We start from the raw sequence: 72,089 nt of genomic DNA on the forward strand, positions 1-72,089 counted from the left end.
ACGTCGCACCAGCTCCGCCCACGTGAAGAATGGAAACTTTGACACAGATTTTACAGGTGGCATCCTCGCCCACATAAGAATAGTATCTGCAATTCTCCCTTAATCCTGATTCTTCCTCAATGACATGTCTCATACCCAGTTACAGAGTTGCGGCCACTATCAAGAGGCAAAAGATGGGGACTTGGATATTCATTTTAGGGGCTCCCCTCTGGTGTTTTCACTGTCTTCTCTCTTCTCTTGGGCCACTGGCGTCTAGAGATCCAGAACAACCACCTGTCGGGATTAAAGGCGCTGATATTGCCAGCACTCTGACACCTAGGTTCAGACATCAAGTTCACGTCCATCCTTCCCTGATGTGTGGTATCCATATGACAAAATGCAAAGAGTATATCAGGTCACCTAAATCCTATACAGCAGGTGTGGAAAAGGAGGTGCTGTCTCTCTCTGTGCCCTAATCATATGCAAAGTCAAGGCCAAGTTCACCAGAGAGCTCTCTGTTGAGATGAGGAAAACTCAGGATGTGAGAGACGTGATCTTCCATCAAGAAAGCTTTTTCTTACATCTTTTATGAATAAACGTGACATAGAAAAGGGTTTACTTATCATCAAGGCTTATACTCAGAAACTGTAAGGGGGAGAGGAGGCCCCAGCCGAGGCTGGTTTTAAAACCATCTATACCCCAAGCGACATGCCCCCGTGAAGCTCCCCGTCACTGTGGTTTTATCTCAGGCCATGCCCACACTTGACTCTTCACGTCTGTGATGCCCTCTACTTAGAATGCCCTCCTCCACCTGGTCAAATCCTACGCCCTGGAAGGAGTCGGCTCCCACCGGGGCCGGCCGGGAAGCCTTCTCTGACACCCGAGACTGAAATAGACGTTCTGGTAAATTCTCCATCGTGCTTAGCGAGCGGCGGCCTCCATCAGCCCTTACCTGCCGGTCACTGTCCCTGGGCCCTCACAGTCTGGCACACGGGAGGCACGGAAAGAGTGGAAGGAGAAAGAACAAGGAGGAAGGGAGGAAAGAAAGGAGGGAGAAAGGAAGTCAGGAGAGAAAATGTAAATAAAAGGAAAGAAGGGCTTGCAGGGCACAGACTCGTGGTCTCTGGACAGGTTTCATTTTGAAGTCCTGTACTAACGAGGCCCAGAGTTTCAGCCCGGTGAACAGCCAGTGGGGGTTGGGAATGGATGGGCACGTCCAGCAAATCTGTGTTCTACGTGCACGCTTCATCGAGAGAACTGTCCCCCCCCACACACACCCTTCGGCTGCTGTCTTTCCTCTACTAAAAATATAGCCCTTCATTAAGATCACAACACAATTTTAACTAAACGCTAATTGCCACCTTTGTGTAACAACCCATAAAGAAATACACATTTTAGAATTAGTCTAGAGCAAGGTACTCAGGAGGCTTAACCCTGTCCCCTGAACCCACGGCCGCTGGCCGAAGTCCTCGCTCAGAACCCTGAGAATGTTCCCTGCCTGAGATGGAACACCACCCTTCTCCAGTCTGTGATGCTTTGATCCATCCACTAACTTGAACTTCCTGAAATTCAGGCACCAGCGCAAAGCAAGCCGTGACTCTCCGTGCCCCTCTAGGTGCTACAGAGCAGACTGGCCACCTCAGAGGCCAGTCCCATGGCCGAAATGACCCTGCAATCAAGGTGGTAACCTGGTCCTTTCTCCCTTAGTGTCTCGACTTCAGAGGCCTTGGAGATATTATCCTGAAGCAGAGCTGAGATTGCCCAAGCTATGAAAATACCTTAGAAATGACATAATGGGTTATTAGGCAGATGGTTTGTCAACATTTATAAAATCGTGTGTTCTTATCATAGCACTGTCCTCCCGCTGGTTCAGAAATAAGATCCAAAAGAGTAAGGAGGTGGGAAGGTCTCTCTCTGCCTGGTTAGAAAATGAAGTAGAATGAAATTGAATGAGGGGCTCCTGGGTGGCTCAGTCGGTTGAGCGTCAGACTCTGGTTCAGGTCACGATCTCATGGTTCGTGGGTTCGCGCCCTACGTCGGGCTCTGTGCTGACAGCTTGAAGTCTGGACCCTGCTTCGGATTCTGTGTCTCCCTCTCTCTCTGCCCCTCCCCCGCTTGTGCTCTGTCTCTCTCTCAAGAATAATCATTAAAAAACATTAAAAAAAAAAAAAGAATGAAACTGAATGAGAACGTAGGCAGAATGCTGTAAACAGCTAGACACGACAATTAAGAACTTAGTAAAATGTTAGGTCACTCATAATCTCTCATTATGTATATCTCACATATATCTCACACACACATACACACATAATACATATATGGTTTGTTTCACAGAATGGTTAGCATGAAAATGCTTAACATGATACATATGCAAAATCAGTTTATATAGTACCTAGTTCCATGAGAGAAGTTACAAATGCCCGAAAGTGCCCAGAGTCCCGGCCAAGATGTGAATCCAGCCTTCACGCCTGGGACTCTGGGTTCGCCTTCTGTCCAGAGCAGAGCTCCCTCCTTCCTCCCCAACATCCTCAGAAGGTGGGGTCACCCGCCAGCTCCCCTGAGACTGACACGGTGGGTCAGTGGGGGATGCAGGGACACGGGGTAAGCCCGGAAGCCCCCCCCCCAACTCTCTCCCTCCTTTATCCGCCCTTCACGAACCCTGGAAAAGCCCTGCGGGGACTGGACCGTTCGCTTTTCTGTTAACACAGGCTGTTTTAAGAGGACAAGCCCTTTCCTCCCCAACACCGTCAAACACATTTGGACAAACAGAACGGTTTTTCAACAAAGTTACAGCAAGGTCTCCTCGCACCTTGGAAAAGCTGTTTGGCCTTTGGGTGAGTCATTTCGCCCACTGTGAAGAGGGCGGTTACGATAAACAGCACCTGCGTCCAGAGGCCCCCGCGAGGCTTTGCCGGCTGCCAGGTTGGTTTTGCTGCCACAGCCTGTGTGTGTCTTTTGCTTCCCGAAAGAGCAGATCCGCAAATCTGAGTCACCAGTACGCGGGGGAGAAAAATATATGCAAACCATGTCTTCCTAGCTTGGCAATTAACTAATTAATTGAGATCCAGGGTAAACAGTTGAGTCTAACGTCTAAACTGCATTAATTACTGTTTATAGAGCTCCAGGAAAAGCCTATGGGGAAAGGTACAGTCTAAGTGGAGGGCGGTGTGATTACAGCCGTGACTCTGACTGTCATTGTTGGGGAGGGTAGATGGCGGGGTGGGGGGTGGGGGGGCGCTCAGGAAGCTCCGTCCGGGCTCCCGGCTTCCTGGGTTCCTGGCTCTGCCAGGCACTTGTGTTGATATTTTAAAGGAAGTCACTTCATTTGTGGATTGAATTCGACAAGCAAAATCATTAAAATACTTCAGATTCTTTGAAATAAGCAGGGGTAATTAGAAGTGCATTAATTAGCACTCATGGTCTACAGACGAGGAGATGAGGATTTTCTTTTTAATGTTTATTTTTGAGAGAGAGAGAGAGCGCGCGAGCATGAGCATGCATGGGTGGGGGAGGGGCAGAGAGAGAGAGACAAAGGATCTGAAGTGGGCTCAGCACCGACAGCAGACAGCCCGACGTGGCGCTTGAACTCGTGAACGGTGAGATCATCACCCGCGCTGAAGTCAGACGATCAACCAACCGAGCCAGCCAGGCGCCCCCAGGTGAGGAGGATGGTGTTAAAGAAACTTCACGTGAATTAATGTTCGGTCAAGGGTTGTCCTTTAAAGTAGTCGCTCCGGAAGGCATTGTGGTTATTCTGTTCACTGCAATAAATATTTATTGAACACCAAGTGCTAGGCACTTCTGGGAATAAAAACATGAAAAACAGACCCGTTTGCAGGGAAGCCATAACCTAGCTGTGGCTCTGAGACGTGAATACAAACAGCTAAGACCCTGAGACAAGCGTGAGGGAGAGCTAGAATCAAAGGTTCAGAAAAGATACCAAAATTGCCAAGCAAGAAGGTTAGTAACAAGTTTGGCTGGGACATCAGGGAAGGTGTACTGCAAGACTTGCCCTTTGGTAAAAAGCTCTGGAAGCTGGGAACGTTGTTTGGGGAGGAGGCATGGGGTGGGGTGGGGGTGAGCATACAAAACACGCTCAAAGCAGAGGAAACAGTAGATACCAAGAAGGCCCATCAGGGACCCCCAGAAAGTTTCCCCTGCTTTTCCTCCCCCCTCCCCTTCCCACCTCATCTAAATCTTACCCATCTTGCGGTGATGACTGAAATGCCACCATCTCCTTTGGATGAAGAGTGTCGGTTTATCCAGGGTGTGGACAGCAATCTATAGGCAATCTGCAATCTACAAGGCAAGGCGAATCATTGGAGCCGGGACTGGAAGTACTAATACGTAGGTGGGTTGGCAGAAGCTACAAGTGCAAGCAGGCCAAGGGTCAAGTCTCTAGAACTAATTCATCTGCTATATTTTCACTCAACGCCCATGTATTTAGGGTCTACTTTTAGCATTATGCTAGCTCTTGGAGGGTATATAGAAAAGTAATAAATGGTCTCTGTCCTCAAGGACCCTATAGATAGACAGAAACAGGCAAACGTAAACAAGAGCATGACAGCAGACGAGGTAGGAATGACTAGATCACAGCAGGGACACATGGGTGGAAGGGGAGAGGTTCGTGGACAGGCAGATCCACAGGCTTTAAGTAGGTGACAGAACGGCACGGTGGGACAGAGCTGAGCTCTGCAGCCCTGTCAGAGGTGGTGTTTCCAGCGTGCATGTGTGAGCAGTCTTGGCCCATGGCTGTGGATTATGGGAGGAGGTGGGTGTGCTGAGACTCCAGTGAGGACATGTGGTTTTGGAGACTGATATTCTTAAAATTTATGTTCAGCATTCATTAATGAGCGGCGGGAAGAAACTTATTTTCCCTCAGTAAAAATTTCGTTACAGAAACATGTTAATTTGCCAACCGATACACTCTGAGTGACTAGAACAGAATCAACAATCTCAGAACAGTTGGCGAGACTTTCCCCACTTTCCTGAAAATCGATCCTCAGATTTATTTTGATCTCAGTCCTTCTTAGTAGGCTCATTGAATAATTGAACATATACACATGATTCCCAACAGCAGTACTCAGGACCAACCGACGTGTCAGCATCTAGATAAGAAGCTGGGTAAGATAACCTGAGTTAATAAGCACCGTCATCTAAATTCATCTCATTGCTATTCTCAAATTTGCCTCTGGGGAGTGGTCCAGCTGCCCCTGCCTAAGAACCATTCCCGTCTCTGAAGAAAGCAGAAACAGATGTGTGAGAGTTGTCCCTTCATCCTGTGCATTTTCTTTTAAGGTTTATATATTTATTTGGGGAGAGAGGGATGGGAGGAGGGGCACAGAGAGAAAGGAAGAGAGGGAGTCCCAAGCAGGCTCTGCACTGTCATCCCAGAGCCTGATGCAGGGCTCAAATTCATGAACCAGGAGATCACGACCTGAGCCAAAGTCAGACACTTAACTGACTGAGCCATGCAGGTGCCCCTAAATCTTCAACCCGTGTGTGTAGTTCACATCCTCCCTATGGAGCATGTTTGACAGGGAAAGTTGGAGAAAGCCTAAGCACCCTGGGGTCCCACAGGTAGTACAGAAGGAACAGGATGGCACAGGTTGGGCAGGAAAGATAGAGTTTTGGCCTCCTTCCCAAAGATAATAAGGACCTTAGGTATGAGGACTTCCTTTTATTCAGACAAACGTACCAACAACTTCCATATCCAGATAAATTCTGGGCCTTACCAAGGAGACACCTTAAGTGGTTCTCCAGTTAACTTCAACGTGCTGACCTTTTCAAAAACTTAATTGGAAACTCCTCATGTGGAATGGACATTAAAACCCATGTTATATGCTTTTGACCATTGGTAATAAAGGTAGACGCCAACCTTGGGTTAAAGATGTGCAAAGTAATGTAGGTGGTAAACATGGGCCCTGGTGCTGCTTATCCAGCACGGGGCACCCGAGTTACAGCAGGAGGAGCTAAGACACTGTGGTCAGTGCTGGAATGGATAGTAATCAAAGGTTAAAAAAAATACTAAAATGGCATAGCGGGAAGTTGGCAATCCATCCTGCCTGGAGTCATCTGAGATTTTAGGAGTTTTCGAAACATGCAAAAATGCTTTGAATGTTAGCAGTGATTTTCTTTTTCTTTTTCCTTGAGGGAGTGGGTTTTGCAAAGCACAAATGGGATTCTTGGGCACATGGGGATGGGAAGAAAATAGTTAAGGAGAAAATCAAGGAGGGTAAATGGTTTTTCCCTTTACTTTCAGGGGGAATCAATTTACCAAAGAATAGCAGGTGGCTGCCTCAGCACCGTGATGAAAATCATTTCTGCAGTTCTAGGGACACGTCTCAATGCCAAAGGCACCTAGAGAATTGGGCCTCAGTGTGGGCAGGAGGCTCCTGTCATAGCGGAGATAAGTTCAATCAAAATTTTATAAATCAATGTAATTCACTGCTGAAGTTTCTTACCAATGTTAGAGGAAATTCCATGTGTTTTACTCAAGAAAATACCTAACAATCTGCACCCCCATGGAGTCCAGCCCTCCTCTTCCAGAGCCTTCTTTCCTTCTATTTTTTTTTTTTTCCTATTTTCCAGCTCTGCTCTTGGAGAGCTTACCTCAGTTCTACACTTGGGGGGGTCAATGGCTGGGCTGAGAAGAGTTGCCCTTTCTCCTGCTGTGACAAGTCACACAAGTCACACACATAAGGGTCCCCAGGGAGGCAGGCACCAGTGACTTCTGTCTAGCGTACCATTTTCCGTAGAAGACTTCAGTGACCAGCTAGCCCGGTGAGTCTTAACATCTGTGGGCTGCCTGGAAGCGGTGTTTGGGGGAATATACAACCTATACACCCTACTTTGGCAAGGAAGAACATAGAAAACTCATCTTTTTTCTACTTCTTTGAAACTAAGGTATGAGTGCGAGACTCGGGCTTCGCCGACCAGACCCACTTGCCCAAGGCTTTATTTGGACGGTAGAGAAGGGATGCATTCTAGATCCGTCTTGTTGCTGCATACAGAGGCAGAGTCGTCCCCTCTTGAGGGTGGGGTTGCTTGTGAGGTCATGACGCTTGGGCGGGAGTAGTATCAGTGGTATCGGCGAATCAAGTTAACTCATTACTGAAGTTTCTCACCAAGTATCAAAGGAGATTTCATTCATTTTACTAATTCTATCTCACACAGATTGGAAGGCCAACTGAAAAGCTGTCTTTCCTCTCTCAAAGTGCTGCCCCCAATTCTCTTTCCATCCATCCAGTTAGCACGGACTTTTCTTCTTATACCCGCCACACTCCATGAGACTCTAATCCATTTCTTCCACCATAGCGCTGCCATTTTCAATGCGAGTCAAGTCAAGCCTGTCTGGGTTCCTTTCCATTCTCCCCTCCCTTAGTGACCCAAGTCTATGATAAACATGTACAGAAAAAGCGTCCTATGTAATCTTAGCAAGACCATGAACCCAAATTAAGAAGGTCTGATCTAATCCGACCAAGGGGCATAGAGGTTCGTAAATTTCCCAAATTTATGATACGTGGGTCAAAAACTGGTCCGGAGTTAGGGGTTTGGACGGTCAGTCTGGCACCCTCTTCCATGTCACACTGCTCTGCAGCAGCCCCGGGTGGCCTGGGTGCCTTGGAGTTCTCCATACAACCATGGGCCAGACCTAGGTGTGCTTGGCTTCCAGAGGCAGATCGGGTTGGAAACTCTCAGGGAGGTAGGGCCATGCGCAATTGTGTGTGTAATCTAAAGAATTATATATATTGTAGTTTGGCGAACACCGTGAGTGCTGAGTGCTGAGTACTATCCATAGAATAACTACAATGAACTTTTCTCTGGTAGAGTCCAATTTACCACGACCTGAAAGTACTTGCAGAGGAAAAGCCCTCAAAAGTCTCAATAAAATTGTCCAGGAGTCTCCAGCACCTGCTCCTTCTCTTCAGTTCCCACGTTTTAGACCCTCATTGCCTCTCCGTGGACTATTGGAATGCCCCCCTAACACGTCTGTTGCTTCCCAGTTTCCCCACACATTGTACACACAGCCACCAGAATAAGCTTTGTAAAAGTTGGATCATGTCACTGCTCACCGAGAAATCTTTTAGTCCACTAAAGGACGCTTATGGTTTTTAACCCCCTTGAACACTTGTCCCAACCTAGATGACCGGACATTTCTGCCCCTTCCCCCTATTATACATTCTGTGAAATTGCTAAAAATTTTCAGACTTAACATTCTGAACCCACAACTACTTTACAAAAAAAGGATGTGATTTCTGGGTGTTTATGGTATGCATATAAATATATTCAGAAAGAGGGGTGCCTGGGTGGCTCAGTCAGTTAAGTGTCCAACTCTCGATTTCAGCTCGGGTCATGATCTCACGGTTCATGAGTTTGAGCCCCTCATTGGGCTCTGCGCTGACAGTGCGGAGCCTGCTTAGGATTCTCTCTCTCCCTCTCTCTCTCTCTCTCTCTCTGCCCCTCCCCCCTCAAAATAAATAAACAAATGATTTTTTCTTAATTCAGAAAGAACAGAAGATAACTTCCATGTTTTTCTCATTGACATATTCCATGTGTCTAAAACAGGACCAGGCACTTAGGAGATGTTTAATAAATATTTATCGTAGAATGAAATATGGGCAGGGCTGGTTGCGTAAAAGGGATTACTGAATGGTTGTAGCAACTGGAGGCTGTATGGAAATATACAGATAAAGTATCCAGTCCTACGTGCATATGTCTGGTTGGCTGACCTCAAAGGTAATACAACCTTACTTTGGAAGCCTCAATCATTTCTTTTTAAAGACCCAGAGAAGTCAGAAGGCAGTATTCATTCATCCACTCATTCATTCATTCAACGTATTCAGCACTGGCTACAGAAATGGTACGAAATTTTATGCCTCTCCATTTGAGAAAAAAATCAGGGTAAGCCCTGTTTTCGGTACAGAAAAGGCCGCGCAAATACCTTTAAAATAATTGGTAAAAGTAGCTTCTGGGATGCACATACCTCTTTAGACTGCATACTAAATTCAGTGGCTTCAGTGAAAGGAACCGAAGACCCAGGGGTTAATGTCATACCCCAGATGTCCGGTGAGCCCCGACATCAGATACAGTCAAATTAACAACATCCATAATTTTCAAAATTTTTACCTAAAGCTCTATCCTATTTGCCATTAAGAGATAGACCTCAGACAGTCTGAAAACTAGTGAGGGGCATAGAATGCTCTCAGAATCAGAGCTGGAACACGAGTTGCCTCCACTAATTATGTAAGACTTGCTTCCAGTGGGGAAAACTGGATAACCACATGCAAAAGAATGAAACTGAACCCTTACCTTATACCACACACAAATATTAACTCAATATGGATTAAAAACTTAAGTGTAAGACCCGCAACTATAAAGTTTCTAGAGGAAAACAGGGAAAAATCTTTATGGCATTGGCCTTGGCAATGATTTCCTGGGTATCATGCCAAAACCACAGGCAACAAAAACAAAAACAAGCAAGTGGGACTACATCAAACTGAAAAGCTTCCGCACAGCCAAGGAAACAGTCGCAGACTGAAAAGGCAACCAAGGAGTGGGAGAAAATATTTGCAAACTGTGTATCTGATAAGGAGTTAATATCCAAAATATACAAAAAGTCGTACAACTGAATAGTAAAAAATCTAACAAACCAATAAAAAAAAAATATGAGCTAAGGACTTGAATAGACATTTCTCCAAAGAAGACACACAAGTGGCCAACAGGTATATGAACAAAAACAAAAACAAAAAACAAAGCTCAACGTCACTCATCCTTAGGGAAATGCAAATCAAGTCGAAACCACAATGAGATATCACCACACACCTATTAGGGCGGCTACTATCAGCAAAAGACAAGACCATAAGTACTGGTGAGGATGTGAAGAAATTAGAACCCTCATGCACTGTTGGTGGGAAAGCAAAATGGTGCAGCCACCATGGAAAACAATGCTGAAGTTCCTCAAAATGGTAGAAATAGAACTGCCATATGATCTAGCAATGTCACCTCTGGATGCTCACCCAAAAGAATTGAAATCGGGGTCTCAAAGAGGTATTAGCACTCCCATGTTCATTGCAGTATTATTCACAGCAGCCAACAGGTGGAAACAACCAGAATGTTCATCGAAAGATGAGTGGATAGGCAAAATGGGTAAATACATGTACTGGAATATCATTTAGCCATGAGAGAGAAGGTAATTCTGCCACAAGTGACAATGGGGATGGGGCTTGAGGACACGATGCTAAGTAAAATAAGCCAGTCTCAGAAAGACAAATATTGTATGATTCCACTTATATGATGTATTTCAATAGTTGACTTCACAGAATCAAAGAATGGAATGGTGATTGCCAAGAGGCAATCCTTCCTTTTCTGGAAGGAAAGACAATTGAGGGCACAAAGTTTTGAACTCTAGAGCCGATACTAGTAATATTCATTTAAAATTTGTTAGGAGGGTAAAAAATAAACAGTTTTAAAAATTAGCTAATGCTTTTAAAGCTCCTCTTAAAATATTATTTATTTATTTATTTATTTATTTTTAAATTTACATCCAAGTTAATTAGCATATAGTGCAACAACGATTTCAGGAGTAGATTCCTTAATGCCCCTTACCCATTTAGCCCATTCCCCCTCCCACAACCCCTCCAGTAACTCTCTGTTCTATACCTATTAAAATAATTGTTAAAAAAAGGGGGGGGCACCTGGGTGGCCCAGTTGGTTGAGCATCTGACTCTTGATTTTGGCTCAGGTCATGATTTCATGGTTCGTAGGCTCCTGGGGTTGAACTCCTGCTTGGGATTCTCTCTCTCTCTCTCTCTCTCTCTGCCCCTTCCCCGCTCATTCTCCCCCCACCCAAATAAATAAATAAACATTTTTAAAAATTAAAAAAAAATCAAACTCTTCTTCCCTATTCTTCTCTTGGCTGCCAGGAAGTTCAGAGTCAATGCCTACACTGGTTGCCTCCTCTTAGCTCTAGATTTCTGGGATTCCCATTCTCCCCACCCCGTTACTCAGAGCTGAACCCACACACGTCACTTAAATAGTTTTATTGTACTTGCGCTTTTAACAGCTTTGGAAATGGGCAGGGCATAACCGGAAAATAAATGACTTCTTCCAGAAGCATAACCACGAGGACGGCGTTAGAGCTGGCTCCCTGTTTACCAAATTTGTGGCTCTGCAGGAACATACGATAAATGAACAGACACGAAACATTTCTTCTGAGCTTTGGCCCTGGGTCACGGACAGAAAGGCGATGGTGTTAATTACAATAGAGAAGCTCAGGGAAAGAGCAGGTTGAAGGACAATGGAGAATTTAGGAAGTGTTGAGCTTGAGGGGCAGGCCGTCCAGGGTGAGATGTCTACCAGCATGTAGAAATTGCCTATGAGCTCTGTGTGCCTCAGCGTTCTCATCCGTAAAACAGGATCCTAATAGGACCTCTCTCATGGGGTTATTGAGAAGGCCAGATAAGACAATGTAAGTAAAGTGTTTGTCACGGTGCTTGGTTCATTGGAAGTACTAAGCATAAGCGAACAGAAATCACTGCGGGGCTAGAGTGGATCCCTTTCTCCTGTCTATTTCCTACTCAGTGGGTCTTGTTAATTTCTCCATAATGTATCTTTCTGTGTCTCTTTCTCCCTTTCCACTCATCTCCCGCTTACTCAGACCCTCTTTTCCAACTTCAGAAAACATATCTTGGTCCCTCCACCTCCCCCAGACCCAGCGCTGCCAGATGCTCTTCCTAGAGCACAGTGACGACCCCTCCTCTCCACTGGCGCTCGTGACCTTCAGTAGCTCCCACTCACCACTGTAGAAAGTCAGAGCCACCCTGGTGCTCTAGGCCTACCTTTATCTGCTTTTGCAAACTGATAGTCGAATGCCCATGATTTCTACACTCACCCAGACCAGGCTCTGCTGGCAACAGCTACAGCAGTCTATTGTTCACCCATAACTCATTCATTCATTCATTCATTCATGGTATGTGAAGCCACCCTGAGCTCTGGAGCCCCGCAGGCTCTGCTCTTTCCTAGCTCCGTGACCCCGTGCAGGTTACTCAGGCCCTCAAGCATCAGTTTTCTTATCTTTAAAGATGAGGGAAGTAATGCCCTACGAGTATTTTGACGTGAATATAAATAAGCTAAGTGAAGGGATCTGGCACACAGAAAGAGCTTACTAAACAAGTCTTTCCCTTCCTAAGTAGCTTGCCTGTCACATGTCCCGTCCCACACCTGCTGGGAACCCGCGAGCCTTCCCCCTCCATCCCGCATGAAGGAGAGGGCAGCGTCACATCCAGACAGCTGAGGTGACATGACACTCTGGTCCCAGTGTTGCCCCAGGGGGCTGGCCTTTCTCCTGCGGGGGTGACAGAGCCCCGAGTTGGCAACTGCCTCCCCAAGAAGCACGGGTAGGTGTGACGAGCTCAAAGGGTCTGAACTTGATGGCCCGATGAAGTTGGGGTCCGGTCCCCTCATTTTGAAAAAGGAAAAAGCACGTCGTTTATCCTGGTCATGCAGCGAACAAGGGCCGTACTTCTCGCGTGCCAAATCCAGCCCTCATCTGTATCACCAGCTGCCTTTCTCCTGATAAAGGGTTTGCTCACGTAAGCTGCTTCAAGAAAGACTATGACCTGTGGATGTTTGAGTCCCTGCCACCCAGAGCAGTGGCCGAGCATACAGTAGGTGCTAGATAAATGTGTGGTGAATGAAGGCATGAAGGAATGGGATGCCCGTCCCAGTGGACTAGGCCCTCCAGGGCTTCCTAAGGGCCCCTTCTGAGGAATTTCCTGTTGTGCCGGTAACAGAGTGCTCGGTAGGCTTCTATCAGTTCCATGAACTGGGATGAACAGGCTGCCACAGCATGTCATCAGACCTCCACGCAAGGTCTTCCGAGCTCCACTGAAACCCGCCACTGGGGGCACCCGCCGGGTAGCCCCCAAATCGGACACTCTTCTCGTGATGCCTGATGGGCAGCTTACTTGGAAAAGGGCTTCTGACAGGAGATGTTCAACAAGAGAGAAAGCTTCTTCTTGGCAGAGACCCGCCTCTAATCGCAGGGCACAGCTAGTCACTGTCGGCTGCCTCTTCCAGGACCCCACGGTGGCAGCCAGATGTCCCAGCCATATGCTGATTTTCCTGGCTTTCCTTTATTAACGAACCTCAGAGACACGAAGTATCTGGGTGGCCTCGTTGCTTAGGCTGCTTGATGATAATGTTTCTTAGCTGGGACAGGACCAAAATGCATTTCTAAATGGGATACAAGCCATCAGGAAAAGCTGACCCCAGAGACACAGAACATTGCTCTTGGCTGACAAGCCCAGTGCGGGCTCTGGGGGCCCGTGTCCTGTTCTGATCCCGACTTCCTTCCTTAGGAAGCCTGATGTTGCCATTTGATAACCTGTCCCGGGGAGCGTCATTAGAACCTGGGCTTACTGACGATGTTCTGTTCTCCCTGAACACACACACTCAGTCAAAGTCACCTCAACTAAGGCAGAACAAAGAGAAAACTGCAGCTCGGAGGTCCCAGGCTCCCCTGGGTGGGTGGAGGGGCACCGTTCCTGAGTCAGCGCTGGCTAGAAGGTCTGCTGTGACGCTGGTCCTCGTCAGCCCCACGCTTCGTTCAGGGCTGTGACTCAGCTCGGTAGCAGCAGCAATGACTCAAAGACAACATTAGCCGAACTCTGATTATCGCCAACTTCCCCTGCCCATGTCCAGAGCCCCATGCACTCGGCACTAATATGCTGAGTGCTGCGGGGGGCCAGCGTCTGTCCCAAAGCTGGCGGCGTGCCGTATTTTGAGGGGCACTAGGAACGTCTTTCCTCCCTGTCGGATGTCGTAAGCCCGAAAGCCCTTTATTACAACTCCCTCTTTCGATTCTTCTCTGCCCTCTTGTCAGACTAAATATCAATAGAAGGTTATCCTGTGGAGTGACTAGTATTTTTGGTGGGGTCCATCGTTCATAACTTTCCTACATGGCTATCTGGATGGTTCTACCAGGCCTCCCATCCTTAATTTCCCTCAGGACCAGCCCTTCGTGTCCTTAAAAATAGCATTCCATTTTTGAAATGATTCAGCATCCACGCGTCAAGGTCATTCACTGCACAACAGGGACAGCTTCTTCCGGAGAAGACTCACTTGGGAGGAGGCATTTGGGGTTGCTTGGCTCATAAGAGGAGAGGCCTGACCTCTGAGAGGGTCGTCCCCTCCACAGAGACTGGGTTCTGCTCTGTCATTTCACCGTTTTCACTCAGAGGCATATCCAGATTGTCCCTAGAGCAGAGGGGGACTGAGCCCAGTGTGTTACTCACCGATCCCTGAATACACAGGTGGTCTCCAGGCCTTCGGCCTTTCCTCTCCTCACTCTGCCTTCGCCCTGTCGCTTCCCTGTGGCACCTTCAAGGTGCCGTAGAGGCAGGGAGGAATGCAGCCAGGTCCTTAAAGTTAAGACCAAACCAGGAACTCCAAGCAAGCCATCAGAATTATGCCAGGCTGTCTTCTCTCTTTGTCCACTCAGCCTGCTACGTGCTCGTCCCCTGGGCCTCATCGGTCCCGAGCAGCTTGTAGTTTGGGATCCAGTTCCGCGATTTCAAGTTTGTTACCTCCCTCCCCAGCTCTCTTTTTTCCATTTCGGTGCCTGAGGATTGTCACCGGAGCCCCCTTTGTCTGTCGGGCTGGTTTGGTCAGTCACGAGTGATGTCCTTCTTCTAACCCCAGTCCTACGCTAGAGGCCGGTAAAGCAACACCTTCTTCCTTCGTATCTTAAAATTCCACCCAATGTTCAAAGACGAACTCAGCTTCCACAGGTGAAATAATCTCTCTGTTCTCCATACCAGTAATTTATTTGTATTTCTCTTGTGTTATTTACTCACACCCCCCTCCCAAAGAACAGCATAAGTGCCTCCATATAATTTATTTCTCGATTTGGTTCTCTTCAAGAGCAAACTTTTATCTCTTTGTTTTTCCCTCCAGCAGCCTTTACTACGCATGAGATTGAGAGGCTGCCTAGGAAAATGCCCATCGAGTTGCAGCAAAGTGGTCCAATGAGCAGGAAATTAAGAGACATACTCTAATTGTCTTACTTTACGGAAGTCTCTAACTTGTGGTGAGCTGACTGTAAGTGAAAAAGCTCTACTTTCAGTGAAGCGAGAATCAGAAGTACTAAGCTTCATACCCCAACTCTTCCTGTTCCAATGGGAAGCATATCTGGGTTTTGCTTTTCTCATCTTCATCAGAGCCTGGAACAGTGTGTGAGCATGCACAGGTTACCTGTGTTCACCGTTTTGCAATATATGCTGGTGATCGAAGTGTCTCTAAATCTTTGGGCCAAGAGCACCCAAAAGCACATCATCTTGGAGGCTTACAGTCTTTTGTTAAAATGTTTTTAATATTTTATTTATTTGGGAGAGAGAGAGAGAGATGGAGCACAAGTCGGGGAGAGGCAGAGAGAGAGAGGGAAACATAAAATCCAAAGCAAGCTTCAGGCTCCGGGCTGTCAGCACAGAGCCCGACACGGGGCTCGACCTCATGCACTGCAAGATCATGACCTGAGCCGAAGTCAGATGCTTAACCGACTGAGCCGCGCAGGCGTCCTGCTGGAGGCTTCTAGTCTTGAGTCAGGAATCTGTATCATCCTGCATTTCTCCTTTTGGATGGAAATGAACGTTAATCAATGTAATGGAAATTATTACCTTTTGGATTGCAGGCTATCACGTGTCTCTACAGGCTGAGATCAACGGAGAAAAACCATTGCTCTGGGGTGGGGTCCTACGCATCCCATCCACAGACCAGACCCAAAAAGAGTTGTTTTTATGTGTTATTTCTATATCTTCTACCAGAAATCATGCAGGTTTGATGTTCCATCGGCTCCCAGAAGTGGCAGTTAATTTTGCTAGAAGTAGCGATGAGTTTTTGTCTCCCACGGAGTTGAAGGCAAAAGATTCTAGAATGCTAGTAAATGTATTATTATTTTAAGTAGCTCCCATGCATTAACCGTCATCACTAGACTGATGAGTAACTTTTGTGCAAAATTTCCCAACTTGCGAAAAGACTCTGTGGTCAAGTAAGTTCAGGAAATGCTACATAGCCATTCTTCGCCCTTGAAAAATCACAGTGAAGGAAGCTTAACTATGTGTGTTAAGTTTAGATAAAAGACTAAAAATTCCCAAGGAAAAGAAACTGAGTTTATTTCACTTAATCTGGTATTTTTCCAAGCTTGGTTAGCACAGATAATGCATTATGATCTCAGGGAACTGGTTCCTCTTAGTACATATGTTGGATATGTTGCCCGAGTGAATATCCTCTTGGTAGTTTACAGAACTCCATACCTCTCTCTTCAGTAGGCAAGGCGTGTTTGTTACTACAGTATAAGATAATAGCTCATGACAGATAAGCCTGCTAAGAGCAGACAAATCCATTGGTTCATATTTGGGCTTTTTCTCAACTTCAAAAGGCCCAAGCCATAAGCAGCACTTACTCAATCTGCTTCCAATTTGCACATTCTAAACACAATCTGGCTCTCAGGTAAAGGGATGATTAAAAAAAAAAAATCTTTTTTTTCCATAGAAATCTGCCTTTTATAAATGTCTTCAATTCTCTGGCTCCAGATAAATCAGAAATACCCCAAGAATAACTGTCTTTCGAGAAGTTTGGCTTTTTCATTACGGTCTCTAAGAAAACATCCTAAGATTTGACTCCTGAGTTGACGGAGATTCAAGTTGGTTTCATTCCATCTATTCAGTCCTAATTCCAACACGGAAAAAGAATATTAGGGAGAATGGAGGTATTCTGAATAACATCTGGGGAGCAGAGAAAGAAAGGAAGGATTGGATTTAACTGTGCCGTCGAGGAATTGATGACCTAGCAAAAGTGAATCATGACTGTTGGTCATGTCTACTCATGGTCAAATGGGACAGGACAGGAGAACAGCCCAAGTCCGGCCGGGTCTGTGCCTCGAAGCACCATGGGGGAATGGGAGGAGCTTATTCGCAGCCCGCCTTTTCTTCTGACAGCCCTTTACATCTGGTAACTTGCAGTTCCTCCCATGATATCACCCCCATCCAATTACCCTCATCCTCTCTCATTTCTCTTCCCCTTTTTAGTCAAGACCGGCTCTCAGGAAAAGTGCTTTCAAACTACGGTTCACATACCTGCTGAAACGGAGGACTTTATGCTTCCCAGGAGTCTTTGTGAATCGGCGTGAAATAGCATCTCCCAGGACTTCCTGGCTGGCCCAGCGTAGCCCCATCTCAGCTGTTTACAGTGAGCGTCCAGATATTTTCCGATGACCCGCCTCCCCTTCAGTGATAGCTTTTCATATGATTTATCCTGTCCTACATTTTTCCTATGTGGTAGGCACCGTATTGAGTGTCCTGTTTTTGAATTCTGCCAATAACCTATGAGGTCGAGCAGTAGGTCCATTTTAAAACGGGGGACAGTCAGAGTTAATTCCCAACTGTCGGAGGGCACAGCTGGCGTCTGCACTGAGGGAGGTTCCGTCAAACTCCAAACGTGCTTTCGACGGCTCTGTAGACACTCGCAAGGAGCCCAGCCCCGCAAGGCTGTCAGTACTTCTGACCTAGCAGCTGGAGCAGGTGGTGGGTGCACCCTGGGGCTTACCGAACCCGCTCAGCCACCCACACAGGTCAGCCTCTCGGACCCTCTTCGTCCAGGGTCCTCTAAGCATACGGGATCACTGTCAACCCCTGCCATCGGGTCTCTGGAATCTGGGGCGAGGGATCATAGCTTGGCACTCTGCTCTGGAATCTTCTTCCTGGTCTCCTCTCCCGGGATGCTACCCTGGCTCTCAAGCACCTGTTTCCTGACACTGTTAGCCCTTCTCTTCCTCCTGAGCCCTTCTTTTCCTCATGTTCACCCTTGGCTAGGGGGAGGTAACAGGAAAATCTAGTTTTCATAGAGGCTGTCTCCGTATTTCCTCAAATCACATCATACAGGGGTATACGTGTGAGTGTATATACGTACATAAATTTATATTCACACATATAAATCTCTATGTGAGTGTCCATGCATGTGTGCACATTCACATACACACACACACACAATATATAGACCACCCAATGGTTGATGAACAAAACTGTCCTGGCCATTCTATTACCCTGAGCAGTGTTCAAGTGATACTTCCTGGAGCCTGGGGAGTTGCCGGCTAATATTAACACTGTGATTGTCACATTATTCTTTGTCGTCAACAATGTGCAACAGACTTCTTAAATTTTGGTAAATATTTATTTACTTTTGAGAGAGAAAGAGAGAGACAGAGACAGAGACAAAGCGACAGAGTGTGAGCAGGGGAGGGGCAAAAAGAGAGGGAGATACAGAATCCGAGGCAGGCTCCAGGCTCTAAGCTGTCAGCACAGAGCCCGACGCAGGGCTCGAACTCACAGACCGCGAGATCATGACCTGAGCCGAAGTCGGACGCTCAACCGACTGAGCCACCCAGGCGCCCCAGCAATGTGCAATAGACTTCTGAATGGTTAAGTAACTGGATGAAAACTTTTACAAAACTTTTGGTGACTACAGTCACTGTGAAGAAGTAGATCGCACCACAGTAGCACTCAACAAATTCAGGATCCAATAGATACTTCTAGAACACCGAGCACATAACAGTCACCAGGACAGGCACTGGGGATGCAAAGTTGAAAAGACGTGGTTCCTAGCCTCAGCGAGCTGACCTCCATAAGAAGACAGACGAGCACAACATTGCCACGTAATCAGAATATCGGTCCCATGTCTGAGGGTCCCAGTGAGGGCAGTGGGCACAGAGAGGACTATTCATTTACTCGTGAGGTGAAATTGTTTTTGTTTTTGTTTTTTTTTTTGTCTTTTTATAATTTGCAAACGTTTGGTTTCCCAAACTAGATTTGAAACCCTGGAAGAGAAAAGAAATTCAGCATTCTGTGTTCTCCTTCTCCCTGCGTTAGCGTTCACACGGTCACCTACCTAGAGCCAAGCGCTAAGTCCTAAGGCAGGCTACTTCCGTGTTGCATAAGGAACAATATTGAGTCGCCTCCCAAAGGTGCTTTAAGGACAAGCTAGTAGAAATGAGGCCAAAGTGTTTTGTCAGTAAAAGTTTAAGACGGCTGCAGAAATACTTTGCCACACACTAGTGAAGGAGAAAAGGGCAAGGTTTCTAGAACAGCTTTCAGATCACAGCGACACTCTTGGGTTTGAGAAAGTAGGAAAACCCACCGTCAGGCACTGGCCACAGCACCCAGGGACCAAGGAGTCACGAAGCGAATCCTGGAGAAACCAGGACCCCGGAAGGACGCCCTGCCCCTGGCTGGAGAAGGTTGGGGAAACACTGGCTTTCACTGCAGGCATTTTGGAGAACGAATCGAGGGGTCAGGACGCCTGGACAGAGCTTTGCTTACAGCACCCTTAGGTGGGGAGGGGAGTTCTTTTGTCCAGCCAGCACTCACCTGGCTCCCAAAAGGCAAATGGAGACTCAAAGATATGACCATCCAAGGTGGTTTGGGGTGCGTGACCAGTCCCGCTTGGCAGTCACCCTCCCCAAATTAAGGTTCCACTTCCGCTAATCCCCACACAAGCCCACAGCACGTTGTTCCAGAACCCTGATTGAAGCCGCCTGCCTTGGGCGGATTGTTGAATAGTGTCGACTAACAGGGAGCTGATGTCACTGGCATAAAGCAGACCACAGCTCTGAACCCCGAAAACCCACTCCGGCATCTGCTCTTAAAACACTGTTTCATTGTTTTCATGAATATCTTAATGAATGCATAAGTAATAATCCATGAAAAGTAGAGGCCTGTACGTCATATTTGTGAAAGGGTATCATTTAACCTCGTGGATTCTATGAACATGCTCAGAATTCTTTAAATTATACAACAGAAGAGTTGTGTCATTTCCTGTGACTCAGAATTGCTGTCCTTTCTTTGACGGCCCATCACTTGCTTTTAACCTCGCTATCTTGCAATTTTCTATTCGCCTGCATTTATCTTCCACAAGATTGAATTTCTTGAAGGCAGAAAATGTCTCTTGTTCAGTACCTTGTTCTCAGCTTGGCACACACAAGTGGGTGCTGAAGTGTTGGTCGAATGCACGAGTAAATGTTTAGTCTGCTTACACGATAGGGTAGGGTCTTGGGCTTGTAATAGGATTCTCAGCCAAGCCAGGACGGCTTTTGGCTGCAACTGTTTTTCACGCGAGGGAGCTCTTGCCCTCCTGTGTTGTGCTCACGCTCACGGAGCCATGGAGGTTCCCGAGAACAGAAGTGCTTCCCATGCATGGCTTCTCTTTGTACGCTGGGCGATGAATTTGTGAACTGATGTAAATTCCAGTCTTCTCATCTCCTTCTTCTCTTCTCTTCTTATCTCCTCATAAAGGATAAGGGAAGCTGTGGTCCTGTCTTGCAGAATGAGAGGAGAAAAGCAAACTGCTTCCTCCCCTCCCCACCCTTTCCCTCCTCCCCCCTGCCCCCTTACCCCCCTCCCCCCACCCCCGCCCCCCAGCCTTGCGCCTTGCGCCATCAACTTTGGGCTAAGTCCAGTGCCGCCTAGCTGGGTCCCAAGCTCTTTCTTCTGGAAACTCAGCTAAGGAAGCCTGGGGCTCACATGAAGCGGCTAAGAGTCCTGCACACGTGCTACGTTATTTGCAGTTAGGTCCTGGCTCTCCAAGCTGGCACACGAAGAGACAGAGCTCCTGTTCCTTATGGCGCAAGAGCACTTTGGAGAGCAGAAAGCCAGGCGTGCAAAGGACAAGCCTTGCATGCGTGAGTGCCGTGGACCTCCGAGAGCTGAACGCAGACTATTTTGTGTGTCCATTTCCAGTTTGCCAAAGGTTCTCCTTCCCTCTTTTCTGAGTGGATGGAATCCCCCAAAGCCCTCCCTCTGCTCACGGCTTCACCTTTGGAAAGGGTCTAGCTTGCCGTTTCAAATGAGAAAGGAGACTGGGCTTCCTCTAACCCCCACCCCCACCCAACCCTGAAAATGAAGCACATCATTCTTCAGCCTCAAAATACCTCTGTCACGTGAGAATGACATGGGAATGGCTTGAACAAGATCCAGAGACAGGTTTTCGGACACTGCCACCCGCTAAGAACTATGGTACCTTGAAGGATCATAAGTTCAAAATAGTCAGCTTTACAGGCTCATTCCATCAGTATATCTGAGTGGGGAAACACAAGAACTAGTCACATTAGAACTGTGCCCAACACGTTTTTTTCCAGACGTTTTTTAGTTGGCGGTGGTACAATTAGGGGGGAAGTTTGGAGCTACGGGAGGAAGGGAAGAAAGCCTTTGGTGATTCAGCAAATTTTTCATGTTTCTTACTTAGAACCTATATTAGCCAGGCTAGGATTGTGCAGGCTGCTGTAATGACTAATCCCCAGATCTCAGGGGTTCAAAGCCACAGAAGTCGATTTCTACTTCTACTACATGTCCAGCACCGAATAGCAGGGGCTTCTGTTCTTCGTAATTGCTAAGGGACCCAGGCTGATGGGGGCTCCATCATTTCATGACCACCAGCTTCACGCAGAGTTTCAGAGTTGACTGGGGCAAGGTCACTTCTGCTCATATGCCTTCAGCCACAGCAAGTCACATGGCCACAGCCAGCTTCGAGGGAGGTGGGGTTATGCACCCAGAGGCGAGCCCTGGGTGGGACTTGATCCCCAAATCCTGTCTCAGGCATCCTTTTCTATCCTGAGCCAAATTTAAAATAGTCATGTGGCACAGAAAGAATTGAAAACAAGTGTAGCCTTTTTAACTCTGATCTGGAATTGAATGACCATGTCTATAATAGACAGTTAAAAATGTCTCCACAGAGGACTCAGGTCTCGGATCTGTGGAAAGAATATGTTTGGGAAGAATCTATTGACGCGGTGCCTCCAATCAGTCAGGAATATACTCTATGAGAAGGCACATGGGTGATAGACCAGCTTACGGGGCCGGTAAAAATGAAAATGTCCCAGCTTGAGTTGTCTCGGGAAGCTGTGCGTGCAAGGTTCATGCTGCCAGATGCGGAGTTTCTGAAGAAGATTTTTTTTGGTGTGAAAAACTCGTGTTAGGTTTACTTTGTTAACCTTAGTTCGTAAGATTGCACACATGTTGGTCACTTTCAGACCACCAGCGAATCCCTTGAAAACGTCACGCTGTGGCGTTCCCTCGGGCAGCACGTCCTTTGAAAACTGTACAGAGAAAGTTAGCATGGCCCCTGCGTAAGGATGACAGGACGACTCCAGAAGCTTTTTTCCGGTGGGGGAAGACGAAGAACAGTCTACGGGCTGGAGAGTTGTGTTGGTTGCACAACACCGGAGATGTACTCGATGCCATTGCTATAATAGTTAACGGGGTAAATTTTATGTATGTATTAGCCCACTAAAAATATCATGTTACACTATAATATTTTGGACATAGTAGGTTAAATAAAATGTATTATTAGCATTTGAAAAAAATTAGGGGGCTCATTAAACACAGCTGGGGCAGACATCTGCACGACAAAAGGCCATTAATAACTGGCCATTAATTACAACACTTCATTTCGAGCATCCAATGCATGACAAGTACAGATCTAATAATTGCAGACGTAGTAGCTTATGCTTACGAGGACACAGATGGAGTTATTCTTCTCTCCAGTTTTACAGATGAAGAAACAAACCCTTAAAGAAGATGACTGGTCCAAGGTCGCGTGGCTGACAGGGACAGGGCCAGGATCAAACCCAGGCTGGCTGGCTGGTCCCAGGTCTTTGTTGTCACCCAGTCCCCAGCGGGGACTGCCTGTGGAAGCAGCAAGTTGAGGCAACCATGAGTCCATAGGCCCAGGCTAGCACAGGGGGGGCTGGTGCCCTAAGCCCTGCGTCTCCCTGAGCCCTGCTTGGTGACCAGGGCAGGCATCCCAGCCACGTCCTCAGGAATGGGGGACAGACAGTGCTCAAGCCCAGGCCAAAAAGATGTAAAAATTCTGTTTCATTGTTCGCTTCTTCGCTGGAGGAATTGGTCCGTCCACAGCTACACGTCAGTGAACGCAGACTGCCCTTCTGCAGGGGAGTTCCTGGCACATCCAAAGGTGGGGGCTTTAGGACCCACTCCTCACACCCAGAGGTGGAGTTGGCAAGCAGCCTGTGGGGCAAGAGTCCCATCACGGGCTAGGGAGTGAGTCTAGCCAGGGTACAAGAGCCATTGGGTTGCTCAGTTTGTTGATGGTCACGAGCTACACCTTGACCCTAGGCTGACAGCGGTGATGGAAGGGAAGGCTTTGGTTAGCCCAAGTCCCATCGGGAGGGTTGGGGCTGAGAGGACTCACACCACCCTCACCTGTCCCCTCCCTCCCCCAGCCCCTCCCTCCCTGTGCCCATCCACACCCCTTCACTCATCCAGCCCCTCCCTCCCTTTGCCCACCCACACCCCTTCCCTCATCCAGACCCTTCCTTCCTACGCCCACCCTCCCCCAGCAAACCCCTCCCTCCCTGTGCCTACCCACGCCCCCTTCCTTGCCCACCCTCTCCCCATTGCCAACCTACAATCCTCAAGTCCCTGAGTTTAGAGTTCTGAGCCAGCTCAGGTGGACGGTTGGATGCCATCTGATGAACACTCACCCTTTCTTGGACAGCCACCTCTGCTGCTGCCTCTCCCCTACCAGCCCATGTGCAGACCCCTTCCCCCCCACCCCCAGCAAATACCTTCACTTCATCTCACAGAAGCTTGGAGGCACGGGAACTGCGACACACCTCTGCAGGTGCGAAGATGAGGTCACAAACCTTTAAACTAAGTTGCGGCAATAATGGAAGAGATAGAAGGCGTTTATGTACAAATACTATTCCTTTTCACAGCACAGACATGCTTCTTTCTGTTATCGCTTCTAATTTAAAAGTGTTCAGGGAGCTTCTGAAGGCCACAGACTATAAGGAAGAGCTAGACTGGTTTTATTTTCCTTCGGAAATTGTCTGTCCTCTTGTCTGTCAGCCTAGCTGACTGTCAGCTCCGTGAGGACCGAAGCAGTGGCTTTTATCTTTGATTTTCGTCCCTGTTCCTTGACTTACCCAGGCACGCTCCTCTGTGAGCCGTTCCCCGGGTCACTCTTGCTTTCAGAACTTTGCCTTTCAAGGCTGACTTCCTCAACCACTGAGGCCACATTTGCTCCCCTACCCCCAACCCCCATCCCTATCTCTGTCGTTCCTGCTCTTTTTCCTGACACATACTGTAATCACGTATTTGTTTGTTATCCTTCTTTTCCTGCTAGAACATTAGCACCTTGAGGGCACAAACTTCGGTTTTGTTCACTGCTATAACCCCAGTGCCTAGAATAAGGACTGTTGAATGAATGAATGAATGAATGAAGGGCGAATGAATGAATGAATGAATGGTTATAAGAATTACCCATCCCGAACAATCCATGTACTTAGACATTTCCATTCCTATCTTCTCCACTGAACTGCCGACCTGATACATCACCTCACTTGGCTGTCTAAGAAGGATGACCAAAGAGCATGGCCCCAGAACCTGCCCTTGGCGTTTCTCTCCCCACAGATGTAACTCAGTAAAAGGTACCATCAGGCACCCAGACACTCAAGAAAAATCTGGGCATCATCCTTAATTACATTCCCTCCCTTACACTCACATCCAATCCATTGGCACAACCTGCTAGCTTTACCTCCAAGACAAATCTCTGCTGTGTTAGCTTCTCTCCACGTCCCTGTACTTTCTAACCCAAGCCACACTACCAGAATTTCTCGCTTAGATTAGACACAGGCTTCTAACTGTTCTCTCTACACTCATGTCCTTCTATGACCCCTACCTTCTAAGGCAGACCAAATGATCTTTTACAAATGCAGAGCAAATCGTGTCACTTCCCTGCAGAAAATCCCTCCATGGCATGATCTACCACAGCATTCAGACCAGGATTCAGGCTCTTTACCTTGGCCACCCGGGTCCCACACCATAGGCTCTGCCTCTCACCTCGCCTGCTATCACGTTCCTATTGAATACCTTCCTGTCCCTACGTTCCACCCACATCTTCCTAGAGCAACTTAAGCTCATTCTTGCCTGTGGACCCTTGCTCCTCTCTCTCCCTTCGGGTGTTCCCGAAGCTGGCTTCCTTCCCACGGTGTCTCACTGTGACCACGGCCTCCTTGGTGGTACCCGATCTGACCTCCCCTGTCGCCGATCTGAACCACAATATCCCCACCCCGGTTACTCTCTCTCGAATCATCCTATCCTACATTTCTTTGTTTCCTAACACTTGTCGCTATCTGAAATCACCCCACGTAAATTTGTTTGCTTGTTTATTTTCTGTCTCCCATACCCTACCATCCTGCCCTAGATAGTGTGTAAATTCACCTCCATGCCAGCATGAACCTTGGCCGTATAGTTTATAGTTCGCCACTGTATTCCTAGTGCCTAGAACAATGCCAGGCTCCGAGCAGATGGTCAAGAATGTGAATATACAGCCAAGAGTGACAGAGAGATCTGGAGTTCATGGGAGAGAAACCCAGGGGCTAGCAGAATACCTTCACTTGGGAAGACTGAAGTAGACATCAGGAGACTTCATCATGAAGGAGCTGGGGTTTAGACAGGTGCCCAGACAGGTACCAGGCTAGAGTTTCAGGGACATAGTGACCGGACAGGAAAACCTGACCTTGAGGGAGTGGGGAACCAAAGTAGAAGTAGGATGAGCCAGACATCTAATTGACTAATGGCCAGCAAAGCCCATCCCCCTTCCAGGAATCCTTACCTACAACCTGACCTAGGCCCAGTGGCTGCAGATGCGATGACAAGTAAGCATCAATAAAGCGGCCACCAGTGTCCGAAGAACGGAGATGTAAAAGTTCTTTACATTCCCGAACGACTGACGAACACCTTGTATCTCCCCGGCTGGCTTTATGGTTTCTCATTTTCTTCTCCTGAATTGAAAGATGTCCTGTTCTCATCCTCCCAGGCCATTTGTGCTCAGCTAAGTTCCCAGTCCCGTGTCTTCCATTGCCACCCATGTCTTGGCATAACGCACAGAAGAGTCACCATGTACTAACATAGCCTTATGAGTAGACAGTTTGCTCCTTAAAGAGGCCCAGTGAAATCGGGACTAAATAGTACCATCTAGCCGCTTAGTGAATGAATGTGACTACATAATCTCATATGAGGAGCAAACAGAGATTAATTTAAAGGAGTCTTGTGTGACCTGTCCATGGTGACCAAACGTTTTTTTTTTGGGGGGGTGTAAACAATCCTGTTGCTGGGTTCAAGTCTCCAAAATAGTCAGCAGGCAAAAGGTTCTCGTCTGTTTAATAACAGTCCTGGATCTGTCAGTTCGGCTGCCAACCCCAATTTGTAAGGTCTCTTCTGTAAAGCTTGCACAATTGTATTTGTTTTCTGACGACTGTGGGCTGGCTAATGGCTGCTAATAGATCAGCTGCCCAGTGACTCAGCAAGGCTTTAACAGAGCATATTCCTTCCTCCCTGAATCTGCTGCAGGAAAATGGGTAACTTTCTTTGTCAGTTTGCTCCTTTGGGCCCCTGCTGAGAACTCACAAAAGAATGCCCTGGATGTAGCATCCCATCTTCAAAGGACCCACTCCTGCCTTTTGAAACAATCCAGTTGGACCTTGAGGGCATTATGCTAAGTGAAATAAGTCGGGAAGAGAAAGGCAAATAGTGTACGATCTCGCTCTAGATATAGTGGAATCTAGAAAAGTCGAGCTCATAGAGATATAGAGTAGAATGGTGGCTGCCAGGGGTTTGGGGTGTGGGGGGGAGTGGGGAGATGTTGGTCCAAAGGTACAAACTTTTACCTAGAAGATAAACAAATTCTGGGAATCTAAAATTTTAACATAGTGACTGTAATTAACAATACAGGGGTCACGTGGGTGGCTCAGTCCATTAAGCGGCGGACTTCTGGCTCAGGTCATGATCTCTTGGTCCGAGCCCAGTGTTGGGCTCTGGGCTGACAGCTCGGAGCCTGGACCCTGCTTCGGATTCTGTGTCTCCCTCTCTCTCTCTGCCCCTCCCTGCTCGCACTCTGTCTCTCTGTTTCATAAATAAACATTAAAAAAAATTTTTTTAAAGGATACTGTATTATGTACTTGAAAGTTGTCAAGGTCTTAAATGGTCTCACCACACATGCAAAATGATAATTATATGAGAAGATAGAGATGGTAATTAACATTATTGTGGTGATCATCTTGCAATATCTACACATGTATCAAAATCATCATGTCCGCTTTAAACTTAGATATGTTTCTATGTGTATATAAACTGCACTCCACTTTGTCAACTATTTGAGATCAAGAGGAAGAGTAAAAGATTTTTTTTTAATTTTTCCTCACTTTAGAATGTTCACACTTGGATTTGGGCTGGTGAACTTGAAAGTCTCCTCTTTCTTCCGTGTAAAACGTGCTATCGTTTAGCAGAGACTACAGGTAAGAGACAGAGAAGCTGGCCAGGCGTGGGTGAGTCAGGGTTGAGGGTTTACCACAGAGGCACAGTAGGCCGGCAGTGATTAGAAAATCAGGAACAACTAAACAATCAGCTGGCCCTGTGGAACCTTCACGACGTGACGGCCACTTGGCAAGGCACGTGTGTTCCTCTCAAAGAGAAGAACTCAGCTTTGCATGTACGACTATAGACTGGCAAAAGGTTACTCACATGGGCTTTCCTATCACTCATGAGATGCTTCACCTAATAAAAGGTCCCTTGAAACAATGTCACATCATTTGAAGGGGTGATTCACCTCCTATGTTTCTCAGGATCTGGCTGGAACAGAGGGCGTGAGGCAGGGATCAAGGTCGGACTGCAGAACCGGAGGACGGGAAGCAGGAAGGGAAGCTGAAAACCCAACCAATCTCAGGTGCACAAGCTTCAGAATCACAGACCCGGAGCTGCACAAACCAAATGTGGCATCACAGGTGCCAGCCAAGCCCACCAGCCAAGTCAGAGGTCCTGGGACAGGCTGCTTTGGAACCAGCAAGGGCCTCCTGTTTCTTCCTCCTTCTCCATAACCCTTATTTTTATGTGGCCCAATATTCCGAATACAGGCTGCGTATTTGTTTTCCAAGGGCAAGGGTGTGTCTTTAGATTTTTTTACCTTCATAGGTACAGTCCAGACCTGGACGTATTAATGCTTTTCGTTAAGGGGAGCCTTGAAATATTGAACCATAGCTTTAGGTTCTGGGAAGAAAATCTCACCATTTCCCCTCCTCCGTTTGGGACGACGCTGTGGGTGCTGTTATTTGGGTGCCCCCCTCTCAATGAGGGTACGGATGCCCTCCCAGTTATCCCAGTACTAACCATCACCCCATCCCTAATCTTACCACGCAAGAAATATTGGAACAAGTGATTTCTAATGAAATAAGAGTATTTCAAACCTTCAGACTTGCTCAGGGGTAACAAGTTCCTCGTGTTACATTCTGATGTGCTGTTACTCCGAAGAAGCTCAGAGATGTTTTGTGGGCTTGCAGAGCTGGCACGGAAACCCACTAACTCTGACTCCAGTGGCTTGTCTTGGAGCTCCATGGATCGTACGTCGTGCAAATGGGCATGTGTCGCTAGATGAGAGCCAGCAGGGTGTGCGTTCCGTTGTATGAGGATCACAGACTCTGGAAAGCCATCTCCCTGTCTTGCTTTTCACCTTGCTGACTTCCTCCCGAACACCCTCTCCCTCCTCCTGTGTTCACAACTTTGCTCATCATCTCCCCTAGCCCCGAAGGCTCTCTTCACCCTTCTTCATTGACTTCAAGGCTTACGTTGAGCGCCTGCAGCTCTCCAAAGCCTTTCCCCGCTTCCCCGGCCCCAGAGGACCTCGCTCACCTCCACCCTGGCCACCTGCCATCTCCCCCACTTATCCAGGGCTTTAAAAATGTCCCTGGTGCTGTTAGATGAATTCCAAAGGATTTTTGTGTCTTCCCATTGTGACATACACAGCTTACAAGCAGGGATTGTGCCTTAAACGGTGGATTAATGAATTGCATTTGTTTTATTAATTATTTATTTCTTAAGTAATTTATTGCTCTCACTCTACAAAAGATTTGGGATAGCTCACAGAAATGAATATAATCGAGGAAGGTAAAATTTACAGATTAAGTAGTTCAAGTGAGGGAGAAAAACCACAAGAAGGGGGACATTTCACATCCCACCCACCCCACACAGTATCGAACCCTGGACCCTCACAAATACTCTGTTGCTACTAAGGATCCGTGAAAGACAAGGCATCATAAAACTATTGGTCTGTCCCATTTGCATATCATTTTATAAGTTTTAAAGGTGCTCCCATTTATTATGTCATTGGGGTTAATGCATTCTCAGGAATATATTTTTGAACTTTGCTCTACGGACAAGGAAATCAAGACTCAGAGATGTGAAGTGACTTGGCCAGGTTCACTAGCTGGCAAGTGGCAAGCTGGCATTTGAAACCAAATTTTCCTGATTCAAAATTCAGTGCCTCATCGGCCGGAAGAGCAAACCTTATATAGAGGATGAGATGTGGAGAATGAGAGCATTACTGGAAACTGAGGGGATACCGACAAGCCAGGAAGGAAGGAAAGAAGGAAGGAAGGAAGAAGGGAGGGAAGGAGAGAGGGAGGGAGGCAGAGAGAGAGGGAGAGAGGAATCAGTTGTAGGCAAGGAACAAATGGAGATACCTTATAATCTTCCAGAATCAAGTGTTTACATAAGAATGTAATGACCCTTAGAGGGGATGGGTTTATGGAACAGAATCACAGAGAAACCGACTCAGAGTGAGATTGAGGAAGCTGCTTGGTGCCCTCTGGGGAGCTCTGGATTCACAGATTCAGGACATTTATTATCACAAGTCTGTTACCAGTTGTCACTATTGGTGTTTACCTTCAATCAGAATGTGATCTGAACGTTCTAGAGTAGAAGAAAGCCAAGGAAAGACTGTTGACCCAATTCCTTACCCATCTGCTCTGAATGATAAAGGTGGGAAGCAGAATAAGTAAACTGAATCGATGATCCATCAACATGACATCCTGTTGAAAGAACTCTTGGTAGTACCATAGAAGAGATAAAGAAGTTTCCTTCAGTGTCTAAAAGGAGATATAACTGCCAATATTGGGGACAAGAGTTTTCATGGTTTGATTAAAACTTTATCTTTTTCTAGGCATTCTCTCCCTCCCGAAGTCCTATCAGCTGAAAGGCGGCAGCTACTATCCAGGGCTTCTGGCACCTGTACCCTGGGAACCAGTTGTGCAGCTGGTGATCATGTACCCAGTACCCCAGACCAGTGCTGAGTTCTCCAACATTCTCAAGTCTTGTCTTCCCGGAGAGAAATGGACCCTGGGTGCTTTCCATGAGACCACAGCGATCATTCTAAAATACAGCTCCTCGGGAAGCCCACAAGCATCTTGAGAAATAGGATAAACATTTAAAAAAGTAGTCAGTTTACTTGAAATTTGAGTGAGCATGAAATTCATTTAAACTTAAAGTAGTAGGGCAATTAGAATAATAATAACAAACCAAGTATGGAAACATTACTTGTACACATTTTTGCTCAGTGTTGGGCTAGGTCCTACAGTAACTGGGTTCCGTGCCTTTGCGGGGATTAGAGCTTTGCTAGATAGTCACCTATTCCCCTCCTGCTCCTTCTCTGGGTTTGGACCAGCTAATGTGCCGTCTGGACAAGGGCATCTAACTTAGGTCCTGGTTAGGTCCTCAGACTCTGCCCTCGTGGACCTCTGGTGGGAAGAATGCATTAACCGAAGTAAAACAAGAGAAAAAAAGCCAAAGACCGCAGAGCAACAGAAGCTGCATTGGGTGGCATGGGACACGCGTGCTGCAGGGAATCAGAGAACCGAGAGCTCATGCAGAGGGACATCGCTAGGAAAGGCGGCTGGAAGAAGTAGGGGCGGAGGTCAACAGGCAGGTGCCAGAACTCCAGCCCCCCACCCCGTTCCCTGCTGTCTGTGTGACCTTGGAAACATTGCTTGACCGCTTATGACAGTTTCTTCATTAAATACAAATCGAGGTTTCACGGCAGCTTCCGAAGAGATGGCAGAGGGCAGCATAAATTTAGAAAATGTTACTGGGCAGGAAATTAACCATATGGGAATTTGCTGCTAGTGACAACTCCGTGCTGGGGAAGCATTTATTTTTAGACATGCTAAACCTTTACAGTTTATGTCAGAGGATTCAGGGAAGGAGGATGGATTTTTCCTGGCGGGATGAAGAGAGTTCCAGAGTGGGAGTCATCACTTGACCTGTGTGATCTACTTCAGCTGATTGTTCAGTGAAATGTTCCACAGGGCATTTCCCTACTTCCTGGCCAAATTCACAGCTGGAGGGGTGAGAGAAACATCAGAGACCTCTTCTGAGAAGACTGTTGAGTAACCGTGATCAGGGGCGTGCCAGGCGACAGCGGCCCCCAGGGGAACAGCCATCCGTGCTGCCGTGGGAGGGTGGGAGGGAACAGGGGCTTCCAGAGAAGTAGGGCTGGGGGGCTGGGGTGGGGGGTGGGGAGCAGTCGAGGGAGCCTGCAACCCTCCCTGGAAGGAGCGCAAGGGGCACGTCGCAAAACTGAGAAATGATTACTCTCGGCTCATCAGAGATGGCTACTCCAGGCTCTTCATGGAAGTTTCTGCACCCCCAGCCTAACTGTGTGCCTGATTTCTGGGGCTCTGGGGCTGAAACGGAATCTGCTGGTGCAGATTCCTAATGTCCCATCCAGTGCTCACTCAGCTGGTTCGACAGGGGAGCCCAGAGAACTGAACAGATGCTCGTGAACCCATCAGGGCTTTAAATGTCGTAATAAAACAGTGGTTTAGACCAGATTAATAGCGGCCTTATGTAATTCGTAGCAGGGACTAAGTCCCTATTAGTACAATATGAATTTTTTATTGCCTCAAATGACCACATACTTCTGTTCCTAGATTCTGTATACCACAGAGAAAAGCCAAAGCACTCCAACAGAAGAACAAAACGCAGTAACACAAACCACTTTCCCTACATGTTTTGTCTCCCTTAGACCACTGACGCTTTCTTTTTCCTTATTGGAATTCTCACTGTTTATCGAACTAATCTCTCTCTCTCTATGTACACAGATGGAGATGATGTAGATATAGATTCCCTCTTTATATTACATTTCTTTTATTTTTTTTTTAATTTTTTAACGTTTATTTATTTTTGACACAGAGAGAGACAGAGCATGAACGGGGGAGGGTCAGAGAGAGGGAGACACAGAATCTAAAGCGGGCTCCAGGCTCTGAGCTGTCGGCACAGAGCCCGACGCGGGGCTCGAACTCACCGACCGCAAGATCATGACCTGAGCCGAAGTCGACGCCCAACCGAAGGAGCCAACCAGGCGCCCCTATATTACATTTCTTAAATTGAAGTGTAGCAGACACACAGTGGTACCTGAGTTTCAGGCACACGCCATGGTGACTGGGTAAGTCGACGGATCATGCTAGACTCACAAACATAGCTGCCACCTGTCACCACACAACGTTATCACAATACCAGCAACTACGTTCCCTACACTGTACCTCTTATTCCTGAGACGTAAACATTCTGTACGTGGAACCCTGTACCCCTCTCTCCCCTTCACCCATTTCGTCCATCCCTCCACCCCCTCCCCTCTGGCAGCCATCAGTCTGTTCTCTGTGTCTATAGATCTGATTCTACTCTTCGTTTGTTCGTTTATTATTATTTTTTTTCTTTTTTAGCTTCCACACGTAAGTGAAATCATACGCCGTTTGTCTTTCTCTCTCCGACTTACTGCCCTGAGCGCAGAACCCTCGAGGTCCATCCGTGTCGTCACAAATGGCAAGATCTCGTCCTTTTTTGTGGCTGCGTCATATTCCATTGTGTATATACACCCCATCTTCTTTACCATTCACCTGTCGGGGGACAGTTGGGCCGCTTCCACATCGTGGCCATCGTAAGTGATGTTGCAAGAAAGACGAGGGTGCGTGGGTCTTTCTGAATACGTGATTTTATTTTCTTTGGGTAAATATTCAGTCGTGGATTTACCGGCTCTCACGGTGCTTCTATTTTAATATTTTGAGGAACCTCCATACTGTGTTCCTCGGTGGCTGCACCAATTCACATTCCTGCCAAGACTGCATGAGGGCTCCTTTGCCTCCGCCTCCTCACCGACACTGGCTTTTTGACGTGAGCCATTTCCAATCCATTTCTGAATTGTCACCGTTCTCTAAACTGATGGCTACAGTGGCCATGACCTTCAGTAATCGCTCTGTAACTTTAATTATCCTCTAGCGCCACGGGACAGTGGTGCTTGGATTTTTGAACCTATCTGCATTCCTTCCTTGAAGTTTTCCCATCCACTGCTTTTATTCTTTGTTGTTCCAAAGAGACCTTCGCTAAGGAATTGTCAGATACCTTTTTCTAATCTGGCACCTACCTGGGAAATGTCCCAGGTATTTTCAGCAAATCTGACAACCTTGGAGCCATGTTCTGCCACCGTCCTTTGAGTCCTTCTGTTTGCAAGACCACCTCTGTCACCCCAAACCCGAACAGCTCTTGGGCAAACAAATATTTTCCCAGGTTTCCAGGGACTTCCCTTCCGCCCTGTTATGGGGTTACATTTTCTTCTGTTTTGAAGTTTGTCATCTAGACTTCCCAGTGGTTAATCTTTTCCCTTTTCTTATCTTCAGTTTTTACCATTTTAATGGTCTTCTCTGAAAGCCACATCTCGCTTTTTATTTAAGTAAAAAGCGGTGAAAATATGTTTTCCGGGGGCGCCTCGGTGGCTCAGTGGGTTAAGCGGTCAACTCTTGATTTAGGCTGAGGTCATGATCTCACAGTTCCTGGGATCAAGCCCCAGGTAGGGCTCTGTGCTGACAGTGTGGAGCCTGCTTGGGATTCTCTCTCTCCCTCTCTCTCTCTGTTACTGCCCCCTGCCCCCCGCTCTTGTGTGCACATGCTCTTTCTCTCTCTCTCTCTCAAAATAAGTAAACATTAATAAAAAGAAAAGATTTTTTCCAAATACAACTCAAACATGAATTAAAACTCTCTATTGTAACAAAAATCCCGAAGTAACATCAAAATGACAAGCACCAACTTACAGCTTGTTTCTTTCAAGCAAAAATCAGCACGTGCAAATTTTAAGGCATGGGTGGCAGCGATCCATTGTGAAGGGACTTGGTGGGGTCACATCGCCTGTTGACACTTCGTGGGAGTGCATATCAACCTGCACAAACAAGGAAACCGAACCCTCCCTTCGGCTCTTTCCTGAAACTGGTTCCGTAAGTTGGTTCAGCGGCCTTAGGTCCCAGGGCTCTTATGCTCATTCGAGTTCTCTCTCGCTTTCTCAACTCCGCTTCCTCTTTGGGTTTTAGGTGTTGGCTTTCTCCCTCCTTTGTTCAGTGCAAACCCGGTTCTGGAAAAGACCAGTTTGATTTCACAGAACGTGCTTGCATTCTTTCTCATGCTCTTTCCCTTGAAATCTACAACACGGTTAGGGAGCTAAGAACGCATCGCTGTGTGACTACCCTCCTGGTTCTAAACGTATGAGAGTATCCGTCAAACCAGCTTGCTCGTGATGTATAGACCGTGACATCTTATTTAATTGCGCTCTTATCTTCCCTAGTCGATGGTTCGTTTCTTGAGTCTGCAGCCCATTCCTCTTCATAAGCACCTCCCTGCACAGAGCCTGGCACGTGCTTTATCGTTAAAGACTCATTATGTCTTCGTTGACTGCAAAAAATATCCCAGTGAGCTACAACGGTTTCCTCCAAATCCAAGTGGAAACTTTCCAGTTTCAGACCTTTATTTTATGTACTCTTTAGTCCATAGACTTTGCCAATTATCTCCTTATAAAATAGTGATAAGTCAGTGTTTGTTCTGCCAGGGTTTCATTGGAAAAAAGGATGTTCACAATGACTGGTTAGCACCCTGTGTGGGTGTGGAACTCTATAGAATTGCCTGGCTGTCCTTATTTCAAACCCACTTTACCACTCTCCTGGAATATATCCTATATTACTTCACTGCTAAGGCTCCTTTTATTTTCTTCACTCTAGATGTTGGAATCATCTTGGATAGATTTAGGGTTGTAACTATGATTCATTATAGCAATCTCACGATTTCATCTCATTGTAATTAAATTTTAATGTTTTTATCAAAGTAATCCAGAAGCAGTCAAACAGTGTTCTAAGGCCTATCATAAAAGAATGGTCCCCACATCATTCTTGTCTTTCCTAATTTTCACTCGCCAAGTGGAATGACTTTAACTCTCTCAGCTGTTTCTTCTGGTTTATAACTTGCTATTTTAAAATAACATCTCCCTGGGGTGCCTGGGTGGCTCAGTCACTTGAGCATCCAACTCTTGACTTTGACTCAGGACCTGATCTCGTCACGCATGAGATCAAGCCCCCGGTAGGGCTCTGTGCTGACAGCACAGAGCCTGCTTAGCATTCTCTCTCTCCCTCTCTCCTTCCCAAAATAAATAAATAAACATTTATTTAAAAATAATAAATAAAATAACACCCCGTAAAAAAGCTTTTCATTTTTCAAATTCAGACATTGTCTGTTACCTTTCTATTATAAGAGACGGAATTTCATTATCCCTCATGCCCCCAACTCATGCGTGCACACACACACACACACACACACACACCCTACTATCCCTGCACCCAATTACGTTGTTATTTTGTTCAGATCAATATTGGAGGTTTTCATCTGATTATGTCATTATTATTTATAGCTCAATTATGTAAAGCACTATTATTTCACTTACTTTCCTTAATGCAATGAACTAAATTAATTATTGTTTTTCTTTTTCTTTTTTCTTTTCTTTTCTTTTGTTTTTCTTATTTTTCTATATTATATGACGCCACGGGACTTTCCTTAACAACCGTCCTGTGGATTCCCTTTGCCCCTCTCCTGTGTTGGATCCTTGATTCCTAAATGATAAACCTTCCTCTTCGTTTGGTTTATACTCTCAGTTTGTTGGAACTAATTTTTAGCTTCTTGAGCAACATGGAAGCAAAAGGAGATAACTTTTTTGAAAGCTTGAATGTTGGAAAATATTTTTATTCTATTTTCTTGATTGATGGTTTGGTTGGCTACAGGATTATCAATTAGAAAGTACTTTCTCTTGGAATTCTGGAGACATTATTTGTCTTTAAGTCTCCTGTATTCTTTTGAAGAAATCCATACCATTCTGATTCTTAATAATTTATATGTGACCAGAGTTCGGTGTTTTCTTTTGTCTTGGGAAGATTTTAAGATGCCTTTCATCCCTAAATTCTACACTGGTATGTCACGGAGTGACCCTTTTAAATTCTATTCGTTATCCCATATAGTTACCTTTTGATCTAGAAACTCACATGCTTCTATGAGAACTTGCATTATTTCTACAATATTTCCTTCTCCACTTTCCAGTTTTCTCCTTTTGGAATGTCTGCCACTCAGATATTAGATCGCCTGGATGAAGCCTCTATTTTACTTCTCTTCTTATTTTTATATTTCAGAGAGAGGAATCAAAAAGCTAATGCAAGCCCTATGTACATAGGGAGGGTCTGTTGACAAATGAGTTTTACTCTCAGAGGATAAAGCAGAAAGCCAAAGTTTTCACCGGAAAACACCAAAATGCCCATGTATGTTGGTTGTTTCCTAGTTGACCAATCTGTCTGGTTCTTTAATTCTTTCTTGCCTTCTTTGGATCAACGGAGTACATTTTATCATTATCCATAATGATTACTCCACTATTTGTTCATTAAATATAATTTTATTTTACTTTCTTTAAGTTGCTTTAGGTTTTTCAATATCATCTTTATTATGGTTTACCTTCAAATAATATTAAACTTCTTCCTAAGCATAAACAAAATTGAATTCTGTTCTGTCCTTTATCTTTAACATTATTACTATTATTATTATTTTCATTTCCTTGTTCTGGCATTCTTTTTTTAAACTCCTGAGTTGAAAGTTGGGGTCATTTGCTTTTACTATTTCTTTTTTTTCTGATAAACATATTAAAATTATAAAATTTTACCTAGGTATGCTTTTATCACACCCCCTTAGATTTGACAAGTAAATAACTCCTCTTTCAATTTCTAGGCATTATAGCATTCCTTTATTTTTTCTTAGATAGAGAGAGAGAGAGAGAGAGAGAGAGCACGAGTGAGGGGCAGAGAGAAAGGGAGAAAGAGAGAATCCCACGAGGGACAGAGTGGTAGTGGGGGGTGGGAGAGCCTGATGGGAGGCTCGAACTCAGGAACCATGAGAGATCACAACCTGAGCTGAAGTCAGATGCTTAACCGACTGAGCCACCCAGGGGCTCCTATGTGTTACTGTTGTCAATGACTATTCAGTACCTATTATTTGCTAGACACTGTTCTAGACAGAAGATACAGTAATAAGCGAAACAAAATTCCTGCCTTTCATGGATCTTATATTCTGGTGGGGTTGAAAATAAGTAAACCATAACATACGGCATGTTTCACAAACAGAGATATAGTAGTGATAAATGCTTGGGAGAATAATAAAGCAGAATAATGGTGGTAGAGAATTTAGGGCACATGTGACAAGAGTTAATTCATAAAAGATGGGTCAGGAAGACCTCTCTGAGGAAGTGATATATAAACATATCTTAATATGATGTACTTTTCTTCGTTTGATCTATTAGTTTGAAGTGGGCATGTTGAAAACCACCAAATATAATTGTTTTTCTTTTCACCAGCATCCGATGCACGTTTTTGACCGGTATATATTTTTTTTTTGTCTTGAATTCTGTTTTGTCAGATGTTAACATTTGGACACCTGCTTTCTTTCGATTCATATTTGTATATCTTTCTGAATGTGGGTTCTACCACCTGGGTTCAAATCCCAGCTGTGACAGTTACTAGTTGTTTGAGCTTAGATTGATTACTTGACCTCGTTCCTTCAATCTCCTCATCCATTAAATGCGGATACCTATAGTCATTGCTTCATAACGTTGCTATAAGGATTAAATGAGTAAATGATGGTGAAGTGCTTAGAACAGCGTCTGGCACATGGTAAGTCACGTAGAAATAAGAAGCTACAGAAAAAAAAATCTTTGCTTCAAATATTTCTTTTGCTTTTCATTCAAGAGTTTTTCTCTTGCTAACAACACAATGACATCTATATGTTCATATTTTAAAAAACCCAGTCAGTCTTTTTGGGTGTTTTTTTTTTTTAATTTTTTAAACGTTTATTTATTTTTGAGACAGAGAGAGACAGAGCATGAACAGGGGAGGGTCAGAGAGAGAGACGGAGACACAGAATCGGAAACAGGCTCCAGGCTCTGAGCTGTCAGTACAGTGCCCGACGCGGGGCTTGAAATCACGAACCTCGAGATCATGACCTGAGCCGAAGTCGGACGCTTAACCGACTGAGCCACCCAGGCGCCCCCTTTTTGGGTGTTTTAAATTCATTTACGTTAACCCTAAGTGCTTTAATCACATTAGAACATGTTTCTGCCATCTTATTTAATATTTTTCCATTTACTACACTGTTTAAATTTCCCCCTTCGTTTTCTACTTTACATTGGATGTATGGCGTTTTCTCCCCAGTTACTACATCAGCAGGTGACTGCACCGCCTTTTGAAGAAAACATTCCCTCCCCTTCCTCAATATTTCTACTGTTTTTCATTCATTCTCTTTTATACATATTCTGTTATTACGTATAAGTGGTTATGTACATTTTAACTTCCATCATGCAGTTTTCACATGACACATCTTTTTTTTAAGGTTATTTATTTATTTTGAGAGAGAGAGAGAGAGCAGAGGGGAGGCAGAGAGGAACTCAAGAAGGCTCTGCACTGTCAGCACAGAGCCCCATGTGGAGCTAGAACCCACAAACCTTGAGATCATGACCTGAGCCGAAATCAAGAGCCCAGACGCTTAGCCAACTGAGCCACCCAGAGGCCCCATCACACACCTCTTTTTTTGTCGTCTCTATCACCTACACTTTTACCTGGTGTTTTTATGCACCCATGGCTACCACCTTCCTCTGTAGGCTGACAACTTCCACATCTACTCCTCTGGCTCTAATCTCTGCCACGCTAGCAAACGTGTGCATTCAACTGACCCAGACATGTCGTTTGCACGCCCTTCAGGCATTTCAAACTCAGCATTTCCAAAATTGAACACATTCCTTTGTGTTCCTTTCCTCCGGGAACGGTGTCCCACCCTTCGCCGTTGCCCTAGCCATTGCTCTGATGCCCCTGTCTCCTTCCTCAACGACTTCCATGTATCTTGTCAATTCTTATTCCTAAATGTGACACGAGTGTCAATGCTGTTTTCTCTCCATCATTGCACCGTTGTATGACGTTTCTATATCTGGGCTCCTCCTCCCCTGCTCGCACCCCAACACTCTACTACCCTACAACCCAAGAATTCTTCACAAAGTGGAAATCGGATGCCATCTCTGTCTACTTAAAACTCTTTGATAGCATCTTATCACACTTTGGATTAAGTGTGAATGCCTTAAGATGGCTTATGAGTCCATGTGTAATCTAGTTTCTGTCCACTCTTAGCTGCTCTCCTCCCAAACATTTTGGAGGAGTTTCTTCTAGCTCCTCAAACACACCAGACTTTCTCTGGCCTTCGTAGCTTTTCACAAGTTGTTTATTTGCCCTAGAACACATTTTCCTTCCTCTTGGCCTGGAGAGATTTGACTCAACATTGAGACCTCGGATCAATGTCATTTTCTCTAAGAAGCCTGCGTTGTTCAGGATGCTCAAGCCCTCTCACAGCTCCCTGTATCCGCCCCTCAATCCAGTGCTTTATGGATGTTTGGGTTTTTGTCTTTGATTTCAACATGTTCAGCAAAGACAGGGGGCAATCCTTGTATCCTGTGTCGAGGACATGCCCAATACATGGTAAGCCCTCAGTGAAATGTCTTGACTTGAAATGTATGTCGGTGTCATCCATCAGGTTCTTAGGATTCTTTTAATTCTATAAATCTCTTTCAAATTCCTCATTCATTGGCTTCTTAGAGACAACCTGAGCATCCCCCACTTGTTAGACTTTATTACTGGCATCTTACATAAACATACTCCTATATTGTTTACAAAGTAATTTTCCATGAACTCATTTAACTCTCTCAGTGTTCCTGGGATGCAAGGACTAAATTGGTCTTCCCACTATACAGCAAGACAATTCCATTTCTAAAAAGGTAGTGATAGGCACAATAAGACCAGAGTCAGGATATTTACTTAGGTCTTTTGATCCAATTTTTCATCGTAACCATTTTGAAGCGCACAGTTCAGTTGTGTTAAGTGCGTGCCCATTGTTGTGCAACCGACCTCCAGAACTCTGTTCACCTTGCACGACTGAAACTCTACCAATTACGCTACTTCTCACTGCCTTCTTCCTCCCGCCCCTGACCACCATCACTCTGCTTTCTATCTCTGTGACTTCAATTACTCCGGGTATCTCATGTGAGTGGACTCATAAAGTACATTCCTTCATGTGATTGGGTAATTTCACTCAGCATAATGTCTTCCAAGTACCATGTTGTAGCATGTGTTGGAATGTTATCCCCTTTTAAGGCTGAATACTATTCAATCGTACGTATGTGCCGCATGTCGTTTATCCATTCATCTGTCAGTGGACCCTTGGGTGGCTTCCGCCTTTTGGCCAGTGTGAATGATAATGCTATGAACTTGGGTGTACACATTTCTCTTTGAGTCTCACTAACTGTGAGATCACGACTTCAGCCCAGATCAAGAGTCGGATGCTTAACTCTCAATTTTGGTGCCCCAAAAGTCTAGCCTCTTAATGAAAGGAATCTTGGACCTCAGGCGAGGTATTGCCCACGTGATTGAGGTTTGGACTTATTTTTTGCACACGAGGAAGAAGGCAGGAAGTGTGCATATCCATATCAGATTATCAGTAGAGGATTGGTAGCTTTCAGATACAGGTTAAAGCCACCTGAACCAGGTTAGAAATAAAACCCAGGTTACTAATGAGCCAGCTCTGGCAGAGGAAAGTTGGTTTAAAGGAGACTTTAGGGGAGGATTGGTTTGTTACCTGAAGTCCGTAGTTGCCATTTTTCCACCTGGTTATATTGAAAAGAATCTGTCTCCCAGAGGGACCAGACAGCCATAGGTAGCATTGCCTGGATATTCCCTTTAGCAATATAGATTAATATGGAATCATCTCTTTTTATGAGTCTTCAACCAACACATTTCTACAGACATAGGAAAGCTTTCTTCCAGAACGAATTATTTCAGATCCCACCTGCCACCAACAGATGACATTAGTGGCCGGCATACACATGTTATCTTATGTTTTTAGTTTGCTTAAAAATTTTCTTTTATTGAACCATAATTGACATACAATATCCTTTTCATTTCGGGGATCCATTATTATGATTCTGCGAACTCAGCCATTACGCTCTTCACTGGTCTGTGTTTATGCTCGAGCTGCTTAACAACATCATTAGACCCATAATGTTTGGAAAGGACCATGGAGAAAATATCGAAAGTGTTCCTACCAAAGACTCACCATTTCAAGGAGAAGAGAGGAAGTGACTTTTACAAATTGAAAGTGGTAGGAAAACGGGATAAGTGGCACGTGCCCCCAAGAGGAATCGTTCGACAGGAGGAATTATCCTTCTGGATAAAATGTGAACCACCAATGAATGAGAAGGTCCAAGCCTACACCGTCCTCCATAACAGGCAAGGTGAGGAGCAAGATTTATGAGGTTGCAAGCTCTACCTTAGTATCAGGTGGTATTAGTCTGCTCTGTAAACTCTTTAGGCGTCAGTCAATTAGACTAAGTGATCTAAATCTAGACATTAGAGAATGTGCAGAGGAAGCAAGGTAACGTTCCTGCCAAGGAAACTTCTGTCACAATCCATGAACGGCTGAATGGCTTGACAATCCTTTGAATCTGCCCAAGATCAAAGTGCGAAGGGGCAGAGCGTGTGAGGGGTTGCATGGCATCTAAGGAGTTAACAGAAACTCTTTCCAAGACCCCGAGGGGTTGGGAAGGGGATTAATTGCCTCTCAAACTTCAGATGCCAGCAGAACAAGTATCAGCCAGGAAAAATACATGCCTCATTTTAATGCTTCAAAGTCATGACCCGTGCCCATTTTGGTGGGAATGTATCCAGGGATTTTAAACTTAAAACAGCCTCCCTACTTTGGATTTATGAGCAAATGGCCTTTTAGAACTGAATTGGTACATAGGAAGAGGAACTTCTATAAATCTATTGAATTTGTTTTCCATTTTGGTCTATATCAGCTGCAAACTTGATCAAAATGCTTTCTCTGTCTTCACAGATACCATTGTTACACTATTTTAGACATGACCAATGACTGCCTAAGGACATGCAACTCGAAGAGCATTTCCCAGAGTGTGAGCCAGGGGTTCTGTAGGGGAAAAAAAAAAAAAAAAAAAAAAAAAAAGGTTTCTGTGCTCTGATAGGTTCAGAAAATGCTAAAAACACTCAGTACTTTTTGAAGGAGGCGCATGGAAGCGATTGTCATCAGAATACACTTAGTTGGCCCCCAACTAGGGGGAGCATCATTGACCCTGAGCACCGGCCACTTGCCTCCAAGACCCATCATCACCTCTGCGGTGAGGCCAGGTTTCTCAGAGGCTGTTCCCAGGCAAAGGCCAAGAGAACAGGGTACCCAGGTAGGCCCATTATTGGAAGACACAGTCTGTCCTCTGACAGACAACTTTGGCTCAAGGGTTTCCTGGAGGCTTGTTGAACTTGCTGAACTTTTCACTAGACTGCAGGGCAGACGAGGCCACTTCAACTCAACTTTGTTTCCCTCTCTCCTTTACTTGGGGTCTGGTGCCTCTTCCAGCCCTCCCCAGCTCCCTCTGCATTCTCCCCCACGGGCCTCTCTTCTGATATAATGCAGCCCTATTTAATCCTAGCTGGGTGCCTGATGCTCAGACAACCCAAACAGAAGGACTCATAAACCCCTGTGCATGCAAAAAAAAGAAAAAGAAAAAAAAAATAGCAGCAAAATACGTGAAGCAAAACCTATTAGAAGGAGAGGAATTATATCAAAAGGTAATATTAGTGGGAGATTGTAATACAAACCTTTCAGAATCAGTCATATGCAACAGACAAAAATTGAAAACATAAAGGCATTTATGAATCCATCACCCCTCATATAGATAATAAAAATTATTTCCTAAGTCGATGAAACAAAGAAAGGGGAGATTCTAAAGTCTGTGTTTCTATCCATCATCGAATAGAATTAGACGAAATATAGAAAGCGACAAAATTAGGACTTAGAAATTAAGAAATACAACCGCAGACAAACTTGGGAGCAAAGAGGCGATCAAAACTGAAAGTGTAAATTGTACTCAGAGGAAAACCTGGAAACTTACATGTTTTTATCTAAAGAGAAAGATTAAAACTAATGAAATTCAGCCTGTATCATAGAAAAATTAGAGAAACAACAATCAAATAAGCCAAAAGAAAATATGAATAGGCAATTAGCAAAGATAAAGGCGAAAACAGTAATAAGAAAGAAACAGCGACAAAAAATAGGAGAAACGATAAATACATCTAAGGGCTAGTTTTGTGAGAAGACCCTTATACTAAACAAATCTTTAATGAGTTCAACGATGATTGAAAAAACCCATTAAAATGCAAGTTGACACACAAAAAGAGTGAAAAATACGTCTGATTGGGAAGAGGGCAGGAGACATAACCGTAGATATGGAAGATCACATAGGCACAGAAGAAATGTAAAAGAACTAGAATATAATACCTCCAACAACTTCTTGGTAATAAACATGAAGATCAAGAGGAAACGCGTAACATTCTAACAAAACAGAAATTGGCAAAATTGACCCAAGCGGAAGTTGAGAACATACAGAGTCATTACCACAGAAGGCTCCGAAAGGTATGTAAAGTGCTTTTCATATAAGAGTTTCCATGTCTAGATGGTTTCACACCTGAGCCTAATCTCATCTTTAGGATCCAGATTTCATTGTTCTTTAAACTGTCAACTCTAGGGGGCGCCAGGGTGGCTCAGTTGGTTAAGCATCTGGCTTCGACTCCGCTCACGCTCTCAGGGTTCCTGGGTTCCAGCCACGCGTCGAGTCTGGTGTCAGGCTCTGTGCTGACAGCTCGGAGCCTGAAGCCTGCTTCGGATTCTGTGTCTTCCTCTCTCTCTTCCCCTCCCCTGCTCATGCTCATGCTCTGTCTCTCAAAAATAATAAATTGGGGCGCCTGGGTGGCTCAGTCGGTTAAGCTGCCGACTTCGGCTCAGGTCACGATCTCGCGGTCCGTGAGTTCGAGCCCCGCGTCGGGCTCTGTGCTGACAGCTCAGAGCCTGGAGCCTGTTTCAGATTCTGTGTCTCCCTCTCTCTGATCCTCCCCTGTTCATGCTCTGTCTCTCCCTGTCTCAAAAATAAATAAAACGTTAAAAAATAAATAAATAAACAAATAAATAAACATGAAACAATATTTTAAAAACATCTTAAACTGTCAACTCTAAACCATATAAAAACATGGAAAGGCCCCCATGACTAAGGTTATGAAGCTAGCATACTTTTAATACCAAATTCCGGTAAAAATGATGATGTTTTAAAACATCTCAACCAATATTACGTATGGCTAAAAATTATAAGCTAAAATATAAAAAAATACAACTCAATACTTTTGAGATTTCCCAAGATAAATATGCCATGGCCAATTTGGATTTACTTGTGTATTTCAAAGATGCTTCAATAGCACAAAATCTACCAATGTAATTGATAACATCAATAAATCAAGAGGAAAAATGTGAAATGTAGGGGTGCTAAATAGAGTATAAAAATCATATTGAAGGAGATAAAATAAATGCTGACCAACGAGAAGACAAACTTTTTGGATTAGAAAGTCTACTTTCATGAGATGTGCGTCTTTCCAATTTTTATACTATATGGTCAATGCAATTCCAACTAGAATCCTATGGTAGAGAATGTTTTATCCTCCGACGTCCATCTCCTTTTCTTCATGAGAATGTCGCTATTTGTAATCAAACCGTATTTGCCAGTTTCTTAGAAAAACCTACAGGTGTCCTCCTGCGTCGTTCTCTTTTCTCTTTCACACAGAACACTTCACTTCTGTCACCTGTGGTCTTCAAATGGGGGGGGTTTTCCCCCACGCCAAGCAATTCTGTGCCACCAGCTGGCTGTTTTACAGCGTAACTCGATTCTGACATTATCCACCTTCAGATGCCAATTGCAAGCAAGTAGTAGTTACCTGAATTACTCACAACTTCTGCCCAGCTTGGCTACGAATTGGAGGCTCCCTTGATCTCCTCCCTCTTGAATTCATTTATTGGCTAGAGCAGCTCACAGAACCCAGGGGAGGACTTACAGTCGCCAACGTATTAAAGGATATAGATGAAGGGATACATGGGGAGAGGTCTGGGCGGGGGGTCCTAAGTGTGAGAGTTTGGTCCCTGTGGAGTTGGGGGTACATCCATGGGGGTGTATCACCCGCCCAGTACGCGGGTGTGTTCACCAACCCGGAAGCACTCCAAACCCCATACTGTTGGGATTTATAGAGGCTTCCTCACGTAGGCACGAACGATGATTAACTCCATTTCCAGTCCCTCTTTTCTCCGTAGAGAAGCGGGGCTTGGGGATGAAAATTCCAAGCTTCTCATTATGGCTTGGTCTTTTTGGTGCCCAGTCCCCAACCAGGAGCCATCCAGGATCCCATCCAGAATGGCCTCAATAGAACAAAAGATGCTCCTATCACTTAGGAATTTATAAGGACTTTAGGAGCCTGTGTCAAGGACTGGGGACAAAGGCAAAATACGTAGTTCTTATAAATCAGGACATCACAACCACCTTCCTTTTTGTCCCTTACAACTGGGTGCTGTGTCGCATGATCAAGCTCAGGCCAACGAGGTGCAGACAGAAGTTGCATGTGCAACTTCCACTCTTAAGGGAGCAGAGGCAAGTTTGACCTTTCCTTGTTCATTTTCCCTTCCTGGCTCCCCACCCCCACCCCCACACACCCCAGAATGCAGATGAGCAGCACACCATTGAGGCAGATGGCAGAACAAAAGATGGAAAGATCCTGGCTCTGTTACCATGAAACTGACACATCAGTCCCGGACTGATTATATTTGCCTTTTTTGGTAAGTAAAACACAAACAAAATCAAAACTCCTATCTGTTTAAGTCACTATCACTTTGGCTCTTTATTACAGCATCCAAAACTATATCCTAAGCTATGCAAATCCCAACAATGGTTTTTAAAATTATGACCCAAAATACATAAACGTTTAAATGGGAAAATAAATACCAACAGACATGTAGAAAAGTTTTGTTGTTTTTGTTTTTTAGGGAGGGGAAGGAATTGCAGAACTATATTAACTGATCAAATAAATATGGCAATGCTTCTGGGGTAGAAACATAGATCAGTGAAACAATACGGTTAAGCTAGAAAGACAGCCAAGGATATCTAAGAATGTAAGATACAAGAACTGTGATTTTTTTTAATTCTGTGGGAAAATGGTTTGGCTAATTAATGTGGGGTCACAAATGCCTATCTGTGAAAGAAAGCAAAACTGTGCCTTGTTTCAAATCGTATGAAAGTCTAAATGCCACACAGACCAAAGAATTGAATTGTAAACATATAACCATAAAAATCTTAGGAAAAAACCAGGGGCGCCTGCGTGGCTCAGTTGGTTGAGCGTCCGACTTTTGGCTCAAGTCGTGATCTCATGGCTCATGAGTTTGAGCCCTGCACCAGGCTCACTGTTATCAGTGTGGAGCCAACTTCAGATCCTCTGTCCCCCTCCCTCTCTGCCCCTCCCCAACTTGTGCTCTCTCTCAAAAATAAATAAACATTAACAAAATTTAATAATAATTAAAAAAAAAAAACCTTGGGGAAAAAGTCTAAAAGATCACATGCAAAACTGAGAGACCATCTTAATCAAGGCAGGAAATCCAGAATCTGTGAAGGAAAAATAGGTATGTTTACATAAAAGCTTAAAACTTTTATGTAGGAAAAGGTAGAATACAGGTAAACAGAAATTATACTTGAAATCTGGCAAAGTAAAAATTATACCGTACAGAAAAGCTATAAATTGATGAGGAAAAGACCCACAACCCAAGAGAAAAGTGGACCAGGGTATAACAAGTAATTCGCAGGGAAGCAACTCCAAACGCTTGGTATATATACATGAAAGGACATTCAAGTTCACCAGTAGTGGGGAAACTGGAAGTTAAATTAACAGTGATATATGACTTACATCCATAATGCCAGGTTCAGGGCCTTCTGCCGGCAGGCAAGAAAAGAGCTTACTGCCCCATTTGCTGGTGGAAATGGGAGCATATTTATAGCCTTTGGGGGAAAGCAATCTGGCAAAATCGACTAAAAAGTAAAATAAATTGCGATCCTACTCATGGGAATATTTGCCATAGAAATAAAAGTATCAACATTATAAGGCCAGATGTAGAAAATGTTTGTCTAAGACGCTGCTTTTGTCTGTAGAGTTAAAAATTGTAAGCACGGTATATAACTATGAATAGCGAAATTGTTGAATTATTTATGACACGGCCACTCCATGGAATTTTAGAAAGCCATCACAGAGAATGAATTAGTGCTTTTACTGAGCAAGAAAAAGAGATGCAAAGGAATTGTCGTAATATGATCCCATTTTCGTGAAACAATGCGAAAGACTGTGCGTGTGTGTGTGTGCTTATATTTTATGAACCTGGAGGAAAGTAAGGAAGAATTCATATCACATTCGTAAGAAAAGCTAAATTTGGGGCTAGCAGCTGAGTCAGCAGTTTGGCAAGCAAAGGAAGTAGAAGAGAAAGGAGAAAAGAAAAGCAAGCTGTAAAAGACCCCCAACATGTGGGATTTGGGCCCTTTAATGTAAAGTTATATGTGAGTATAACAGCAATTAGAAATTTTAAAAAATGACTATAAAGCTATATCGGAAGATTTTATATCATAATCTATTGTGACATCAAATAAACAATAAATGGTTACAAAGTCAAACACAACCTATGGTCTTCTCTGAATATAACGTGCAGAGACATAGACAAAGGTGGGTATGTGTTAATGTGAAAATTCTAGAGTGTATTAGGTGGGATTTGGGGTTACTTCCCATTTTATTTTCTAAATTTATTTGATATTACTAGGTGATTTTTTTTAATGTTTATTTATTTTGAGAAGGACACTGTGAGCATGAGCAGGGGAAGGGCAGAGAGAGAGAGAGAGGGAGAGAGGGAGAGAGAGAGAATCCCAAGCAGGCTCCACACTGTCAGTGGGAAACCCAACGCGGGGCTCGATCTCACGAACTTCAAGATCGTGACCTGAGCCAAAATTAAGAGTCAGATGCTCAACCTACTGAGCCACCCAGGTGCCCCTATTTTTTAAACATTTAACAAAGTAAGTAAAAATAACGACTAGAGATCAGAGACCGTATGGCATACATTTCTTGGAATTTGTATAGACCCTACCTATAATGGCTTTGAAGTATTGCATGAACTAGTCAAGCATGAGTAAGGTGCAGGGGGTCAATTCCGGGATTATCCCTTTTCTCTCATTTTACGGTCATTTTCCAATTCCGTACCTTGTGTCACTGGGCAAAAATAAGATGATAAGATGACAGTCTGATCTGCGAAATAAACTTTTAAAAAATGCTTACAATAAATGTATGTATTCGCTGAAATCCTCTTAAGAAATCAAAGAGAACTTTGGAAGATTCCTGAAGAAATTAGCAGTTCCATAGCTTTTATCTGTCCCCTTTCTCCCACCCAGGCTGCCCGGTTCACAGCTGACTGGGCCTGAGAAGGGGTCAGAGAAATCAGGTCTTAGGCAACGGTCACAGGACCAGGGTGACAGCATCTGGGTGACAGCATCTGGGGTCTGGGGAGGAAGCTAGTTATATGACCATTTAGGCAGCAAAATGGGAGGGCAGCCCGGATAACCGAGTGCACACTGGCGCCTGCAAGATTCCCAGCGTGTGACTCCTCCTAAAGTCATCCGTCCTTTGAGGCAAATTATCAGAATGCTTGTGACAAGCGTGCTTCGCTGTCCTGAGTAGTTTTCCCATCCTGAATGGCTTAGGATGGGACTCAGTGGAACTAGTGTTTGGAAGGCCCATGGAGTACAACCTGGTCCCTGCCCCCCTCCAACCTCCAGGGTGGGTTTCTCGAATTTCAAAATGGCAGGGCTACAGAACCTGGGCGTTGTGCGGAAGAAGGGAGCGCCGTCCAAGCGCGGGTTAACCACTTCCGCAGGACTCCGTGGTCACTCACGTTGCCTCGTTTGGCCACGTGCTGCCTGGCACCCCGTGCAATGTCTAGTCCCTGATGGACTCCCCAAGTTGGTCTCTTGAATGTGTGCACGAAACGGGGAGCTTTACACAAGCCTTGAGGAAGAGCTAACGTCAACAGGTATTGTGTGGGAAGACTTAAAAAATTCTCTATTTTCTCTCCCTCACTGACAGCACAGTGATTCTAGATTCTAGGAAGGGTTGTACAGTCTCTTACTGTGCCTGACTTCCCAGGCAGCCGAAAGGAGGGCTGTCACTAGTTCTAAGATGCGTAGGGGAGATCGTGACCCCAGATCGGCAGATGACCAGAGCGGTTTTTTCTCACACTTCCATACTCAGTTGGTCTCGCCTTTAAACCTCTTCAGTCCTTAAGGTGACTCATAAATCCTCTGTGGCCAAATTCCTAGGCTGGGGCCACCTTCCTCACAGGGAAGCGATGGTCTACCCGGAGGCATTCCCATTACAGAGACACTTGAGAATGGACATCTCGCGTGTCTTATTACACATCACCTGGGGAAGCCATCGCCTTGCAATTTGCAGGTGTGTGTTTCATAATTGCTCCCTGGGCAGTTCTAAATGACAAAGCACATGTGTTGGCCGCACCCTCCACTTCTTCCCAGCTCCTCCGGGCCCCCCGCGAACACATCCCATGGCTGGGCTCACAGGAACTACCCCCTTCAAGAGTCACAGACCTGGCCTGTGTTCTGAGCAAGGGGTCTCGATAGAGCAGTAAAATAAAACATTGCTTGGTTTTTCCATTGGAAACCTCTTTCTCCCCATCCGTTTTAACAGCCCCGGGCATTGCCTATTGTAGCCTCTCTTTTCACGCTGCTTACTTCGTCTTGCTATCTTTCCTGTCTCCAAAACCCTAGGTGGATCCCTCAAGCAAGGTCTTCCTAAATTCCCTGAACCAAAGAGGGAAGGGCTGTTTTCAGTACGTATTTAACCTAAAGGACTTGGCATAAGAAAGACCCTCCAGGTTCATTTCACTAATGGAACAGAGTTAACAAAGATCTCCCTGCATCAGTGTTATGCCTGGAGGTCAGGCTGGGTGATTGTTACGCACCCTTACCGTAGATACCACAGAAAATCCAACTTCAAGTTGTCTGAGGAAGTGAAATGCAGAATCCCATTTCCACCTGGGCCTGAGGTTCCCTTTTCTCATTTATTAAAGGCAACATGAACTATGCAAGAAAGTTAACGAGCTCTCTTGAAGAGTAGAAATGATCCCGTTCTGCATTTTACGCCTACATAGTAGTCTCTCCTAAGGGAAGGTGAGCACATCTATGCAACTTTGCAGAAATCCAGGTAATGTGTGTTGTAGTTCTGTGTGGTCCTTGAAGGACTGAGAAACTGCTAGGAATATGCACAATATTTCTAAGTAACCTGAGCCTTTCTAGAATGCCCTTTCCTTGGGAATGTACGGGAAGAGTCGTGAGCAGGTTTAACTGGTATGTCTCCAATCAGAGAGTTTGGAATGACTCAACCACCAAAGGCCACTCTTACCTCATTGGTACTGTCTGTAAAAGGCTTTCAGAACTAATCCTTAAAAAGAATTCACTTTCCTGTTTTGGCATAAGATCACGGGTTTCCTGGCATCTCGTGGTGAGAAGGAAATAAAATTCTGGCCATTGGTCAGATAAAGAAGGCTTGGGGAGCTTCATACCCCATCTTACAGCATCTCAATAAAAACCCTCTTTGTTCTGCATTGCAGCCTCCTTCACCTTGACTTGTATTTTGTATCTTGGTTCATCCCTTGATGCTCAGGACTGCCCTTCCGATTGCCGAGCCCAGCACATGATTGTTGGCAGGAAACCACTGAAGCCCTTTCAGCCTCACTCTGGACATTGCCAGCACCATTTCCTAGGCTTTTGCTGCCTCTGTGCAACGGAGTCCTGGCAAGTACATCACTTAGGACAAATTGTTGTCAGATTGAAAGAGATCCTAATGGGAGCAAGAGAATTCACTCAAAGCCAAACCTGAATCTCTGCCAAATGGATGTCTTCCTTATACATGACTGATGCCCAGGTCCTCTGTAAGTACCACGGAGCTCACCTGCTCTGTTCCCACTTCCTTCGTGCTCCTAAGGACCTTGAGGTTTTTAGTAAAGAAAAAAGGAGGATTGAGTTTGCTTCTTTCCAAACTATCTTCGATTGGGGTGTCCACGATGATGACCTCTCCTGATGTTCTTTGAGCTCCTGGAACAGCTCCATGTGAACCGACCTTGTGATTTAGTCCACGTCCAGAATATGCTCGAAGATGATGCGTGGAAGATGCCGTTTGTCCTCAGACTGCCTCATTTGTCTGCTCGTGTTCATTAAAGCACATCTTACGTCACCTCCCAGACCCGAGAATCCTGGTCAGGAATCCCCCGACCCACAGACCGGATCCATGAATAGCAGAGACTCTTTAAACTCCTTGAAATTGTATGTGAATTGTCCCATATGTAAATTTTTATTTTCCAAAGGCGAGAATCCAGTGTCCCGTCATGTCGTCAAAGAGTGCTGCAATACTAAAAAGATGAAAAACAGATGTTTACTTGGACTACGTTGCTTGTTCTGACAGCCTGTAAGACCCTGACCATGTTTGCAGCTTTATCACCAAACCCAAAAGTAAAAAATAGTTCTCTGAGGGTGTGACAGTGTCACAGCAGGATTAATGGGCCGCATCTCTGCATGCTGAAGAAACGCACTAGCCATTCTGTAGAGGGCACAACGCTCCCTCGCCTTGCTGTGAGCGTGAGTTCCAGGAATTTTTGAGGCTTACTGGATGGTACCATAGGTCATTTTCTACTTCTCACAATAAGTGCCTTGATAAGAGTCCCCCCTAAGAAAGGCAGAAGATTCGCTTGGTTCCTGGAGACCATCCAAAGACCTCAGTAACCTGTCCCAATCCTGGTCTTCCCCTGGCCCACCCTTGTCTTGAAAGATCAGGACGTCCAGGACGGCAGAGGGATGACTCCATCCTAGGAAAGCTTCCTCAGAAAGTTGACGGTGGCAAAACCCAACAGATGGGCAGTCTGCACTCTAGTGTGAATCGAAGTTGGTCTTAGTTGGTCACAACCCTTAGGTTGTCCTCAGTATGGTGCATCTTGTCAATTCAGCGGGCTTCTAACTCCAGTTGGCCCTCTCCCTATAATCCACCCAGCTTTTCAATACTTCCTGCTCTGATCAGCATTAGAAGATAGTACCTTCTGCTCTGTGCAAATGCCTGAAGATGACACTCCTTTACTCCCAACCCGTATTTTAACTTCTACTCGCTAGCACCATGTGGATGTCACTTGAATATCTAATCAGCCTCTCAAACTTCGTATGTATGCAACTTGACTGTTGGTCTGCTGCCTCTTTCCTTGTGTTCTTCATCTAGTTATGGGCACACCACCTCTTTCTGGTTGATTGTGCCATGCAGCCTGGGAGTTACCCTTGAAATCCTCCTCCCGGCTCCTCCATAACCAATAAATACATCAACAAACCCTGTAAATTCCACCTCTGAAATATATCTTGTACCTGCCTCCTTCTCTCCATTGCCATAACCTCTGTCAGTTACCATTCAGTCTAGTGAGAAAATTACACTCCTGCCACGGTTCCCATGCTTGCCCCAGTTTTGTTCCTGCTACTTAATGCAGTCACGGTGAATTTTTAACAATGCAAGTCTGGTCCCTGCACTTGCTAGCTTCAAACCCCAACAATGGCGTCTCGTGGGATAAAGTCCAAACGTCTCACCTACAGGTCATGGTTTGCATGAGATTGGACTCCTGTCTCCTACCACAGTCTCTTCTCCTGCCCTCCAGCTACTCTGATCTGGCAGGACCTTCAAAACAGTCAGCTTATTCCTTTACAACGGTAGACCTTCATTCTCTCTCTCTCTCTCTCTCTCTCTCTGTCTGCCCACATTGAAGTAGTGAGAAGACATCTAGAGATCCTCTCTCCTCTACCACACAGCGGAAGTCATTGATGTTATGGCACTTGCTACAAAATGCTAGAATACTTCTTCCCATTGGAGCTATAGTGGCCTAAGCATGGCGCTTTTGCCATTTTGTATCCCCCAGGCGTGAGCCTCAGAGCAAGGGGCTTTAAGGTGCCACTTGTTTGAAAGGCTGTCTTTGCAAATCCAAGTCAGCACCAACCTGTCTTTTCCTTTAGTATCTCATCCATGGCTTCACAGGAGTCACTGAGACATCAGTTCCATTGTTTTAATCATTAAAGAGGCCAGGGAAGTGTGATCACATTCTCCATGATAATATTTGGAATTGATAAAATGATCTTAGACAATGGGGCAGAAACATGAGCAACATAATGGGCATGTTCTTTTAACTTCCGCTAATAGAGAAATGAAATTTAAAAAACAAAAATTATTTAAACAATGGTAGGCTTTAGAGATTTTTTTTTTTAATTTATTTTTGAGAGCGAGACAGAACGTGAGTGGGCGAGGGGCAGAGAGAGGGAGACACAGCATCTGAAGCAGGCTCCAAGTTCTGAGCTGTCAGCACAGAGCCTGACGTGGGCTCGAACCCACAAACCATGAGATCATGACCTCAGCAGAAGTTGGATGCTTAACCGACTGAGCCACCCAGGAGCCCTGGGTTTTACAGATTTTTAAATTTTTACCTCTGTTATGAAATTATTAAACTCACACAAAGGAGAGAATCGTACAATAAACCTCTACGTATCTATCAACTTAGCTTTAAAAACTATTAACTTATGGTAGCTGATCTTCTTGCATAAATACTTCTCCAACTCCTCTCTCTCAAACTAGATTATTTTCAAGAAAATCCTTGACAACATATCATGTCATCTGTAAATATTTTACCAGTCATTTGTAAAAGTTAAGGACTCCTTGAAAACATAATCACAACCTAAATATCACCTCTGAAAAATTAGTAGTAATTCCTTAACATCATAAAACACTCATTATTCCACTTCCAAGAGTATCTCAACATGTCTTTATGGTTAGTTATTTCATATTTATGGTTGATTAGTAGGTGCACACTGCATTTGGTTGGTATAACTTAAGTCTCTTTTAACGTATGGGTTTCCCATGTCTCCATTTTATTTTGTAATTTATTCACTGAAGAGGTTGAAGAAACCAAGTCCTTCCCCTCTAAATTTTGTTAATTGAATTCCTCATGGTGCCATTTACCATGCTTTTCTGTCTTCCATATTTCTTTAAAACTGGCAACTAGCTCTAGTCTTTACCAGATTAAGTTTCCATTTGGGAGGAAGAATAATTCATAGTTGTGTCCTTCCATCAGGAGACACAGAATGTCTAATTGTCTCCCTTTCTATGATGAAAAAATTGATTACTGGGTCTGGTCTTGTCAGACTTTCCATTTTTTTAAAATTTCCCTGTCAGTGTTCTACGGAAAGGTTTATCAGTCATTGGTGATCATTGCCTACATCCTTTATTTTACTAGGCACTGAGAAACAATGTTATTACATTAACCCTTCTCCATTTATCAGCCAGAGTTCTATAAGGAAAGACTTTCCTTTCTGAGCTATATGATTACCCGTAAGCACAGTTTGTACTGTGCAGGATAAATGTTAGTTTTTCTTCCGGTGTTTAGAATAGTGAGTTAGTTCCCTAGCACGTGTCAGTAGCAACCCACGGTGGGTTTTCTTTTCAGCATCATTTTGAACTCAAAAATAATAAGATAGGTGAAGCCCTTACATTCATTAAAGTTCTTATTCTGTCTGAAAATCAAACTGTCCCATCTTTGGTGTCCCATCTTTGGAGGCCTCTTCAGGTTGGATCCTAAGCCTTTTGACACAATCTCAATGGTCTTAAATACATTTTCTTTTTTTTTGTTTAGGTTTATTGTATTTCTTTATTTCTTTAGAGAATGCTAGTGGAGGAGGAACAGAGAGAGAGGGGGAGAGAGAGAGAGAGAGAGAGAGAGAGAGAATCCCAGGAAGGATCCACACCATTAGCACAGAGCCTGACGCGGGGCTCGAACTCACCAACCGTGAGATTATGACCTGAGCTGAAGTCGGACGCTTCACTGACCGAGCCTCCCAAGTGCCCCTTAAATAACTGTTCTAATTTTCCGGCACGGTAAGATGTGCCAGGATCATCTTGTCTATTTCCCGGCCCAGATCTGAAGTGTTCATCTCTCCAAAGAGTCTTGTAACAAAATATACTTTGAGATCACAATATGAACACAAGGGATGCTCATTGCTCCTGGGTGTGTTTCTGTGGCTCTTTTAGTCAACAGACCTAGAAACAAAGCATTTTTTAAAAGAAAAAGAAAATGGGGTGCCTCGGTGGCTCTGTCGGTTGAGCATCCAACTCTCGATTTTGGCTCAGGTCATGATCCCAGGGTGGTTAGATCAAGCTCCGTGTCGAGCTCTGTATTGAGCATGGAGCCTGCTTGGGCTTCTCTCTCCCTCTCCCTCTGCCCCTCACCCCTGCTCACGCTCTCTCTGCTTCTCTAAAAATAAAAAAGAGAAAAAAGAAAAAGAATAGCCTCCGAGCATAATGATGTAGCCAATTGAAATCAGAGTTAGAGAGTTTTTACCTCTTGATTTTATATTTGTAACTGTAATCACTTACTATGAAAATCTTGGCCACAGTGATGTTAACAAAATTACCTATTTGTTTTGTCTGATGGGCATTAGTTTCAGGAAAACAATACCAATATGATTAGTAACAAGATAAGTACTCAGTGTAGATAACAATTTCTTTGGAGTTTCTTTTCGTCATTAGGATCTATACGATCAGGGACAATCAGTCAAATTACTGCATTTTAAAATCACTTGAAATAATTTATACCCTTATGTGGTTAGGTAGCTGTTTATTTTTCGCACTCCGAGAAGCATTTTTTCCTGCTTACAATCCTCTGGGAATCGTCAATGAAGTATACTTTCCTTGTAGATACCCCAATAGAGGTGTCTCTGGACCTGTGTTTTCTAAGAGACGGCATTGGCTTTATATAAGAATTGCCAAAATATCCTCTGTGTAGCTTTTTACTAAAATGTTTCTCAATAGACAAATGTGGTAAGGCATTTGGATATTAAACTCTAAGAATATATATACATATACATATATATACATACACACACATATATACACATATATATGTATACATGTATACCTGTATATATACACATATATATATGTGTATATATATATACACACATATATATATGTGTGTATATATATGTGTATATATATAAAGTACAGAGGCGTTGCTCTGCCCAGCTTGATTTTGCCTCAAATTTCTGCTTTTCATCTCTCAGCAATAAAAACTTACAATAGTTGCTAGTCGCACAGAGACCCTGGGGGATCGGTACCGTGCATACATAGTCTCTGCATCTTGGTAGCACCATTCATGAAGCTGGTCATGGGCTTCGGGTCTGGAGAAAGCCCAGTCATCTGGTAGGTTCCTCCGAGAGCTGCAGCCTGACTCAATTAAATGATCAAAGCCCTGGAAGCTTTGGGGCCGCGAAGGCTAATCCGGGTCTCCTGCTAACTTACTGGGTTGTCTTGGGCAAGACCTTTCACCTCTTTGTGCCCACCTGACCCTTAAAGTGCACCGCCCCCTGGGTAGCCTACAAGGTGTTATATGGATGTGTCCACAGCACCCTGCAGGGATAACAGGAAGGAGTCCCAAGGAGACGTACTCATCTCCCTCGTTATACATATAAAGCTTGTTCCCTGGGTTTATACTGGTTTTGTATTTGCAACTCACGCTTATTGTTTCTCTTCCTCTTAGATTCTGACCTGTGTGAAGGTCCTGCTCAAGAATCAATTCCCGACACTCCGCCCCTGAGTGTCACTACCAGTTGCAGGTGTATTTTTCTCCCTCCCCTTTACAATGAAGCCGCACAGACGTGCAGTGATTTATCTCACCCTGCGGAGGCCATTCAGGCGTCCTGTGTTCCACGTCCTGCTGTGCTTGATGGCCATCGCTTCCACGTGAGCAGGCAGGATCTCTCAAGACCTCGTCGTGGGCTTCCGTTGTTCATTTCGTGTTCGTTGTGGACTGAATGGGCACCGAGGAATTTGTTCGATGATCTCAGTCTTTCCCAACAGTGTATCGCGTTTCCAATGACCGCTAACCCTCGCTTCAATCAGCGAGGCCGAATAGTTATACATGTTAAGTGTGATAATTATGGATTTACTAAGATCTCACGCATGTCAAAAGCTCCCTCAGGATCTCTAACGTGTGCTAAGGCCACACTGGTTATTCAGCGGTGTGATTTCTTACCTTCTATTTCTATACTAATTGAAAACACTGGAAAGCAAAGAACTGCAGAATGTTATTTTTGACTAAAGACTTACCATATTGTTCTCTTTTTTATCAACAGTGCAAACGAGATATTGGTTAAAGATATTGCCCACCACCCATTATGCCAGGACTGGTTTGATAAATTTTGTGTTGCAGGGTTTTTGTCCCTGCAAATGGATTTTTTAATGCATTTTAAATCATAAATGTAAAACTATTATATAAAATATAACTACATAATATAAAAATTTATGCTTTTATTACAAATTCCATTTTACATATATATGTATGCATATATATATATTTTTTTTTTTCCTGTTTTATATGAAAGAAAGCTTTATCTCCAGTTCATTACCAAATACTGTTTCCTTTAAAGAATGACAGGCACGCCTGGATAGTGTAGTCGGTTAAGTGTCCAACTCTTGACTTGGGCTCAGGTCACGATCTCACAATTCGTGAGTTCAAGCCCCGCATCGGGCTTTGCACTGATGGTGAGGAGGCTGCTTGGGACTGTGTCCCTCCTTCTCTCTGCTCCTCTCCCACTTGTACACACGCACTTTTTCTCTCTCTCTCAATAAATAAATAAACTTTAAAAAATGTAAAAAGTAAAGAATGATAGGGATATTTCAAGTATCTTAATTTTTTTTAATCCATACTTGTTTCAAATCCTTTTAGAAACAACCACATCACACATACCGATTTCATTGTTTTGCAGAACATGAGATCCAGGGACCCTCATAGAGCAGTCATGCTATAAATACCACGCTAACACCCTACTCTCTTACTTCTTGATTGGCCATTAGATTTTAGCTGGGTGCAACCTTTCTTTCTCTCTTGTTTAAAAATTTTTTGTAGGTTTTTCAGCCTTAAATTTCTTCTCTATTTCTTCATAACAGTGTCTAGTGTCATCATTTCAATCCTTCTCAAAATAATGATGAAAACTCAGGGCGCCTGGGTGGCTCAGTTGGTTGAGCGTCTGACTTTGGCTCAGGTCATGATCTCACGGCTCGTGGGTTTGAGCCCCTTGTCGGGCTCTGTGCTGACAGCTCAGAGCCTGGAGCCTGCTTCATATTCTCGGTTTCCCTCTCTCTCTCTCTGCCCTCTCTCGCCCATGCTGTCTCTCTCTGTCTCTCAAAAATAGAATAAACATTAAAAAAATTTTTTTTAAATAATGATGAAAACTAGGTGGAATAGGTGATTTTTAAAAAAAAGACATCTTTTTTTGTCTAAAATCCAGATGTCCAGGGCGCCTGGGTGGCTCAGTCGGTTAAACATCTGACTCTACATCTCGGCTCAGATCATGATCTCACGTTTGTGGGTTTGAGTCCCATGCCGGGTTCTGCACTCACGGTGCCGAGACTGCTTGGGATTCTGTCTCTCCTTCTTTCTGCCCCTGTTCCTTGTGCTTTCTCTCTCTCTCTCTCTCTCTCTCTCAAAATAAATAAAAGAACTTAAAAAATAATAATAAAATCCAGATGTCCAAATTGTCCCAAATCCAATCTATGCCCATTTTCTTTTCTCTGGGTCATTTGACCAATACTTTTAATCATTAAACTATAATGAATTTTAATATTCTGCCTTTGTGTTTGAGATCTCCTGCACTTTAAACGAGCTTCATGTCCCACTTTTAGGGAGAAGTGGCGCAGTATTTGATATCCCATGTTTCCAGACTTGTCCAGAGAAGCAGCAACTGCTGCTCCCACCAGCCTACAGGGAGAGCCCCTAATAATGCATGTCTTTGCCTTCTTGTACTCAGAACTATTCTCCACCCTGCCCCTGAAATCTAGATTTTGGCAGCTCCCATGTCAACTGGCTTCTAACTTAGGTTCAGAAAAAGAGAGTCGCCGTTATGAAGGTTAAAAGCCCAAGATCAAGGTGTTAGGCATTAGGGCCACACTCCCTCTGAGACTCTAGGTGGAAACTTCCCACTCAACTCTTTGGAGTCCCTCCAAATATTTCATATTCTCTCCTGATTCTTGCTTTTTTTTTTTTTCCCTACAAATCATTTCCTTGCCTGACCTCCAGTCTATTGTCCTTGTCAATTTCTGTGGTCTTTCCAAAATAAGCTTAGATGGTCTCTCCTCTGGGACTCTGCTGAGCCTCTGTGGCTCTTCCTGTACACCCTCCTGATATCTGGTGGGGCAGTTATCCACACTGCTCTTGCCTTCTCCCTTATCTGCTGCTCCCACTCAGAGTTTCCGTTCCTTGAAGAGAGATGCTAGGTCTTACTCACAATGGTATCGCCCGCATCTAGCTCAGAGCCTGGTCAGAGTAGGTATTCCCTAACTAGTTATTCAGTGAATGCACATTTAATACAGAAGTGAGCGATGCTGACAATGCAGAGCACAGCAGGCTTATGAAAAAAATTATGGAAAAGGAAACTCCTGGTATTCATACATCATTCATATATGATGGATGCCCGGATCCAGGGACGGCATCTACCATGGCTTAACAGTGGGAGACACTCGTGCTATACACATACATAACAGCTCATCTTAAAGGCTGTTAAGGGGACTTAAGAGGGGTGCCTGGGTGGCTCAGACAGTTACATGTCTGACTCTTGATTTCGATATAGGTCATAATCTCACTATTCGTGAGTTCGAGCCCCGTGTTGGGCTCTGTGTTGATAGTGCTCAGCCTGCTTGGGACTTTCTATCTCCTTTTCTCTGCCCTTCCCCTGCTTGCTCTCTCTCTCTCTCTCTCTCTCAAAATACGTGAACATTAAAAAAATTTTAATTAGGGACACCTGGGTGGCTCAGTCGTTTAAGGGTCCGACTTCGACTGAGGTCATGTTCTCACGATTCGTGGGTTCAAGCCCCGCTTTGGGCTCTGTGCTGCCAGCTCAGAGCCTGGAGCCTGTTTCAGATTCTGTGCCTTCCTCTCTATCTGTCTCTCCCCTGCTCACACTCTGTCTGTCTGTCTCTCTCTCTCTCTCAAAAATAAATAAAACCTTTTTAAAAATTAAAAAAATTAAATTAAAAAAAGAGGGCTTCAGGAACCATAAGTCATTCATTCATGTGACTTTTGTGCGGTGGTCTAGAGAAGGCTCGGTGAATGGGAATGGTGTAACTCTCCCACCTGCTATATGAAAACCAGCCTTTTCTTGCTTTTTTTTTTTTAGTAGATTTTATCTCTTAGAGCAGTTTTAGGTTCACAGAAAAATTGAGCAGAAGGCACAGAGAGTTTCCATACACTCCCTGCCCCACACATGTACAACCTCCTCTGTGATCAGCATTACCCATCAGAGTGCTGTATTTCTGCGATCAGTGAACCTACACTGCCACGTGACCATCGCCCAGAGACTACAGTTCATATTAGGGTTCAGTCTTTGTGCTGTCCATTCTGTGGGTTTGGACAATTTTATAATGACAGGTATCCAGTGTTATAACATAGGGCTTTTTAATTTTTGCTCATTTTATGAGAAGGAAATTATGGGGTACACAATAGCCCCTGGGGAGGGCAGGGAAAGAGTAAGAAATGGATAGTCTATTCCCTGTCCCTCCAGAAAGACTAGATCAGACTCCCCAGATAGAGAGGGACTCTAACCGGAAGCTGAAGAAGCTGGTAGGGCAGCACCCAGGATAGACCTGCTGGGACGGCGTGTTCAACAGAGCGATTTTAGGGAACAGGTGGGAAGCATGACCGGAGTTTGGTCTTCATTTTGACACAGGCCACTGTGGAGCGTTCATACCCAGAGGGCTCAGAGCAACTTGTCAGATAACTCCAGCCCCGGCAGAGGCTCAGAGAGCCCTGTCACCAAGGGCACCTTAGCAAAGAGGTGCTGGGGCCCTTCTCTCAGACAACACATCTCAGACAGCTGGTAGACCAGGACCCTGACTGGAGCCCGTGGGAGGTGACCGTGGCACAGAACAGGTGAGAGATCGTGAACCGAGGACGTGTTGGAGACTTAGGGCAGACACAGATTCACACGTAGTAGAGGTGAGGCGGGGAGGGGGGGTCCCTGAGCATAGGAGTCATGGTGGCAGGAATGGAGGCCATACATGGGCCCAGTAGCCTGGACTCCCATTTACCAAGTCTGATTAAGATGCTGTGGGTGCCGAAAATGAGAGACCTACAGTGAGCCCTAGGTGGGTTTTGTGTCTGGCTCAGCCTATCAATAGCGATGCCATCAATGAGGAATGCCTCGCCCACCGGGGCTGAACTACTGGTGGTGAGTCCCCAGAGACACTTCCCCGGCCACTGCCACCGTTGTGGCTGGACTTGGCCTTGTGCCTCTTATTATGATTGCAAGACACATCTCAGCAACAACCCAGGGAGCTCTGATAAAAACCACATGTATTATTCACAAGTCCTGGAGAGTTCACAACGTGCCTGGGGCCACACAGTGAGGTTGTGGGCAGAGATCAAGAAAGAAAAAGAGAGAGGGCGTGAGGGAGGGAGAGAACCTGGGGTTCTGCCTTTATGGGGGTCAAGGATGTGGGGCTTAGGGTTTCACGAGTTCACCGGTGGTGAATTTAAAACTTAAGAGCAAGGGGTTTAAAGCACAGGAAGGGAGAAGAAGCGTCACTCGAGTGGTCAGTCACCTAGGTCCCCTGGGACTTGGTAAAAGGGAAACTTTCTGGGCGAGCCGCCTGGCTATTTATCTACTCGTGTAGCTGGAGAGGTGTCTATTCCAGATGGGTGTCTTTGAAATGAATGCCTCGGTAATCAAAAGCTTAATGGCAGATACTTACATTACAATCAGAAAAAGCTAACTGACAGGCACTTACGCTACAGTATAGCACTGTCCCTCAGGGGGTCTAACCAGTAGAGCCAGATTAACTCCACGAGGTGCCTTCCACCTTGAGAGGGACAGTATTTTGTCTTTACTCTCATATGTATCCCAGGTACCCGTTTGCTTTCCCGGCCTGCTCTACTTCTTCCGGAACCATTAATTGAGGGTTTATAGAGTCATCTCCCAACATGGGAAATAACCCCATCTTGGACCAAAGGACCACTTCGCACTGGAGGAGGTTGGACAGTGAGCACGTCACCATGGGATCCATTGGTCCTATCGAAAACTGTATCACCCCAGAAGTTGTCAGCCTGATAGAACACCAGGATGGCTTCCAGGAGCCTCACCAAGGCTCACCAGTGGGGGATGAGGTCCCGTGGGGTTGGGCCACCCCCTTCCAAGATGTGGTATGCTTTGAACCAATAACAATTATATGGCACCATGTCCCCAGCAGCAAAACTACACTGAGGAAATTGAGGAGTAGAAGTGGGAAGGACCCCTATCATCACTAAGGAACTCACTTAGGGATTTGTGCACCTGTTCCTCAGGCTTTAAGGTCTATTATATTAGAAGTCATGGCCTCCGGGGATGGAATGCTTCCACCGGGGGGGGGGGGGGGGGGGGGGGGGGCGGATAGTAAGTCTTCCATTTAACCCAAAGCTGCCACTATAGGATGGTTAGTTTGGACCTTGATGCTGATAGACCAGCAGCAAGGAAAACATTTGCTCTTCTGGTGTGAGTTACTGACCTTGGTTATCAGGAAAAGCTCGAGATGCTGATACATAAAGGGACAGGAATGAATGTGTCCACAATTCAAGAGGTAACACCGAGGTGTTTCTTGGTGTTTCCATGTCTGCTGATAACAGTGGCAACCAGGGCCCAATACAGGGGTAATGTAAGCATGGCTCAGACCCCACAGGGATCAGGGTCTGGGTCCCAGTGGGCAAACCAGCTTAGACCAGTGGGAAGAATTCAATCGATGGATGGGAAGGATGAAATCCAACGGGTGACAGAAGAGGGAATTGATGAATAGTAATTACAACCTCAGGCCTGCTGCATCAGGACCTTGGTTCATCCCCCTAAACTTTTGGTTTTAACCTTTTTTTTTTTTTTTTTTAAAGGATTACAACTGGTTTGAAGCGTCAGGGACAGAACAGAGTGGAATTATTATGGGGAACAGTGGATCTTTCTGCACAGCGGGAAGATTTTGAAGCATGATCCACAGAGCCAGTCAAAGGGTCCCCAGCAAGACAGCCCAGATGGTCCGCAGCACAGCCACCTTCTAATACCTCCCTTACTGGCTTTCCCCTCTCCTCACCACTTGCCACTCCCCTGCAGTGACTCCTGGTATCACTTCCCAAATACTTGCCCTCATAGCCGGGTCTCGGGGTCAGCTCTGGGGGAAAGCCAAACTGTATCCGTTTCTAGTGGCTGCTGTAACAAAAACCACAACCTGGTGGCCAAAAACAACAGGAATCTACTCTCTCACAGTCCTGGAGCATTTGCAGTCGGTATCAGTGGGTTGAAACAGAGACATCAGCAGGGCCATGAAGGTGGCCTCCCCAGAGGATCTGTCCCTTGCCTCTTCCAGCTTGTGGGGGCTGCTGGCATTCCCTGGCTCATAGCTACACCTCTCCCACCCCTGCTTCCGTCTTTGCGTACCCTCTCCTCCGTGTCAGTGCGTCATCCCCCTTGTCCTCTCTCTTCTGAGGACACTTGTGGTGCCACGTAAGCTAATCATACAGGGCAATCTCATTTAAAAACCCTTAACACAATCACAACTGCAAAGACCCTTTGTCCTCATGAAGTCATATCTCCCAGTGATCAGATCTGATATCTTTGGAGGGCATTTTTCTCCCCACCACACAAAAGAAGACAGATGGATATGGCTGTAGGTACAAGAGTTACGCATGAGGGACTTGGCAGCCATGTTTTATTGTGAGAGGTTCTAGATACATTTGGTGCCAGACTGAACAGACCTTGAATACCAGGCCAAGAATACTGTCCTTATTCTTTGGACAAATGGTTGCAGACTGGAGAGTTCCACAGTAAGTATTCTTTTCTTTAATTTAAACTTGAGTTAATAGGTGAAGAGAGGTTAAGTCCCTTGCCAAGTTTACCAAATTCGTGTGTGGTGTTGTCGGAGTCCAAATCAAAGTCTGTTTTGGATCCAAAGCCATGCTTCATTCATTTTACCACCCTGCCTCCTGCAGTGGGTTAGAATGGGATGGACACTGAAAATCCTGCTTTGTTTACATGAATCTGGCTGTAGACAACAGAAAGTTTAGAAGAGAGAGAAATTGCAAGCCAGCAACATACTGCACTGGCCCCTGGCCGGGCATAACCTCCGCCTGTCTGGCTGCCTTTATTAAGCGGCTCTGAATGCACATGCAAACTGCTACAATCATTACAAATTATTCTTGCATAGATTCTGTGGAAGGTAGTTAATATGTTGAAAGAAATAAAAACACTGTTAGGAGCGCCTTCAAAATTTTTATTAGCATTTTGCTCTTATGCTAGATGTTTAATGTTCCAGTCACTCATTCGCATTTTATGAGTAATAGAGATTTAAGTAGAGAGTCAGACTAATATGTAGAAAATAATTTTTTTTTCTCTGTGGGAGATTGCCTCAGCAAGAACCAAGCTGTTTCTTGTTTGTGAAGGATGTATTCATGTTTATATGTATATATATTATATATATAATATATTTATGTATAGTATTTATATATTTGTATATACAATAATGTTATGTATTTATATTTTCCTTATATAGGTGATATATAATATATTTTATTTATTTGTAATAAAAATACATTAACATATAATATATTTTATTTATTTACATATATATAATAGATCAATATGAAATATAATATATAAGAATATAATAATTTAAGGGTGCCTGGGTGGCTCAGTCAGTCAAGCGTTTGACTTTGGCTCAGGTCATGATCTCACGGTTCGTGGGTTCGAGCCCTGCCTCGGGCTCTGTGCTGACAGCTTGAAGTCTGGAGCCTGCTTGGGATTCTGTGTCTCCCTCTCTCTCTGCCCCTCCCCCACTCACACTCTGTCTCTCTGTCTGTCTGTCTCTCTTTTTCTGAAAAATGAATAAACATTCAAAAAATTTCTAAAAGAATATAATATTTTATACAATATTTTATATGTTAATATGCTATACAATACTTTGTGTATTTGTACATGTAATATAGTGATAACCTTTTTTTTAAATTTTTTTTTAACGTTTTATTTTTGAGACAGAGACAGAGCACGAACGGGGGAGGGCCAGAGAGAGAGGGAGACACAGAATCTGAAACAGGCTCCAGGCTCTGAGCTGTCAGCACAGAGCCCGACGCAGGGCTCGAATTCACGGACCACGAGATCGTGACCTCAGCCGAAGTCGGACGCTTAACCGACTGAGCCACCCAGGCGCCCCAGCGATAACTTTTTTTTGATGACAAGGCTGTTAGCACAGAAACACCCCTGTTTGTCAGAATCCGACTTCCAGTTAAGAGGCTATCTACTTGGAGAAAAATCCTGGGCTAGAAGTAAGCGAAAAGTGACTGTATGCCCAAAACCATTTACAGAAAGCCACTTTGACAAGCCACATTCTCCTTCCCTGAGCCTTCATGTCAGTTATATACAGCATCACTTTTATAGCATGCTGTGGTTTCCCCCGCCACAGAAAATTAGAAGTGGAAAGTTGAAAGAGAACAAAGGGTGGTGTTAGAAGTCATAAAACTAAGAGCAGAAAACCACTTGATGTGGCCAAAGGAACAGAGGAACTGAAGGGCCATGGACTCTCTATTCCCACCCCAAAAGTAGAGCATGCCGTGACCTGGTCTGTATGAACATGTGGTTCATTACGTTGAGTTGGGTGTTCCCCATTTAAGAAACCAGAGAAGCGAATACATGTTGGAACGCTATTTACCTCAAAATAGTTAAAATTTCAAAGCTTCTATTTTGGAAGAGACAAGGTCTGATTGGTTGCGAAACTTGCTGGTGGGAAATAACTCACTTCTAAAACTGAAGAATAAAAGCGATTACTGCGCAAAATGCTTTTTATCTGCAGCGTCTATCATCCCACACCTCCCCACTTCCCCCCTCCCCAATCCTTTTAAGTGACAGAAACAAAAAACTCTCTTCAAGACTAAGTTCATGACAGCCCTCGGGGAATCGGGGGTGACACTGAGGGGTCCTGAAATTGGGAGGAATTTCTGGAAGATAGAAAGCAGCTGGGATCAAATTGACAAGACTTGAGGAAACCACGGCCCAACATAGGCATGGAAAAATCCTGCTAGGAAGATAAGAGCAGATGTAGAGAACTCCCAGCTCAGTGTCATCAGTGAGAGACCAGAAGTGACCTTTGGCAACCATGAGGGTAATTAGAGGACCGCATGCCGAACAGCCAGTCACCAGCAACTCCATCCAGGATGAAAGAGAAGATGCACGGCAGCCACCTGGAGGGTGGTGATTAATCTAGTTTGTCCTGAGGTATAAATGGAGACGTGAGAACACCAGACATTTGGGGGAAATCATTAAAACTAAAAAGGAGAGACAAAACATTGACCCTAGAGAAATTTCATGAAAGAGAAATAAACTTCCAAGCTTTTTAATCAACATCATCAGAGAGATTCGGGATGATAGTGCACCATAAAACAATACTCTGCTAGGAAAAAGAAGCAAAGAACGAGTAAGAGCCCATAGGACTCTTAAATTATGAAAATAGAACATTTAATGGGAGGAAAGACGAGTGGATACAGTAATGGATAAATTAGTGACCTAAAGACAGAGGGTGGCAAACTTTTCCTCTGAAAGGTCAGACTGAGAAAAGAATTAAAAGATATGAAAGCTCATTTCAAGAGTTCCAGAAACAGAGAAAATCAAATGGAGAAAAATATAAAGGGAAATAAATGAAAGCTTACTACAGCCGAAGAAAGACAGATTTTTATAAAGAAAGGGCCTCTAGGACCACATGGGAGAAATATAAATTGACAAGACATATCTTTATGAACTCTCAGAGCTACAGAGGAAATGGAGATTTCTAGAAACTCCCAGAGAAAAAGTAGATGATTACCTCCACAGAATTAGGATTATATTGTCATTGAAATTACCGTCAGCAAAACTGAATGTTAAAAGAAACCCTGAGATATTCTGAAGAAAAAATTACTTCAAACCAAGAACTTTATACCCAGTCAGAGAACATTCGAATGTGAGGACAATGGTATGAAAATATTTGTAGACAGGCGAAGACTCAGAAACAAACCTTCTCTACAGTTAAGATTCGTTCAAGGATGATTTACAACAAAACAAAAATTGAACTCAAGAAGGAATTTGCATAAAACATACATTAAGTGGTAGTAAGCAAAGAACCCAGTATAAGTTACAGCTGGATTGAAATATATAGTAATTAATAATTTTGAAAATCTAAAACTAAATTCTCAAATGATTATGGCCTAAAAGTAATGAGAGAGAAAGGGGGAATGATAGTAGGCTAAGATTCTACCCTTTTGGCGAGGAAGGATGTGGAAATTACTTTTTGAAGTTTAGATATGTATACATGTTTAAATGAGCATGCTAAAAATGTAAGCATAATTACTTAAGCAATAGGAAATAGATGAAATAACTGTGAAACCTGTTACAAAAAACAAATGGGCAAAAAAGAACTGATCCATCTAATAAAAGGAGGAAAAGGGAAATAAAATAAACAGAAAATCAGAGTACATAGACTAATATAAAGTAAGATGGCATATTAGCATATCAAAAATTGCAATAAATGTTAAATGTCAAACATTTTCAAATTGAGTATGTGTGTAAAAGCATTGAAAATGTCTGAAAAAGCAGAGGTGCCTGTGTTGCTCAGTCAGTTGAGCAACCAACTCTTGATTTAGGCTCAGGTTATGATCCCAAGGTAGTGGGATCGAGCCCAGCATTGGGCTCCAGACTGAGCCATGGAGCCTGCTTAAAATTCCCTCCCTCTCCTTCTCTCTCCCTCTGCCCCTCCCCTCCTCTTTAAAATAATTTTAAAAAAAAAGGAAAAAAGAAAAAAAAAGAAGAAAAAGAAAAAAAATATTTGAAGCAGACAGTGGGTGATTTTCTAGTAATTACCTTAGGTCAGAGGGCAGAGGAATGAAAGTTCAAAGTTGATAGGGTTTTGTGTTGTTTAATTTTCACACATGGAGAACCTATTCGTGTGTTTTATAGTTGTTCTCATGTTAGGTAAAAAATTACATGCTCATACCCCAAAGTTAACTATTGAGGAACATTGGCATAGATACATTGTGAGAAGTTTATAAACAGCGTCTCTTTGCCCTCCCCCACTCCACCCACCATATCCTGCACAAGAAGGAGATGCCCATCATCTGGGCAGATGGAGAGTCCTTTCCACTTTATCTCTAGTGAATTACCATTTTTTACCCATAATTTGAAGTTAGTATAGTAACTAGTTGAAGCATGCTTTAAATATAATTTCACAAATTATTGATTTCTTTTTATAAGCCACGCTCATGAATTACAAAAATGGTAAAATGAAAAATATTTTTAAAGAGGGGGAAAAACCCTCTATAATTTCTCCATTAAGAAATAACCAAAATCAAAACAGAAAATTCTTAAATTGGATTTCCAAAAAGAAAAAGGAAAAACAGTTGTGGTACTGCCTCAAGAAATCTCCAAAGAAAACTAATAGAACCTCTCTTTGCCCCTACCACAGGTAAAGACACACTCTGTTAACCCACGGAACTTCCCAGATCTGTGGCTGTGGCAGTGGTCCCCACATTCTGGATTATAGGGAAGTGAAATTTCAAAACTTCGATCTGGCAAGCAGCACTGGATTGTACAATTGTTATACCCAAAATAACATGAAAGCAAAAAACAAAAACAAAAACCTAAAACCCCTCTCATTTAGTACCATTGCCAGTTTATTAAAAAGTGACATTTTGGAACACCTGGGTGGCTGAGTCAGTTAAGCATCTGACTCTTGGTTTCAGCTCAGGTCATGATCTCATAGCTCATGAGATCAAGCCCCGGGTCAGGCTCTGTGCTGACAGCACGGCTCTCTCCCCTCTCGCTCTCTGCCCCTCCCCTACTCGTGCCCTCTGTTTCTCTCTCTTTCTCAAAATAAATAAATAAACGTTTTTTAAAAATGACATTTTAACATGAAGATATTTGTGTGTTTATAAAGGACAGTGCTTTAGTTTGAACATATTTAAGTTTATGAAAAACGTGCAAAAATATCTTTATTCTTATTTTGTGCCGGCTCTGATTCAAACACCATTAGAAGTGGGCCCGTCTATAGATGAAATGTGGGGACCCCCTGGCTGTATTAGCTCACATTATAATGCCTGTGTATGAGGTTTCACCCCATTCCATGTACATACTCCAGCAAGCTCCGGAAGGAATTTTGCAGAAATTCGAGAGCTCCTCTTTACATCTCCATGAATTGAATTTAGATAATGGTCAAGGAGTGTCATTGTATAGGGTGGCTACAAAGAAAATCAGTGATTACCAAAAAAAAAAAAAAAAAAGTTTCTAGTGTTGAATATGAAAGCCATTCGCCTTCCATTACCATTCTTAAAATATAATCTTCACAAGTTTTAAGATTTATAAATGAAAAGAGAGAAAAGAGAAATACATAGCACCAATAATTACAAATGGGACAAAAAGGAAGTTTATGAAGAAATAAGATATCTGGGGTGTCTGGGTGGCTCAGTCGGGTAAGCGTCCGACTTCGGCTCAGGTCATGATCTCGCGGTTTGTGAGCTCGAGCCCCGTGTCGGGCTCTGTGCTGACAGCTCGGAGCCTGGAGCCTGCTTCGGAATCTGTGTCTCCCTCTTTCCCTGCCCCTCCCCTACTCACACACAAAGAAAAAAAAATTTTTTTCTTTGTGATAAGAACTTCTAGATCTACTCACTGAGCCTTCCTCCATATCATACAGCAGCGTTAAGTATCGGTACCATGTTGCACATTCCAGCCCTAGGACTTACGTATCTTGTGCTTTTTGACCATTTTCCTCCAATCTCCCCTCCCCCTGCCACTGGTAACCACACATCTGATCTCCTTTTCTATGAGTTTGGGGCTATTTTGGATTTTGTTTGTTTTAAAATTTTCTTACAAAGGCATTTGCTAAACTGCTCAAGCAAGCAATGCCTTCCACCTATCTCCCTGAGATGAGGTGGGCTTCATTCGTGCCCACGGCCTCGTGGCTCTTTTTCCCCTGCCTGCTCCTTGAGAAGTCCTCAACTGATCCAGAAATCCCACGTTAGAACCTCCGTTCCTGAAGCAAACATCGAAGTAGGTGAGTAAGTTGCAATTTAAGAAAGGAGAATTTAGGGGGAGGAATTCTTTTCTGTCTTTGAGAATTAGGCTGCTTGTGTCGACAGCACGGTCTAAAGACAGTGCTCGGAGAAATTTACAAAGTAAGAACTAGGAAGGGTTGGGAGTTACTTTACTGCATCCCGTCAGGGTTTTTTAGACAGAAAAGCTGAAGTTCAGAGAGGCTACACGACTTATGAATAGACACGGAGCCAGTTAATGGGGAAGATGGGTCCGCAGAACCGCAGGTCTGACTTCGACACTACACGGCTCCTTCTACAACTCTATTTTCCTGTTCTAGGAAGTTGGAAAACAGAAAGTTCAGGAGCAAGGAAAGGACCACTGACTCCAAAAAGCTTTACACTGTTGCATAATTTAGGAGAAATATTATTAAATTACATCGTCACTTAATCTGTCTACCTTTTCCCGTAAGGTTACGATGAATGTGGAGTTACCTTGTCCACCTAGGTGAAGACAGAGTTCCAACCCCAGACTGTTCCCTCTCATTTCAGGTAATGACGTATTTCACAATTACCCAGGCTCTTCCTCGGTAAACTGATTCTTAAACATGCGTTGCCGATTTGCCAAATACCAGCCTTCCGTGTTTTTGCAACAGTGCCAACCAAAAACCAGGTGAAAAGTGCCTTGTTAAAAGCTTGGCTTACAGTCGCCAAGCTCAGTTAAAGTTTTGAAAATAGAAATTCTGGGGGAGAATTGCCAATGTGGGATCGGAACCCAATCCCGAGACTAAGTGTGTTCAGGCTCCTTTTGGGCAGTTCCATCAGTTTTCCTCGGAGGTTTATTTCTGCTTTGAAATTCTTTGAACTGAGGTAATTGGTCTTTGACTTGGGGGCTTAGTCTGGCAAGATTGGGGTGCACGGTTCCTTGTTCGACTTCTGTTTTACATAATTGTGGGTTTCACAGCCTTCTCTCCGTCCTGCCTTACAGCACCGTGGGCAGTTGTGAGCCCTGGGACTGGGCTACTAGGATGGAAACTGTGGGAGAGGAATTCTTTTCCTTCTGCCCTTCTAGGTTCTTTGGCTGACCTAAGAATTCAATTGACATAAGACAGATTAACAGGAGAAAACCAAATGTAATTTCATACACGCAGGAGCTCATACGTTATGAGCCGAAGCTGCCAAAGCAGGCAACTTTTTATCCATTTAGACAAAGAGACAATAAATCTATGAAGAATTGGCAAGACAAGGAAGTTTGGGCTTGGGGGAGCAAGTGAGCGAAGAAGTTACAAGTTCTGTTTATACAACCTTCTCGGTTCTACATCCCTTATCTCTGGTGATAAGGGTGCCTTCTACCCTCCAGCTACAGGGAGGGTACCCTCCACATGGGAAATTTATCTCCTGCTTTCAGGAGGGCAAAAGAGGGTCAGAGTGTCCTTGCACTGTTTCTTAGGCAACTTTAATGCAAAATAACCAATATGCCAGAATGGCATATTGTGGGATGGCTCCCCCTCAGAACTTTTCTTAGGAACCTATAAGGCAAGAACGGTGAGCATTTTTTTTTCTCCTCTGGTGGACTCTTCTTAGCCCTGTTAGTGCAGTTATGTAACTGGGAAAATGTTGCTACAGTTAAGGTTTCTAAGATTGGGAAACCTGCCTGGCTCAGGGTTTATCCAGTGCGCCATTTCTCTCCCTCCAACCACCCCCCCTCCCCCACCCGCCGGGAATGAGTTGACCTTT

The 72,089-nt window shown here is 44.6% G+C and overlaps 1 pseudogene; it reads left to right on the forward strand.

The window, feature by feature from the left end:
- The first annotated feature begins 22,094 nt into the window (after window positions 1-22,094).
- Window positions 22,095-22,187, forward strand: LOC132685672 (U6 spliceosomal RNA; annotated as a pseudogene).
- The last annotated feature ends 49,902 nt before the right edge of the window (window positions 22,188-72,089 follow it).

Source organism: Panthera onca, chromosome D2, assembly GCF_046562875.1.
Source record: "Panthera onca isolate mPanOnc1 chromosome D2, mPanOnc1 haplotype 2, whole genome shotgun sequence".
Taxonomy (NCBI): domain Eukaryota; kingdom Metazoa; phylum Chordata; class Mammalia; order Carnivora; family Felidae; genus Panthera; species Panthera onca.